This window comes from Indicator indicator, chromosome 8 (genome assembly GCF_027791375.1).
Source record: "Indicator indicator isolate 239-I01 chromosome 8, UM_Iind_1.1, whole genome shotgun sequence".
In the NCBI taxonomy this organism is placed as follows: domain Eukaryota; kingdom Metazoa; phylum Chordata; class Aves; order Piciformes; family Indicatoridae; genus Indicator; species Indicator indicator.
In genome coordinates, this window is record NC_072017.1 from 15,867,996 (window position 1) to 15,940,084 (window position 72,089).

Consider the following 72,089-nt stretch of genomic DNA (forward strand, 5'->3'; position numbering starts at 1 on the left):
AGTTCTTCTACAAATGTTTTTCTATTACATATGTAACATTGCATAACATTAGTCTTGTAGGAAAAGTTTTTGTCATTGTTCAGAATGCAAAAGATACTTTAAGTCTCTTTGATGCATTACAGCTCACATCACATCATATCACTTTGAGCCTTACGAAGTCACACGTTGACAGAATCAGACATAACAAGACACAATGCATCAAATCTCTTTAGTCTTACACTCAAGGTGCAAAGGCAAATGCTATCACAGAGGCTTATAAGACTCCTTTATAAAAATCACCAGAAAGCAATGCATCTTGCAGCAGTGCTACATTTTCACTGCTTCAGTGTTTGATAATATAATGGCAGAACAAACTTACTGACATAGTGGAATGAAGTGTTGCTAAACAAAAATGCAACACAGTAAATAAATCTAGTGGCACAAGTTTGCTACAAGGAGCTTTATCAGTGGAATACAGGATTCCACCAACGATTTACCTTCATACTGATTTTTCTGTTTCCAACCCTGTTAACTGGCATCCCATTTAGAGTATATGTTATTTTCACAGCACTTGCTAAGCTATGTGAATCCAAGATCAGACCATCTGTTCACTTTTGAAAACCTTGTAAAAGCGTATGGTTCTTGTTTGCCCAAAGTTTCATGCTCCTTCCTAAGGATCCTTCAGTCCTGGAATTTGTCCTTCCTATTACACTGTGCAAGTGTAACACTATGATGTTGTCTCAGGATTTGTTTGATCTACTACAGCACTTTCAAGTTTTTGAAAAGCCACCTTTATTAAATGTGTATTTTGATAGGGTACACTAGTCAACTATTGTGCATGATCTGCAATAGTACAATTAAAGGACAGGTTTTATGCATGATTCTTTCAGAATGGTTTACTGCTTGATTGTTTATCTGTAATTATGTATAGTAACAGTGATCTAGTTACAGAAAAATATGGTAAAATATTACTGTATTGTAATAAAGCTGTTATGAAATCACACATATAAGTATTGAACATGACATACATATATTTTCTTTTCTCTGGAGGCTTTCAGAATACACCTGGATAGATTCCTATGCAACCTAATCTAGGTGAGTCAGCTTTAGCTTTAGCTTCCAACCCCTGCCATTCTGTAATTCTGTGTGATTTTCTCTGCAACATGTTTTTAAAATTGCAGCACCTTAAAATATTGTTCAAACTGTTTACATACAAATGTTTATCTTACAGGAATGGAAATTTTACTTCAGGTGATGATTGATTTATTTGACCAAAATAAGGCAACCAACAAAACTGAAATATTAATTGTATTGGAGGGCTTCTCTTTTAAGTATAAAACAAAGAATCATATGAAAAGATTTGAGAGCAGTTAGGAAGATGTCACAGTAAGGACATATATTTGAAAGGAAGGAAATAACTTTCTAGTCTTAAGTCACTATTGCTTTATTTACCTGTATCTTCTCATCTGGGGAACATACAAAAGAACAAAACAAATCAACCAGATATAATTAACAATCAATTGGATGGCAGGTTGTATTGAAATATAACTTCCTCAGGTCTGAGAGCTCTGAGAAATGTAGTATTCACTTCATTTCAGTGTTGTTTGGGACAGTAGACAACATGAAATATGTAGGGGGGGAAAAAAAGTGTCTTGAATCTCCAGGAACCAAAAATAATAGATCTTTGCTAGTATTCAAGCAATGCAGTGAGAACCATACAGAATGTCTTTTTCTGTGTGTCTCAACACAGATAATTTCATCTTTTAGCAGTAAAAAGTCCATTCTCTGAGTTTTCAGTAAACATCTAATGTACTATTGCCAAATTGCAAGGATTTGTGTCTCACTCAAGTTTTAAAATCTGGCTTCTATTCTTAAACTATAACAATTCAAGAATAAATACTTCTGCCTTTGTAGGGTGTTGATTGAGTAGAGAAACTTTTAAGTAGCTTTCAGCTAAAAGCAAGTTCAAAAACTGTATATTGATTCAAAACCCCACAAGAGTAGTTGAAAATGAGAGTCTTAGAAAGATGTGGCACTTTTAGGAACTCAGCTTTATTCTTTGTCATCTTCAGGTCCCTTTCTGCATGAATAAAAAATCTCTCTTCAAAGCTATAATTTCTTGTGTATTTCCAGTGTCTTCTTATAAATAAATAAAAAACAAACAAACAAAAAAAAAAAAAAAAACAAAACCCAAACCCAAACACAAAAACAACTCACAGTAGTCTTGTAGTTCCTAGCACTTGGGGAAATACAGACCATGGAAGAGCAGAGGCAGCAGCTGGGCAATAATACCTCTTGGTAGCCATGTTGAAGGAATTTTGTTTATGCCACAATATGCATTCCGAATGAGGATTACCAAAATAATGACATCTTTGTTCAAAATTAAGGATTAGGGAAGTAGTTATACTGAGGAATGGGATTAAGAGGACTGAATAGAACAAAAGTAAACTTTTGCAGTATCCCTGCTGTAATGATCTTGTGGTTTAAGCACTTAGAATGAAGCTATCTCTCTGTAAATAAAAATGAAAAAATGAGACCTGAACTGCAAAATTTGGATCTGCATCCCAATGGCTCCTCAAAAGTACACTATGTCTATATGCTTTTGTCTGTGTCTACATGAACTAGCTTAATTTTGGTGTCATTTGTGATGCTGTGAAGAAACCTGTGGCATAATTTCAAAAGTATAATATATGGTACAGATAGCTGGTCAGTGAGGTGGATTGCAAACTGGCTCCACAACAGAGTTCAGAGGGTCGTCATCAGTGGCACAGAGTCAGCTTGGAGGTCTGTGGCAAGTGGTGTCCCCCACGGATCAGTATTGGGTCCAGTTTTGTTCAATATCTTTATCAACGACCTGGATGAGGGCATTGAGAATACCCTCAGCAATTTTGCTGCTGATACAAAACTGGAGGGGGTTTGGCTGACACCTGTCAGGCTGTGCAGCCATCCAGCATGACCTGGACAGGCTGGAGAGCTGGGTGCAGGCAAACCTTGTGAAGTTTATTTAATAAAGACAAGTGCAGGGTCCTACATCTGGGGAGAAATAACAACAGGCACCAGTACAGGTTAGGTTAGGGCCTGCCCTGCTGGAAAGCAGCTCCACAAAGATCTTGGAGTGCTGGTGGACAGCAAGTTCTCCATGGAACAACAATGTGCTCTTGTGGCCAAGAGAGCCAATGGGATCCTGGGATGTATCAAGAAAGCTGTGTCCAGCAGGTCTAGGGAAGTTCTACCTCTCTACTCTGCCCTGCTGAGACCACACCTGCAATACTGTGTCCAGTTTTAGGCTCCCCAGTTCAAGGGAGGCAGAGACCTGCTGGAGAGAATCCAACAGAGAGCCACGAGGATGATTAGGGGACTTGAGCATCTCCTCTATGAAGAGAGACTGAGATCCCTGGGGCTGTTTAGTCTTGAGAAGAGAAGACTGAGAGGGGATCTGATCAATGTCTATAAATATCTGAGGGGTAGGTGTCAAGTGGAGGAGGCCATAGTCTTTTTGGTGGTTCACAGTGATAAGACAAGGAAAAATGGGTTCAAACTAGAACACAGAAGATTTCACATCAACGTGAGGAGAAACTTCTTTTCAGTGAGGGTGATGGAGCACTGGAACAGGCTCCCCAGGGGAGTTGTGGAGTCTCCTTCTCTGAAGACTTTCAAAACCCACCTGGATGTGTTCCTGTGCAGACTACCCTAAGTGATCCTGCTCTGGCAGGGGGGTTGGACCTGATGATTTCTTGAGGTCCCTTCCAACCTTCTGGCAGGGGGGTTGGACCTGATGATTTCTTGAGGTCCCTTCCAACCTCTGATATACTATGATACTGTGATAATATACTATAGCATAGAAGTTAAAGGAAAGTATTTCGTAGGAAAATTGTCAGAAATGTTGCTAAAATCTAATGATTTTAGGGATTAAACTTCAAAACTTTGGAACATACTTGAATGCTAAGGACCAGTTTATGAACAACTTACTTTTCCAGTAACCTACCTGCAAGCAAACTCACTATGAGCAAGACAGAATTCTACTGGAGATTTGGAGTTTGTGAATACTTATGTCACTCCATAATGAATTTGTCCTTTCTTAAACAACAAATGCAAAGAGAGGTGAAATAAGGACTATTTAGTAAAGGAAATATTTTTTTGAAAGAAGCAGCTTCTCAGTTTTGAAATAATTAAGAAAATTGCTTTCACTTGTTTCTACTAAACCAAAACAAGATGAACAACAAAAAACCACAACTCTCTCAGAAGTTTTAAAGTTACAAAAGCCCCCAAAACCCCAGACTGTCTAAATGACCTATTACAATCTCAGAATCTCTTTAGGTATTTTTCACTGGCTTGACAGTTATTCAATAGCTGAAATCTACTATTTTAAGATTGAAGAGATTATAAGACCAGCAAAATTGCTTTTTAATGATATATTTCTTAAACATTGAATTATGCTTTACTTTTCATAAATCTCAAGATTTTAACTTAAAAAGTGAGGCATTCATTCTTGACCTAATTATTTGATAAGATTAGAAATAAATTATTAATTTGAATTTCAAAGAAATCTCTATTTCTTCACATATTAAAAAAATCATTTTCCTGTGCTTGTGGAAGGAAAGAAGTTGTAGGCTAACAATCTACAACACATCTTCAGTGACAGGGGAAATCTGTTCAGATATCCTTCTTCATGTTTGAGGCATTTCCTCATAAATTCTGTTAGCCTTTTTTCTTTTCCACTCACTGTAACTGCCACATGAAGTCAGCTTTGTCTGACCAGTAAAAGGCATGGAAAAGAGAAGGCTAATCAGCATTGTTCCTTTGATAAGTACATAAATAAGCAATGTTATTCATCAGATGTCAGTATTGCACAGTCTTTTCCTCTCTGACTATTCTGCCTGCTGAATAGTTCCACTGCAGTTTAGTCCTTGCTGCATGCTAGGAACAAGCTTTGGAACAAGCTATGTGCTGTACAGAGCTGTCCTGTTCTCTGCCTGTTCAGCAAAGGTGAAGAAGATTTACAAGAAAAGGTACAACCACAAGTTATGACAATCAACAAAACTTCAAACACAACGAGTGGTAATCCTCAACAACAGCATCACATAAATATTTATCGGCATCTCTGGGGAGAACACAGCTACCTGAGTGTGTTCAAGACCCAGGGCAAGTCGTTGGTCAGGAAAAGTGGATGCCTTGATGGGGCTGGTTGCAAAAACAGTAAGCTTTTATACTACTCCCCTGACTGAATCACTGGCTTAATTGATTGCAGCTCTTTTTAGATGATGAGGTGAGACGGGGTTCATTCCACTCTGTGCTACTCACTGCAGATTCGGTAAGGTAGTGCACTTTGTTACACTGTTTTAAGAGTCAGCGCTTCAACATCTCAGGAAGAGTGAGAGGTGCAGAGTGGAGTTCATAATGGAGCTAGGTTGTGCTCAGGGACCATACTACTGACAGAAATAAATGAATGTAAAGGTAGAAATAAGAGTAAAGATGGGCTAGAGAACATGAAATAAGTTTTAAATGAGATCACTATGTTCACTCCATTAATATAGGTGAACAAATGGAAAAACAGTTGTCTTTATTAACATCACAAATCAATAGTTGTGCTTCTGAAATTACACCTAGCTCTGTCCCTGGCAACGACTTTCAGAACTAGGCTGAACTTTGCAATTCCAGTTTAACAAACATCACGAAACACTCAGATATTTAATAAGAATTATAAAGTCAGTAACTGTGAGTGTTAGTTCTCTGCATATTTCTTTGAATTATTTTTATTTTTCAAATCACAAATAAATCTTGTCATCTCTATCAGAGAAAAAAAAAACACAGTGTTTTATAAATACAAATTTATCAGTTTTCAGTATACATAGCAATTTGACAAAAAATGTCCTATTTAGTGAATAAGTGTGAAAGAATATTGGAATAGAATTAGTGAGGTGAACAGCATATCGATATCAGTGGCTTCATTCACAAGAGACCATTAAATGGTATTCTGTTTATTCTTGAGATAAATTCCAAACAATACCTGAAAGCTGAAAACTTCTACTTTGTCTTTGGAGACTCGTAGAAGTTCAGCTCTCTGTTCCTGGGATATTAATATGTATTACAAAAAGAGTATCCATTATAAATACAAAGGTCAGTATGCTGTTTGCAGAGAGGATGTGTCCCTGTAATCACACAGAAAGGATGTATTGTGTCTAAATAAACACAGAAGTTGCACAAACAGAGGAATTTAACCCCTAGAGAACAGATGTTTGTATGCTTGTCATTCTACAATATTGACATTTGTATGGACCATGAACACAACAATACATGGCTTTTGTTCTTGGAATGGGCTTTCTCCTAGTCAGAGTGCAGTATTTGTTTTAAGTTTTAAGAAGCAGAGGTTAGAAAACAAAAACATGTATCAAGGAAGAGAAAGAATTAGTTCCCTCAAAACCTGGTTTATAGTAGCAGTAGACATTCATCTGTTTTTTTCAAAGGCTTCTCTTCATTTCTTGGCTGGAAATTACCAGGCTACTTTGTTCACCTACCATTTTTTTGACATCCTTCAACCTGACAGGAGTCTGATACAGCTAAAGATACCTGGAAATTTTGGACAAATGGCAACTGAGAACATATATATCAAATCTACAGTATGGATGCAGTTAAATCCACTATGCACATGGCACAAAAACAATCCGGAAATATCTTTCAAATCAGATGTATTCTGGATTAGTCATATTTCTGGGCATTTGCAGTTCAATGGCAGAGAAGAAGCAGGGAAAGGAAAAATCAGGAAAGCATTGACATTTCTCTCACACAGACTTGTTAACCTTTCCATTCACGCCTGCTGTTAATCCTATACATGATTTTGCTGGCTTTATGGTGATGACTAATTTTCAGTGTTTGTGGGATGATTGGCTAATTTCCCAGTTTTCTGGTTAACTCATTATATTCCCTGATGCTATCTCTCTCACTGATGAATTCCATCCATCTTATAAGTAACTGACATAATCCAATTGATTCCTCTTTCATTGATTCAAACTTTTTATTTTCTTTGATGTAGATAGATTCACCTCCTTCGTCCATTTAGTCATTTGTCACTCTGAAATTTTGGAGTGATTTTTATTTAGTTTTCTTGTGTGTATGTGAAATTTTAAGCCAGGGAACAACTTTGGTTCAGATAGACTTTACTGTCGAGATCATCCATGCTTACATGTACTGGAATGAAATAGATTGCTAAGAGACATGAACATGAATATTTGATCTTACTTTCCTCTGCAGACCCTTATAAGAGAATGAAAAATATCCCCTTCCCTGTAGATATTCAAGATGAGGATGGATGAAGCCCTGGGCAACCTGGTCTAGCTGAGGATTGCAGGGAGGTCAGACTAGATGATGTTTGGAGGTCCCTTCCAGCCCTGATCATTCTATGATTCTATGATTTCAGTTTCCAGATGAATGAATATCATATAACATTTCCATTTCTGTTTTGGTTATTGAGGTACTATTTTTTTTTTTTTTAGCTTATATGAAAAAAAGGCAAATGTAAATATCTCATCCTATAAACTGGATTCAAAGATTAAAAGAAGAGTTAAAGGGGAATATAGCAGGAGGGAAATATAAACTGCAATAAGAGAAATAAATGGGAAAATGAAGAAACATCCATGATTGTAAAATCACAAACTGGGAAGAAACCTCTTACAAATTTCCTTCAATATCAGGTGTGATGCCAGGTGTTGCAGTAACCCATAGGAACTAGTAGGAGAAAAGACACTTGGCAAGTTTCATGCAAATGTTAGAAGTGCTGAAATGAAAAGGATTTCAAATTAATCTGCACTGGGGCTTGAATATCCCAAGTGCCTTACTCTTGGGTCCACAGCTATAAGGGTGAACAACTTTAAGGATAGTGGGATAATTTAAAAGTTAATAGGTCAATCTACTTGTTAATATGTACTTCATTACTTCAGTGGGAATAACAGCACTCTGACTCTAAACAGTGTGGTGCATTAGCCCATGTTATTCAGCTGTTACCACAAGGAATGAAGTATCAATAGCAAAACTCTTTTGAAAGTGAAAACAGGCTTCTGCAAAACCTCCACAGGATACTTTTTCAGTTTTCTGGCAAAACTTAAGCATGATTTTTTTTTTCAAGTTTTAGTATGTAGACACTTGTGGTTCCACTGTCAGGGATATCATAGCAAAAACTTCGTATCTTTCTGCATTCACCTTGACATTCAGTTTTGCTGCAAGTGTCAAGAACGTCTGAAGTGTCGAAGCTGGGAGCACTAGAAACTCCTTAGTAGCTCCAGGAACTTCTTAGTAGTTCCATTATTATTGTAAATTAGTTCCAAAGACCATTTTCCACAATCATCTGTAGTATGTTAACATGACAGCATCACAACATAGTGTGTTCATGATGATATAGAACAGTAATTTTGACACACACAGAAGTAACTCTGGTTCTAGTTTTTCTACCATAGTAGAAAATCCCTTTCTAACCTAATGTGTAGAATATTTTTCTTAATACATGTTCCTAATAGGAGCAAATGCATTTCTACAGAAAATCTGACTAAATACTTCATGAAGCAATTTATTTCATCATTTGAAAATCTCTGAGAGATATGTGAGAAACAACCATTTCTGAGATTAGGTAGTATCTAAGATATTTTCATTGATGCCTGGGAGTAGAAGAAGGAGCCACAGGGCCATGCAATTTGTCTGTCTTCTGAACTACAACTCCATGCAGTCATAAATATGAAAAAATATTTTCTTCCATGTGTTTCTGAAACCCTTACATGTATTGATAGGATCTCATTTCAGTAATTTCACAGAAATAATTTTGAAAATAAATATCAGAATATGACCCTTAGGAGTGTAGCATCGTCATGTATTTCACTTCAGTAATTCACAAAACTGAACAAATACTACAATGGAAAAATAATTTTGTGAGTTTAAATATTAATGCTCAGTATGCCTTATTAAAATTCAAAGAATTAAATAAAAGTGAATGATGTTTCCCAAATATTGTTTGCAGAAGAGAGCTTAAAAGCCAACAATCTTTTTTTATGCAAGAGGAAAATAAAACATACTCAAATCAACAAGAAAAAATGGTTTGCTACACAGAAAGATGCATAATCTGGAATTTGTCATATTCTGTATGTTTTTGGAACAGCTGCTACAATGTAAGTTCATGGCCAGATGCTTCAGGAGGAAAATAACTCTTCTGACTATTTTCTAAGAAAGAAAAATGCTTCCACAGAAAATTTCATTTTCATAAATCAGTTATTCCTGCACAGTTCCTCTTCTGGCACCAGGTATGTCACAGTCATTATATTGGAAATTTGACTTTGGAATGTAGTATTCTCTTGGACGAAGAGTTTTCAGGCAAATAGTTTATTTCTCAAGAGTGAGAGCTTTAATTTACGTTCAATTCCCTTGTGTATTCATCTCTGTGAGAGTATCACTGACTGAGAAACTGAGCTGAGGACAGTGGAGTTGAACTGTGTCCACTGAGATTTTACATTCTTAGTATCTTTGTAAAGATGAAATATTAACATCATTTAAGTGATCAAATGCCCATGTAAGGTAACAGCTTTACAACTTTGTACCTTGAAGTTGACAGGCACAAATATATTCCTTACAGTTACTTGCATGCAGACTCTGGTTTAGATTGAAAAATAATAGAATATAAGGAAAGAAGACAAAAATATTGACATACAGATATAAAAGTGTTAGATTATGTGATGAACAGCTTGTTATAATAAACACAAAGATTAGTGAAAGAACCTTAGTAAAACTTAGTGAAAATGGCACCCACAGAATTGACTGTCCTAAAGCTATTGGAAGAGAACAATTTGACCAATGCTCATGTGGGAAACTCACCAAGAAGAGTCAGTAATAGAAACTCTACACCACTTCTAGGGAGTGGTTGTGTGCAGAAGTATAGGACTAACATGCAGAGGAAGAACATTTGGTTCCTAAGCAAACTTTCTATGAGAAGTTTATGGGAAGGACCAAAGGCAAGAAAAGCATCAGGGCAGATCTAGGAGGAGCAAGCATGGGAAAAAGCAGAATTGTATGTGTTCATGAGAGTGCCAGTGAAGACACTGATCTCTGTACTGGCTGGTGTGACTGATTGAATGTGTGTAGAATATGGTGTACACATGCATAGGAATCTGCCTTTTGGGGGTAAGTGCTGAGCCTCACTACCGACTGAAAGTGGGAACAGAAAGCTGCCGCAGCATCACATCTACAGGCTGGGACAGAAGAAATCCACATGTAGCATGAAGCCCACTGAATTAGGCAACCTCTAACAGTAAAATTTCCCATTTAATGTTTATAAACTCCATTCTTAAGTTCATTTTACCTGAACAGTGTCCTTCTTTGTGCATACCTTGCAGTATGCATATGTGCAATGAAAAGGATCAGTGGGAATACACAGAAGGAGAGAGAGGTGTGTGGAAGTTCCACCCTCTAAGGAAAAGCAATTTTCTTAGGTTTTGAAGAATAAGTATGCATGAGATCTTGTGCCAGCATATTTAATTCCCCAAAGGTATCTTTCATTTATCTGCCTCCTCTCTTTTTGCTGATGCCACTTCTTGGTAGCAAGATTTTATATTAAATGCTAATGTTCACCCACACAATACAACAACAACAACAAGCAAACAAACAAAAAAACCCATAAAGACAAAAAGTACCACCACTTAAATGACCATACTACTCTCAAACTAAAATATGATAGTTGTAAATATAGAATTAAATGCATCTTTTGCCGTTGCAAGTAGCAGCATGCAGTGTATTTTTCTGACTTTGTGCATATTGCTAACTGCCATTTCTACACAAAGGACTTTACTGATGCTCAAATTGGTTTCCTGCTTTTCCTTGTATTTTCTATCTTTGCACAGTCATACCTATGTTAATATTAGCAGATTGTCTTGCCAGAATATGCATTGTTCTTTCATTCCACGTAAGTAGTTCAAATTTAAATCTATACCTGCAATCAACATTCTACTGCAATCAACATTCTACTCCTTTGAACATTAATGAACTGAATCTGTAGTTTCTAAATGCGAACAATTTTCCATAGTAAATACATGATAAAACTTAGTCAGACTGCAGCTTCTGCATTGTAGTGGCCACATGGATTTGTGAGCTATGCTCATCTCATCAAAGCTATTATGTGAAAAAACCTGAGGAATAGCAAACTGAACACTGTCTTTACAGAGTCAACACCAGGAGCACCAGCTGGGTCCTCTGATTATCCTTAGTTATAGAAACATTTTTGTACTATAAACCCTCTGCTTTTGCACAGCCCTACATCTGCTTCTGAATTAGTGCCCAAAGATGGATGGTTAAACATAATGTATTTGGTTGGAAGAAAAATCAATCTCAACTCTCTTCATTCCTGATTCTATTCTTCAGGTAGATTTTTATATCTGTATATATAGACATACATACATAGACACACACCCCTCAAGATACCAATGGTTGTCACTTTGCATTTCACAGCCATACAGTTGACAGTTTAACAGATCCATTCTGGTTTTACCTTCTGTATCACAGTTTCCACCAATCTCCACAACTTCAGTTCCTTCAAGTGTAAACAAGATGTTAAAAAAAGAAACACATACCACACCCCCCCCCAAAAAAAAAAAAATAGTAAAGCTGTCAGGCATTACTTAGCTTTTTAAAACTGGTTCATTTTTTCCCATTTCAGTTCTACAATCTGGTTGGCTGCAGGTAACCTGGTATGATAATTATTTCAGTTTTTCAGCGATTTCCTTCACTTAGTCTATTGTAAAATAGGACTCAGAGAATAAGAAGATAAAAATGTTTCCTTCTAAGAGCAGCAGTGTCATAAGTAGAGATGCAGTTAGGGAGTCATTTCAAGGTTGAAATGGCTACATTTAGATCTACCCATGAGCCATGTTCCTAAGCCAGGCTTGGAGCGAGGCTTTGTTTAATTGCCTAAATAGAAATATTTTTTTGAGATTCATTAGGGCATCTTCCATTCTAGAAAGGTACAGAATTATGGTAGGATCATACCTCGAATACCCAGGGCTGTCTTGGATATAATGAAAGCCATGTTTAGATGACTGAATCGATCTGGTAGTCAATACGATCAAGATCCTCATCTTGTTATGACACAGGCACATGAGATGGGATTTTTTTGCACAAATACATCCTCATTATATGATTTTAGGCAAACAAGTGTCAGGTTTATCAGGTGGACAGATGAACAGCTCCTTAGATTCTACTAACCATATTTACTACATCTCCATTAATCGTGGATCTTTGTCTGGTTGACAAAGAGTTTGTCATTAAAGATATTTCCCTGAAGCAAATATTTCTTATTTGCAATTTTCCATTATTCAGGTAAAGCTAGTACTTTTCTAAAACAAGTCAATGGCTGCATAGTTAATAAAAAAGGACTGCATTATATAACATAACACCTGTAACACTGTCCCACCTTAAAAAGGTATTTTATTTACCATTTTCCCATAAAATCTACTTCCATTTGTAGGGCAAAAGCTGATTTTGCAATACTGGTCTATGATTTGTGCCATACGTTTCATAGTCCATAAGTGTTAATTATGAACAAAATAAACTATTGCAATTTTCAGTTTAACTTTTATATGGAATAAATATTTTAAGTGAAAACCTGTTCTGAATATGATCACACTGCTTAATTCAGTTTTTACCACATAGTAGATTTACAAGGAGATAGAAAAAACATATTGTGAAAGCTAACAAATAACTGCAGAGGATTAATTTAAAATGTGTCTTGCATGCACAAAGAAAATTCATATTGTAAACAAAAAATGAATAGCTACTGGGCAACATGTTTTGCCACATGATTATTTTAGAATTAAGCCACAATGTATAACTCATTTAAAAAAAACAGAGCTTGTACTGGAAATTCATGTTAAATTCAGTACTTTATGCTTTCAAATATAAACTGAGATGGAAATTTTAACACAACAATAGAAACTTACATCAAAAATTAATTATTTTATAAGCACTTGGTAGACAAAACACTTTTCACAGAGCTCTGTTCTTTTAAATATTTAAAATAACTAAGGAATGTAGCATCAGAAAAAGTGGTAAGCAAGGTGAATATATCTCTATGGACATTTCTCAGTGCAGCATACATGAATTCAAATTATTCCTCTACATAAAATCCTATTTATTTGTTTATTTACCTATTTTTAAGATATCACAAGAAAAACAATTTAAATGTTCTGCTAGATGCTCAAGTTATGATCTGCAGGAGCAGGACTGGACAGCAGTCCCTGTCCTCCCTTGCTTTTGTGGAACACTGATATTCAGTTCCTTCTACTACCTGCAAAGGGTTGATACATCCTAGGAGATGCTTTTGTCAGTCTTTATTTACCCTAGGCATTTATTTTTCCTACTAGGATAGTAACAAGAGCCAGTGGATGTTGCTGAGCAGTGTCATAGAAGAAGTTCCAGGATTTCACTGCTGTGCCATGAAACCATATGCAGTTAGATATAGATTAATATATGATCTGATGAATTTGTAATTTTTTATTATTATTGTAGTTCAATAGACCAGATGCAGATTGATTATTCAAGCCTTAGAGCTTCACCAGTACTTCATAGTCTGCCACTTACAACTTCAGAATGGGATAAAGACATATATTCTCAATCTTCTGTGATAGTCTTTCACTTAAACAAGCATTCAGCAGAGCAGGCAAAGAAGCCATGATGTCCTTCTTTCTGCATAAATCTCATGTTAATCAAAATGGAATAATTCCAACAGAGAGTTCATAGTCACCCATTTCAACATGAGATCTAAGACTAAGAAACATTTCTTTACTTTTCTATAGTTTCTACTTTTTTTTTTTTGTTTGTTTTCTGAAAATTCATTTCAGACCCAGGGTCAAGGAAACCTTTAAGCTGACTGTGGGTTATGAACTCTGAAATAACACAGTGAAATTGCTATCTTCCTTTCAAAATCATCCTTAAAGCCATAGTGTCCAGTCATCACATGGCCATCCCAGTCCACACATAGCTTTCCCAGCCTCCTCTGATGAAAACTCACAGCATGTCTGCCTCTACAGTACAACTGACAGGGCACCAGAGAGGATATATCAGGCTTTTCAATAGTTTACCAAACCTGTAAGAGTGAAAAATATTTGGGTTAATGAGTGGATTTGACAAACCATCTCATTCAACTTTCAGAGACATTTGAAGACATCTTAACACTTGGCATTATAAAGTAGTTCATAATTAATTGTCATTTAAACACGTTGGCAGTAGTGTGCAAGGTAACAGAGTCTCAGTGTTCAACGTGTTATACCCAGACTGTGATCACATGCTCTGTGCCCAGACAAGAGGCACATCAGGAGTTTTATTCTGTTTGCCATTCTGATGGAAAGAACAAAAGGCAAGAGGTCACTCTAGATTTGCAGTGGCAGTTCATCTGCCTAGTTTGTGCTGCCACTTCCTTCTCAGAGGAGTTGAAATGTTATGCAAGGAAAGATATTTAGCCCCTCTCTGTCCTTAAGGGGGGGAGAACCACCTGATGACTCCTCTGTCTATGAACACAATGAATAGACTCTTGGATCCAGGCAGCTGTGAGCCTGATAGCTCATCAAAATTGTTTCCCCATAATAATTACACCTAAACCATTTATACTTTAATCCAGCTCTGAATATTAGATTAATTTTGTTTTATTCTTTCCCCTTCATTTAGCTAAGTCTTTCTATTCCTGGAACAAGGCTGCTATGGCTTTTGAGGCATTTTCATTGTTTAAAATAGATTTTTTTTTTTTACAGGATGTATAGGAAGAACTTTTTAGTTATTAAAGTGGTTTATGCCTCTCCTGTATGCTGAGGGGTTTTTGGCAGCTGGAAACAGAAAGCTCTTTCTCTTATCATGTTTCACCACACCTTTGCATTTAGCATACTTAGTGTTTTGACACTAAAGTATCTTAATACAATTAGACTCTTGTGGATTTTCTCTCACTAATTCTGTCTGTTCAGGAACACCAGAGCATTTGTTTCAAGTGAGAAGAAAATCAAAAGAGCTAAATTGACTAAATTCAACAAAAGATGTTATACATTATACTTTCATATGGTAGAACTCAACCTCTGGACCTCTGCAGAGAGATTCACATCAGTGTAGTAGAGGCAGTGCTACTGCCACCTGCCTTCCCTTTGGGTTTCTGCCAAGGAGTAGCTTGTTATGGATTCAGGTCTCATACTCTGCTCAGGATGTTCATTCCAGACAGACCAGTTCTTTTAGTGGCAGTGTTGGCTTCAGGCCTGTGACAGGGAGAGGATTAGGATTGCTTACCAAAAGACTTGCTGCTGCTGAGGACTAATACCAGACTTACCATAAAAGGTACCATAATCCTGTACTACATGAATCTGGACCCCCAAAAACTAAGATTTAAATGCATATACACAGAGATAAAACCTATGAGTTTCAAAACCTGATGTTGTCACCTGTCCATCTAATTTTAATTTAACTCCACAGGAAAAAAGTAGTATATTAGGAAATAAGCATATTATCCATAATTTGTAATCAGTTGATTTTATGTCACAATGTCATGCCTTTAGATTATACTATGTCATATAAATCTCCACAAATATGATTATTCTATGATAACTTCATGCCCTGTTGAGCCTCATTGCCTAATTTGTTGTATATAAGGAAATACCTGTGCTAGTTTTGAGATTACAATCCCGTTTCCTCCGTAGCAAGAAATATTTGCTTGACACGCTGAGAGCTGTCAATATTGGTATGCCTGCTTGCACAAACTGTGTGTAAAATTATTCTGTTTAGACAGGTAGAGAAAATTAAAAGAAAAAAAGATAAAAAATAAAAGTTTGCAAGGTGAATGATTTTTGTAAAGCCTAGTTCAGCGTTCATTTACAGCAGTCCAGTTCAGGTGCAACTGTGCTGATATGAAAAGCTAAAAGTCAGCACAGAATCTGGACCATCAGAAACTTCCATTATGCTTCATGTAGATGCCACACATAAGATGTATCTGAAGTAATATCTCTCCCAACTTGGTTAGAAACTGAGTATCCCATATTAATTTTTTTGTGAATAGACTGTGAAGAGCATCTTGGATGTCTAGGACCACATGCAACCAGATGAGTAGGACTGATCTCACCTGAACTTGCTGTCCAGAGTGCATTTAGATGATTTGGGAATTTTGCCAGTTCTGCCAGTTTTCTTAAAGGTTCTCCAAACAGCAAGCTGATATCCTTTATCCTTCACAATCCTGCAACCTTTGATGCAGCTTTTTGGTCACATGCAGCTGCCATACTTCTTCGTGAATTAACATTTCAGTGTTAATAGGCTTCAGTAGGATGACAGAAAAACTCAGCAATATTTCACATCCAACTAAGTTTTGCCTATAAGAACTCCCAGGCTCAGGAAATCACAGGATTTTGATCTGAAAAAAGTATAAGAACTTTATTTAACTTTATTTTTTGCTAAGGGAAATATTTTATCACAAGAAGAAGCATTAGTGCATCATGCTGAAAGGGTTCCACTTTCTGCTCGAAGGCTCAAACCAATACTGACAGACATCAGCATTTGCACAGAGTTTTTCAGAGTGTACAGTCAGAATCTAACTCTGACAGTCACAAAATACTACCTCGATTAATTACAAATAACTGTCTAGATCTAGAGGTTATGCACTTCACATATCTGTGAGTAGTTGCTTCTTAGCTAATCAGAAGCTAAATGCTGAATCCTGAGGTACAGCTGAGAGCTTCCTAGATCAGACACTGCAGCAGCTACACAGAGTAATTTGGGCAGTGTAAAGAATAAAGTTAAGCTGGGAAGAGATATGTCCTAAGACTAAGCTTTCCACTAATGTCTTCCATGGTGGCTAGAGAAAGACATCCCTTTCTCACTGAAATGTGGGGAAAACAATTTCTTCAACAGCTACTTCAAAATTGTAATTGATTGTATGAATGTAGTAGCTCAGAATTGGAACAGATTCACCTGGTTCTAAAAGTTTTACATAAAGAGATCAGATTTAGGAACAGTGGTAGTCTGAACTCACTTCCATCCAGGGGCATATCTCCACAGCAGTCACACTTGAAAAATGATGAACAATGGTCCTAAGGGGTAATGTCTGTGCTAAAATGCAAAGTTTACACAAACATCAGGATTGACTTCTACTTCCCTGTCTCTTATCTAATCTCTCTAAAATCTCCTCAGCAATTTTGCAGCTTTTTTTCCCCTTTTTTTTTGCTCTGTTCTGCACCACTTCTTTTTCTGAATCTATAAGATTAGATTCCTTTTTGTTTCCTATCATCTTATTCCCCTTCAGCAGAGGATTTCCTTCGGATAAATAGATGCTGCTGTGTCTCAGAGCCTCATATATCCTCTCTCCCTGAATATCCAAGAATCCCCAGGTTAAGTAATCATTGTCATTAAGATCAGACATGCAAGCCACCACCCCATGTTTTGACAAAGCATGGCTCTGAGTGGGAGTTAACACCTCTAACCAGAGCAAAGAAGCCATCCACCTTGCTGCACCTAAAGAAAGATACTCTGGAAGTATCTGTCTTATCACCTACCAGCTATGAAGCAAGGTAGAGATCCTTGTCATATGCCTGACTGAATTCCTCTGCTGGATGGGATCTCCTCCTTTTTGGGGGACACAAGAGGAACTGGGAACTGAGGTGTTAGACGTGATACCATGTTCAAAGTCTGCAACAGACAGAGGAGTCATGGCATTCAGCACAAATGCTGTCCTCTCCTCCACACTATCTCATATTCCTGCAGTTGGACTGGGCACACTGCATTGTGCTATCTGATTTATGCATGACCCATATTCAGTATGGAAATTTCATATTCAGTAATAGCACTCCTAGCTTTAGGTGTAATGTATTTTACCATCCATGTAAGGAATGTCCTCAGAGATAAGGCAAAGCTTGAACGATTCTGTTGAATCCTAAAAGGAACATAATGCCAGTTGTTCTTTATGAGTGGGTTTTTTTGTTTGTTTGTTTTTTTCCAAAGTTGCGTATCACCAAAAAATATTTCTCAATTCTATTAGATTGAGTTCACGAAGCCACTAGCACTGTTTCCAGTAACACAAGAATCATAGCTGTTTTCAAATATAGGAAGATTAATTTTAAGACAGTTTGCTTTGTCCACATCACTTTATTTTAATCTTGTTCATTTGTCACTGACAACATCACCTGCTGAGCTCTAATGTTTTCAGACTCAAACTGGAGGATGGGCAACCAAGATTAATGGCCTACGAATCATGTTAGCAAATTATTTTCCCTGACCAGCATTGAGTTCTCATTTATGCTATTGTTTGATGGCACTGGGAAACTGTGGCTGAAAAACGATACACATTTTCCCTTTACAATATTTCATTTTCAGTCAACTGACCCCCAAAAGTTGTCAGATTCATCACTTAAAGACACCATCTGCTGAACTGTCATGGAGGGTGGTCAGAGCTGTGGCAGTGGAGCATTTTTTTCCTCCCAGATTTATGTGTAAAAGCAGTGGTAAAAGAAAAGCACTTATTTTTAAAAAATAGACCTACACTTCATTGTTTGGAGGATTCTCGGCATGGGAAACATTTGCTAAGGCAACAAAGTAATAGATACAGAGGAAAACTAAAACCTCTGTGTTGCATGGGGGAAGGTACTTGTATCAAATGTGAACTTCAGCTGTTTTTTTCTGATCAGCTATACTAGCTGATTTACCAACTCTGCCAGAAAATCACATCTCTGTTTCACTGAGATTTTTTTGGAACTGCTGAATTCAATAGAGTGCAGGCAGATGGTGAAGCTGAGGAAGATCATCAGTACAATTCTTAGTCTTTTTTCATGCCATACTTTCAAAAATTCCGGTTTGCCAACTGTTTTCATATTGCAAGAAATCTGGCTTTGAAGTAGATCAAAGCAAAGGGCAATATATTTATATGCACTTAACACTTTTATGGAGTAAATGGTCTTTCATCAAAGCATCCCAGACCTGCAAGATTTCTTACAAGGCTGTTTATGATTGCAGGTATTCAGGAGATGCATCCTCCAAATATTACTCCTTCTGACAAGTTTACCAGCAGCAGACGTCCATGCTCCCTATTCAACTAAAAAAAGATTTTGTGAAATCCCTTACAGATTTTCTTTTTAGATCACTAATTATTTTACATTGTATCCACAATATTTTTACTGTGCTGTTCATATACAGTAAGGTTATGTTTGAAACCTGAAAAGCTGTGCTAAAGGCACAAGGACAACAGCCACAACTAGCTTGATCTAACTATACATGAATGGTAAATACAGCTTAAAAATAATTTTGCAACAGTCATTTTGCATGGTATCCTAGTCATATGTACAGATACCCAGTGGGGCAGAGTGGCAGAGATTCACTCATGGGGCTTTCTTTTTCCCCCCAAAACTGGCATGCACATGGCAAGCAGAGCATCCCCACTGACCAAGCCAGCCTCTTGAAAGAGAGGTGGGTGAGGTATGTGTGGAGCTACAGCCTCAGCGGGCTAGTTAAACACTCCAGGAGACTGAGGTTGAATAGGAGGGGCGTGTGCTGAGTCATCTGGGTGTGCTGCAGGACTTTGCAGGGTTAGGTACAAGGGCAGGAACAACGATGGTTTCAACCCGGACAAAAGCTGTTAGCAAAAGAAATGTGGTGCCCCAGGCAGTGGTCGCATGTAATCAGGCAGCTGTGCAGGTCCCTGGTTACAGGGAGTGCCAAAGCCTTTCACTTACAATGGCAGAGTGTAGAGACAGCACCTGTGTTTACTACGAGCAGGTAACTGATTGGCTCAGCCTAGTGGCTGAGCTGAAAGAGGAAGCTGAAAAGCTGAGAAGTACAAAGGAGTGTGTGAGGGAGATAAACTGGTGAAGCCAGCACCTGCCATGTGGGACCCAGGATTAAAAGGTCCCTGTATCCTGCCCTGGTCAGGTAGAAAACAGAAGCCCAAATGAAATGGGTTAGTGGGGCCAAGTTAATGGCTGTGGCAGAAGGTGAGCACCTTCCTTGCCTGCCTCACCTACCCAGGTGCCTCTGAGAAATAGATATGAGGTTCTGATGGAAGGCAACCAGTCTAATGGGGATGTGGATGATGAACAACCTATACCTCAGAGGTCAGTACTGGGACCAGTACTACTCAATATATTCATCAATGACCTGGATGAGGGAAGAAAATGCACTGTCAGCAAGCTTGCTTATGACACAAAACTGTGAGGAGTGTCTGACACACCTGAAGGCTGTGCTGCCATTCAGAGAGGCCTGGACAGGCTGGAGAGCAGGACAGGGAGAATTTTAATGAAATAAACCATGGAGTCTTGCATCTGGAAAAGGACAAACCCATGTACCAGTACAGGTTATCCTCCCCCTCTACTCTGCCCTGGTGAGGCTGCATCTGAAATAGTGTGTTCACTTCTGGGCCCCTCAGTTGAAGAAGGCAGGGATCTGCTTGAAAGAGTCCAGTGCACCAGCCACAAAGATTACAAAAGGAGCCTTATGAGGAAAGGCTGAGGGAGGTAGGTCTCTTTAGCTTGGAGAAGAGGAGGCTGAGGGGTGACTGCATTAATGTTTATAAACAAGTGAAGGGAAAATGTCAGGAAGAAGGAGCCAGGCTCTTCTTGGTGATGTCCAAGGATAGGACAAGGAACAATAGGTGCAACTGGAGCATAGGAGTTGGAAGCATAAAAACATAAGGAACTGGAGCATAAAAACATAAGGAAAAACTTTTTCACTGTGAGGATGCCCAGAGAGGTGGTGTAGTTTTATTCTCTGGAGACATTCAGAAGATGCTTGGATGCATTCTTGTATGACCTACTCTAGGTGACCCTGCTCTGGAAGGGGGGTTGGACTAGATGGCCTTTTGAAGTCCCTTCCAACACTTAACATCCTGTGATTCTGTGGATCAGTATCTTTGTTCTATGAAAGCTCTACCTCTCCATAAAAAAAAATCCAAGATAAAGCACCTTTGTAGCATTTTCTATCAAACAGTATGTTGTTTGGAATAATTTGGGATTTATATGTATTAGAACTCACAATAGGGTTTACAAGTCCTTTCTATATGGAAAAAAAAATGCTTGTTCTACAAATCTGTTAGGTTAACAATTTTGTGTCTAGAAAATTATTATGACTCCTGAAATTTTGCCCAAAGACCATTAGGCAGATAATTCCTCTGTCTGAAATATTCTTTGTTCATCAATGAACAGGACCAAAAGACTCCTTTCCTCTGTCATGGTTATTCATCTGGAATTTTAAATAAAAAGCAGACAGATAGGCAGTGATTCCGTGTTTGCCTTTTATTTTTTCACCTCTGTTCATCACGAAGGAGCAAAAATCTTCATGATTCATAAGAGTAGGACAAGGGAAGCATCAAAGACATCAAACAAAGACTCATTAGGCTAGAGGTAGTAAATACTGTATTGTCTTTCTAATCAAGCATTTATAAATGATCCCTATCCATTGAGGGATTGAAGTATTTCATCTCTGTCTTGATCATCTCAGCAAGAAAAAATAGAAGTGGAGGAAGGATTTTACATCATCGAAACTTCCTTGAAAACTTTATAAATCACCATTTTTGCATTTGTGCAAAATATGTAAAAAAAATGTACACATATTGTTATTATAATCTGACCAGATTTCTATAATCATCCCTTCTTCCCTTAAAGCACTTACCTGTATGACACTGTTCTAAACATCTCTTTAAGTGGGAAAGCTGAGCCATGGTCATAAAGAGCAATACAAATTAATGAGTTCTCCAGGAATGGACAAAGGCAAGGCGGGGAACTTTGACTGACATTTTCTGCTCTGTCTTCTGCACTTTAAACAGGTATTACACACCATTAAATTGTGTCAGTAACTGCACATTAAATCAGAGTTTTATTACCTTCCTAGGGCAGAGGGGACACCAGGCCTTTCAAACATCTGGCCCCATGTAAGTTCTGTGCAGCTCTGCTAGACCAGCCACTCTGGGGAGCAGAGGGAGGACAGGGGCTTAGACATTAAGATGCTTTTGTTCATATCATACTCCCATTAATCGATAAACTTCTCTGACCACACTCTGCCTTTTTGTCACCATGAGGATGTCAAAGTTTCCTAAATCTCTACAAAGACATTCACATGTCAAACTTGCAGAACCCACTAAACTGCTGAGAGTTGTGACATGAGCTCTTTCCAGACATCATTAATTAATCTAGTTGACATCATTTTTCTCAGACCCGATTTTAATACAGTTTTGGTCTGGTTCAATTCTGTATTTGCTTTTATTTTCTCTTTCTTTCTTTTTTTTTTTTTTTTTCAATAGGTATATGAGCATGATAACTGTTACTGTTTCATCACAAACAGACTGAGTGAAATTGAGAACATTGCCCTCCTGCTGCTAATGTGCATAATCTTTTCAATAATTACCTACAGATTTATTTTCAACTTCAATAATGCTAATTGTGTGACTAGAATTTATAGCTAAAATTTCATATTTGTACTAAAATGGGAGGGGGAAAAAATGCACATTTTGCCTTACTATGAGAATTTTCTTTTTTTATTGGAACAACTTGTTTTTTCCAATAGTTTACTATTTTGCATTTTTAAAAAGCTGTCTTTAAAAACATATCTATATTTACTTTTTACATTTTGTTTTTTCTATAGTTTGTTGTAGGGATATTTTTTTCTTGCAGGATTGCATCAGCTACTTATTTAAGCATACATGCTTCCGTACTACAGTGAAGATACACTTGGCTCTCCTGTACATCAAGTGGGACTTACTCTTCATGTTTCTGTACTTGAATAATGCAATGGCAGCTCATAATCCTCTCACATGTGAGGAGTTTCAACAATGCCATGTGAGACACTTTTTGGGGCTTTTGAAACTGGACTTCACATACGTGCATCTCACCTGAAAAGCTCATTTATTCATAGGTTTCATAGTTTAATACCCACTTGATTCTTCTTAATTCATTCAGTTCATGCAACTGCATAATTCAAAATACAAAGACTTCTCTGAAACAGTGAGATATACACTAAATACTTTGCAGCCACCATGAATTTTTACAGTTATGGCAAAAAGTACATTTGTGACCTTAGTGCCACCATAAAAGGCCAGAGAAAGCTGTTGGGACTATTAAATCTCTGGGTTTGAGTAGTGGCAGAATTCCAGTTGCTGGATTTTTTAAGACAGTTCAACTTGTCTAAAGTGATAATGTATCCATTCAAGTGATTTGATATCTAGCAAAGATCTTCTTTGCCATTGTTAACAGCTACATAAAAGCTCCTCAAGAACTATTTTAGAGCAATGTTTTGTGACCTAGGTCTAAAACAAGGCCCTGAGTTCAGACAGTTTTGTGACTATCACATGTGACTAAGCTCACCACTCAGAGACATGCAGGAATGGAAACTCCTGTTGCAGTACTTCAGCCTTTCAATTGCTATGTACATGAAAAATGTACTGTTTCACAGCCTGCTTGTGAGGTGTTCAGAGCCAGCCATGAAAAATACTGCTGCAAAATGAATTTAATGACTATCTCCCGTTGTTCAGACCCTGCCTGAAGCCAAGCTCTACACAACCACTCACACAAGTGCCTCCACAACACCCCCACTTCCCCCCACTTGGAATAGGAAGGAGACTCAGGAGGGAAAAAGCAGCAAGGGGCTGAGTTAAAGAGAGGTATTAACAATTCAAAGAGATACTCTGAACCACCTGGCTCTGGCCCCACTGCAGAAGAGAAAGACAAAACCAAAACCAAACCAAACCAAACCAAACCAAACCAAAGCAAACCAACAAAAAAACCCACACAAAAAAGCCACCAAACAAAACAAAAAATAAACTAAAACAAAACCACAAACAAAAAAAGCCCCACCCAAACAGTCACAAGCTCAAAGCACCTTGTTTCTCCCAGGCATCTCCTCTGTTATACAGCTGGCATGACATCAACATGGTGTTGGCTGGTCCAACTGGCTGTCATGGCTGCACTCTCTCCCAGCTTCTTGCGACAGAAATAAAATACTTAACCCTATCCTAGCCCAGCCACAGACACTAGCTGATTTTATAAACACTCATAAATGTCAGGATTAAGCATGTAACAGCTTCCAAATGTATTCTTAATTACTGTTATACAGTGTGGAGTGTCCCCAAAGGCTGCTGGCTCTTAATGAGTTCTCTTATGGGTCACTGAATAAAGAAAAGAAACAAATATATACAAGCACAAACTCAAGACAGGGGAGACACTGTGAAATAATTAGCAACAGAGTAAAAGCAGGAAAGATATTCACCCCTCCTCCAACCATTTGGAAAAGAAATCCAGTTGATTCATGGGTTGCCTTAAAGGGACAAGAGACAAAAGAATTTAAATTTGTCCATGAGAGAGAGTTCAACATAAGCTTGATGTGAGATGAAGGGATATGCAGTCAAAAGAGATACAATCCTGGTTTACAGTGAGATTCCTATAATCAAGGAAAAACACAACTGAGGATATTTTGGTTCCCACAGCTGTTATCAGCACCAATCTGCACTTCTGTAAATCGTTGTAAAAGAATTACTTGCTTGCAAATAAAAGAAAATTAGTGTGTTGTTGTGATCCCTGAATAATAAAATTTGTATCACTGACACGTCCATTTCCCCACCGAGAGGAAAAAGCCTTTATGGAACACTGTCTGCTCCTTGGTGTCTCTTTCCAAAGATTTGTGGGTGTTTTAAAATCCAAGCCAGGGTGAAAGGCAGTGAAATAAACTTTGACTATGTGCATTGTACAGGATTTTGTAACCTTCTCCATAGCACTTCCATTCCTTTGATCCTGAGAGGACCACCATAATATGTCTGCCAAATGCAAAAGCACTAGGCTCTTTCAGAAAGTGAATACATTTTCAAGCTTCCTTCTTTTGCCTCCACCCTGTCCCATACCCCTCAAATATGCATAATTAGAAGTTCCTTATTTAAAAGTATCTTTTGATTAGCTTAATTAAAACTCAGTCTTGTTGGAATATACTTTAATCAAGGCAAACCCTGCAACTGAATCAATGAACTAAATGTCCCATTCTTTCCACACATATCAGAAAGTGCTTATGGCTTTATGGATTGTCTTAAATCTTCTGCTACAACACTGATGAACTTTGCAGCACAGAGATAACATTATGGGAACAAAACCAGCCAACTGGTGGAGTCAGCCATAAAACTATAACTGCCAGTCATATAATTTCATATTTCCACTGCATGTTGAAGAATTCTGTGAATAAAATTTTTCCTAGATGCTGTACATTCTTCTAGAATATAATAAAATAAATATATTTTAGCTTCTTATATCTCTGACTTTCCCTCCATCCTCAGTTTTTAATCATGATTGCAACTGATCATGTACCATGCTGAAGATCTGAAGTGTATTAATACGTGGATACCAGAATCAGTTTCAATATCCCATAGTTGTTACAGACACACCTAACACAAAAGGCTATGGTCTTTTATCTTTGAGATTTTTGGTGCATGATTTCAAAGCCCTGCTTAACTGTTCTAAACCTAATGATATGTTGAAATTGTATGTTCAGGTGATTATCCTCATAAACTCACCAAAAAATTTTTATGTCACTGAATTCTGCTTATGTAGTCCTTAACTGAAACATGACAAACACAAAAATTCCTCTTCCAGATTAGTTAACCAACACAAATTTTTCTCATATGTTTGGGCAGGATAGCAAAAGAGTATTGATAATCCTAGCTATTGGCTCTCTCTCATTTGTATTTGGCATTTGTACCACACTAGGAACAGAAAACAAATTAAATCTCCGCGTCCAAGCTGCATGGCACAGTTTGCTTACTAAAGCCCTCAAAATTAAGTAGCTTCACCTTTATTGGAAATAGTCATTGGACATGCTACCCTGCCAAATCTGATCGAGGCAGTTTATGAGAGTGTTCATTTGCACAGGCAAAATAGTAGGCAAGAGAATGGACCTACTGCTAAACAGTATGGATGATCATGTGCCAACATCTTACTACATATCTGGCCCTATTTATGCTCTAAGCAAGAAAGCTACTGGCACTTCTTTTTGTGTCACATTTATCTGTAAATGAAAATATTTATTTCTGTAGGGTTGTTAGCTTTTTGGTTGGTTGGTTGTTTTGGTTATTTTTTTTCTTTTTTGTTTGTTTGGTTTGTTGTTGTTGTTTAATTTTTTTGTTGTTGTTGTTTTGGGGTTTTTTTGTATGCCTGTTCTTGCAAAATACCTAGAAAAAATGGTGAGGCTGAGGGGATTAAAATTCAATTTAAACATCTCCATGCATTTTGTTACCTACTGTCAAGAGACTCGGAGTTTAGAAATCAAAAGAAAACAGTGGACAACAACACTACTGGAGTATTATTCCTTTTTTACATTAAGAAGTGAATAGGAAGTTACTAAATTTGTTATATGTAATCAAATTCAGTTATGCTCCAAAGTGTTACATTAATATTAGACAGTTTAACAATATTATAAAAATCTGTGCTTGGCAAAAGAATGACATGGATACATTATATGAATCTGAAAAGAAAACCGTTGGGAGATGATCTAATGGTAGCAATTATGCAATATGTAGCAAGATAAAAGTTCAACAGCATAAATATTGATGGCAATTAGCGAAGAATTAAATGCGCAGTTGAAAAGGTAAATACTGTATGAGAACTGAATGCTTCAGCAGAAGTTTTGTTTGGAAAATGAAATGGGAAATTATTTCATAAAGTTCTGCTGTACCATAAATGCACTGTTACTAAAATTTTGTAAGTGGAAGAGATCAAATTTGTTTCTCAGAAGCTTGAAAGTCTTGCATAAGCACACAAAGTGAGACGTGCCTTAGAATTAAACTGCAGCAAAGGAGACTTAGTTTTACTCCTGCAACAAAGTTACAGTAAATCAGCCCAGAACTTTCTATATCCCGAATAGATAACTACTGTGTCTTCTCTCCGTAATACGTGTATATATCTATCCAGACATTTTTGTGTCTCTTAGTACAAGGATTGGTATGAAACATGCTTCAACTAATAAAGTTGCTTCACACCAATATCTGCATGTTAATGCCCCAGTTTCCCATTGAGTTTAGGCAGGCATAAATTGGCACTGGTGCTGGACCAGCCATTCTACCCTCGCCCACCAGCCCTGGGTGCGACACCCAACCCTTATGCCACTGTCTGTTCTATTTTGACACAACTTGCTATAACTTCAGTCTCTTTCTCTGGGCTGATTCCCTCATGCAGATCAGATTTGTGTAAGCAAAAATGAAGGGCAATGTCAAGCTGAGGATGAGTAGATGTGAATGGGCATTGGTCTTATGTTTCCACAGTGATGCCAGCATATACTGGTTTGCACCAATTGAGGAACAATGCTATCATTAATTAGAGAATTGAGCTATCATTACTTAGAGAATTGATTGATCTTCCAAATTCAGAAGGTGACAGCTGTCCTAAGAAAGCAACAGCTGGTTTTAAAAGTAAGAGCAGCAACACTTACTTTGTTTGGACAGCAGTAAAACTCACTCCTGAAGCAGAAATACATTCTGGGAGAGAAATTAGCAGGAAGATTTACAGGGTATGCAAAGCCATTCTTGGTGAATCATTAGATGTTCCTCTACATCTTCTGATGGAGAAAAGGTTTCAGCAACATGGGAGAAATGTCTTTGTGACCTTGGGCTTATTTAATTACCTTTTAGAATCACAGGAAGCAGCTAGTTACTAATCCACAGATGACAAGGACAGTTGACAAGAAGTGACTCATACTAGAGAGGGCTCTTTGTAATTCAAATACCCTCATGCTCATCTGAAGACAGAGCACGGAATAATATAACTATTCAGATGATAATATAAATGATGAGATGCAAAATTTCTGACTTGCCATTCATGGTTTGAAGTTAACCTTTCTTCTAGTAGTTACAAAAGCTATTACTGTTTGCTTAGGCCCCTTCCTTGACTCAAACAGTCTTATTAAAATAGGTCAGACAATTCCATGGGCAAAAAACTAAGCCCATGTGTCTGAAAGACTGAAGCTTGAGAAGGCAAATTACTTGATTTGTGGTGCTTTCAGGCAGCTAGACTTCTTAATGGACAATATTATGGATGAACCCACAGAAGATAAAAATAACACCCACAGATTTCAAGGGCTACATTAGAAACATGAGCTACCAAATAAATTATCATCAACAGATTTACATAAATGGAAATATGAAAGTATCATTCTTCAGACTATCTGAAGGCCACTAGAGCAAGGGATGATTTACTTGAAACCTAAAATGGAGTGTTACTGAACTCGGGTAACCACTTCAAGTCTTACTAGATCAATAGCAAATAACAGTCCAGAATCTTAGCACACTCCTGAAAGTTTACCTAAAGATTTTGAATGAATAACAGTAAAATTCAAATACTGGTTCAAGTATTTGCTAATAAATGCAGTAAAATTGTTGTGTTAATTGATTAAGGGGAAATTAAAAATCAGATATTTAAAGCTTACTTGAAGACAACAGCAAGCTCTCTAAGGTAGCTAACAACAGAAGAGAAATTTCAGTTAATTAACTTGGCCCTAGATTATCACTGAGATTGGCTAAATGTTATTGATTTAAACAAATAATTTCTTTGAGAACAGTATTCAATAAACAAGGATACTGTGTTACCTCCTTTCATGAAAGCCTAAGAAATTAATAAAAGTTTCAGCTGAAATTATTATCCATTTCACTGGGCATAGCTATTCTCTTCTAGTAAATGCCCAAATATTTAATTTTCCAGAAGCAGTTCTGCTGGGAATAAGGTTGGAGAGTGCAATAGCCTCCTCATTAGTACGGCTGGATGTCAAACGGGTCTTCCAAGTAGGAACATGATGTAGGAAAATTCTTTCAACTTCTTCAGAGTCTTTAGCTCTGTTTCCTAATAGTCTTGACACTGTAATCAACAGAACATTAGAGTTAGTCAAGAGAATTGAGCCTGTCTGTTTTTCAGACAGTAAAAGCAGAGGAAGATGTATGTATGATGTATGCAGATAATAAACTATTATCAGACTTAGCTGTTTAAACAATGGTGTGTTTTAAAATGAAGCACAAAGGAAGAACAAAATAACCTGATTTACTGACAAATCAAAGTAATCATTCAAGCCAGGAAGAAACTGAAACCCAGTATTGGTGAAGTAGAGAGGAAAGTAAAATGATGTTAGATAAAACATAAATTAACATACTTCAAAGACAATCTGAAGTGCAAATGCTGGAAGATTACAGAGAAAGCAGGAAAATAGTCTCACTGATAAAAAGGCAAAAATCTAGTTAGAGAAAAAAAAGGCCAACAACTTTATATTCATATTTTTTTCCAGTTAATTCCAATTAATATGTCACAGAAGCAAGTTTATGGCTAGAAATTTGCCACAAATTCCAGGCTTCTAGTTTCCTTGCTTATCACTGTGATTACTTCCTACAGTTTAACTGGTGGATGCTGAATACATTCCACCCTGCCATACAAATTCAAGTTTTCTGACAGTTAGGTTACTTGGAGAAACATATGACTACTCAGGTGCCAGGAGCTCACAGACATTGTTCTTAATATCTCAGGGAGGGGCCAAGAAGCTGTAGATAAATTAACATTACTAGTTCCTACATAACTAAGCCATACACTGAGGGGTGTCTGCCTGCTTGGTGAGCTGCAGAAGGCTCTCTGCCCACTCATTAGGTTTCTCTCTATTTCTACGTCAATGAGTGATCCATCAGATAATAGACAAGGCAGGTTCTCTTCAAGGCAAGTTGCATCCTAAGTACAGAACGAGATGGAAGACCTATGAGAAATGTGCTGTTAAAATATAAAGCACAACCACATACAGTTAAAATGTATGGTAACAAAGAGCAGGAAGTGGAAATTGTATCGGCAAGTTCCTTCTGATATTTCTTAGTTTCTGTTATTGGACATCCTTAATATTGTGCTAGTGTAATTTTTATAAGCCCATCTTTACTGACAAAGTAGCTGTCATGAAATGCAGTTGAGACAAAGAACTGTAGGGTTCAGAAAAGAATAAGAAATGATGTACAAACAACAGGAATCATAATTACTTTGTCAAGGCTTAAAAAGCATGCTTGGGATGTCACTCTTCATGCTTCACCAAAACAAGTCCTTATCATAGCAATTGCCTGGGGTTAGGCAGAGAAGTCACTTTCATTACCAGGATCTCATATCCAGTTCTGAACTCTTTTATATGGTACTGTTCAGTATTAGCACAAGAATATCATGTTAGATAGACCATTAGTCTGATTCAACATGTCAGCCTCTATGTTCCCTGTCTCCGTGTCATGTTCCCAAGGCAGAAACTCTACTTTATTACCTAGTGATAAGGAAACTCTGAGCTCTAATAGCTGTGTCTTAACTGTCTGTGAAAGAGCATGCCAGCTCTTGATTAATAACACATGCAATTTCCCTTCCAGGCCTCTAAGCAAAGGATTTGGCAACTACGTATAGTTGTTATGATACAAGAAACACACAGTGTATTAGCAGACTACACAGGAATGAGATGTGAAAATTCAGGGAGAACTGTAGCATTATCACAGAATCTACTAAAAAAATAGTTTGTACAATAATATAGGAGAAAACAAAGTTAACAAAGAAACTCAGATGTCACAATACCAAAAACAAGAAAAAAAAACAAATTAAGAACTTAGTTGATTGAATCAACTGTACAAAGAAAGATCAATAAAGATTTGCCAGCCTCCAGAGAAGTAAGGTCAGTTATAAGAAACTAGATTTTTGAATCAAATATCTAAAATACTTTACTCTCTAGTTTTGGCTTCAGTAGAGAACAAATACTTTATCTTGCAACATGACAACAGTGTTACAAAAATAAAACCATTTTCATCTGCACTCCAAAATGCCACCGATAACTTTCAAATATTTATTTGACTCTGTAGTTAAGTTATTGTTCATACTACTCTTATTGCTTACTGGCTGTGTTCAGATCTTCAGAAACAGTGAAGAAAATGGCAATACTTTCTCTGAAATGCAGATATTTTAGCATTTTTAAACAGTTAGCAATACGATGGTTTGGGGTCCATACTGGGACTAGTGCTGTTTAATATCTTCATCAATGGCAGAGACAGTGGTATCAAGTGCACCCTCAGCAAGTTTGCAGATCACACAACTGAGTGATGCAGTTGAAGTGTCAGAGGGATGGGATGACATCTGGAGGGACTTGGACAAGTTTGAAAAGTCAGCAAAGAAGGGAAGATAAATCATGCTTTACAGCACCTAACTTTAAGGACTGCAGAGATATCCAAAGTTGTTTTAGATTTCGCTCTGGAGCTTCCACTTAAAAGTGAGTTGCCCAGATCAGATATGGTTGGTATTCTCCCTTTCTTTTGCCTGACACCTGGTCATCTCTATCTACCAAGATCTAATATTGATACATCTTCTGCATGTAGACAGTCCCTTATGACTATTCATTTGAGAGCTAGATTTAGTGTGAGTTTTCTTAAAATGCTGCTGGTAATCCCAACAACATTCTCATTATGTGACAATTCTGCTTCATGCAAAGTTTTGTGGACTTTTGCAGCTCAAACCCCAAGAAAATAAACTTATTTCACAAGCTACAAAAGTGGTGGTGGGGGAATCTCTAACATGGGATTTCTTATTGCCTGGTAAAGTTTTGGTTTTCTCACAAAGTAGGATTCAAGGGTCATGCACTGCACCTCATTTATTCATGTTTATGCTATGGGATTTTGAGATATTAACATGAGTGGCCAAACTGTACATCTCTCTGGGAGATGTCAGCAAATACATCCCATACAATATTTCTATGATATAGTGAAGTCACATATAAAACACATAAAACTTCTCTACAGACATTTTTGAAAACAAAGTATGCAGAATATATGAGAGGTTAATTTTTCATACTCAGGAGCACCTGTGGTCAGAAAATCAGGATCTTTATCACGCTTCCTGCTGGGCACCTAAAATCTTTAGGAAATCATAAAACATGATGTTATTTCTCATTGTGAGGTGAGTTTCAAAAAATGAAACTGTTGCTGTCATGGCTACCACCATATGACAGTCCTGTATAAAATACTGAAAAAAAGCGTTTTATCGTATTTTTGATTTCCAATTTGCCATAGGCCTCTTAACCTTCTGTAACACATTGTGCTTGAGTATTAAGGCCATTAGTCTAATAACGATAATTAGTCATAATTATCCTAATAGGGGATATTAGTTAATGAAATCTCATTTTAATGTTCTGAATAGATTTGATTAATGTAATATTTATGTCATCCTGAAAAACAGACATTTTGCAACTCACCTACTTCTTGATGACTTACCAAGAAGTATTATTTTAATGGAAGCTGCCAAAATATAATCATATGCATCCTCTCAATGTGCCATAAGTTTACCTTACACCAGTCACAGTAACATGAAGAAACTTTTACACCTCTTCCCTTTACTTTGCTAAAAATAATTTTTCAACATCCCTGGCTGCTACTTTTCTAATAGCTTACCTTTTTTCCTGCCCTACCTTTTATTACTCACCTACCAAGTAATTCGAATGCTATTTAGTCACGAATATCATTTTATTGCTTTCCACACATATGGTCTTCCTCTACTTTTCTGGAATACAGCCAATGAAGCCAAATAAGATGAAAATTTCCAATGTCAGAAAAGTTTTAAGAGTGACTTTTCCATGGGAACAAACTGCTATGGGTTGATACATTTTATACCTTTTACTTTGCTTGATCTTTTTTATGTCCTGAGCAAATCACTAGAAGGAAAGCTGGTGAGCCCTTAGTTCCCCTCTCTCCCCAGAGACACATTTCTGCCTTATTTCAGCACTTGAGCTCCGCTGGTTGTATCCTCTCAAGCAGGGAGCTGGTGTACTGGGAGCTGATCTTCAAATGCTTCTTTTTTGTTTTATTAGTTTGGTTGGTTTTTTAATTGTTTTATTAGTTATAACCTTTGTCAGATCATTAACAACATGGGAAAGGACTCATGTTGGCATGAAGAGTGTGGAACTGTCCTGGCTGCCCCATTTTATGCGCTGGACATAAGGTGGATAAGGGACAAAAGTGGTAATTACATTACTGAAATTCAGACTAAAATTTCACAACTGGCTTATTTTTCTAGTCTGAACTTCTGCAAAGTTGTCTGTCCTAAAATTTGAGAGATATTAACTGTCCAAAAAAGTAGGCGGCTTATCTTGATGTAAATGATGTTTATAAATCTTTCTCCTCCATATCTGTTATATGATTTGTTACCCTGTGTGGCTGAAATTTGCTGTGGGAGAAAAAAATCAGGAGTAGTATCTTCAAGTCAATTCAGCCCTGCAATAGTCTAAAATCAAAGGAGATGATATAAGTAGTTGAAAGGCAGCCCATGCTGCCAACATTAACACACTGAAAAGCCATAATTTTTTTAAATGCATTTCATAACTGTTCCCCTAAAGAAAGTTAAGCATGATAGTGTTGTACACCTCTTATGAAAAAATAAAAATCCCAATGAGTTTTCAGCTGAAAGGATTCTCTGCTATACTATTTGACTTTTTTTTCTTTTAATTACTGAAGAAGTAATCATGCACAGATTTCACGACGGCATACCTGAGCTTTCTTCACCTATCACAAACCTAACAAAAATGCACACTAAAGAACTATGTTAGCTACCATCCAGAGATTCAGGAAAAATTAAGTTTGTCTTGAATGCTTCTTTATATCAGGCCTACTGTTGAAATTTATCCCATGGGGAGGCAATCTCCAAGCTAATGCATGTACAAAGTACCCTAAGCCCATTTTTGAGGATTTTGGAGGGACTTCAGGAGCATTTAGCTTTGGGCTCCTCCCATAGGGAAGAAAACCTTGCCCAAAGAGAAGCTTTGCAGTAATTATTGTCATCTTGGAATTTTACAAACAATACACATGGTAATGAAAAATGCTTTAAAATATTGCCCTAATCATTATTAATTCCTTTTGGTATTTATGGTAATAATAGTGATTATGCTGAACTCATTATTGAACTAATGTGAGTGCTTCTGGAACTCCACATTAATTTGTAATGCCATATTGAATTGTTATTTATGAAGGATATTGCACACTACATTTTTTAAATGTTTGCAAACTCTTTAAAAATAAAGACACCCTAAAAAAAAAATTAAAACCCCAAAACAACAACAAAAACAAAACTGAAAAACATTTTTTTTTCAAATGTGGAGATTGTTTGTGTTTGGTTAAACCCAAAGCTTCTGATGAGATTTAACAGTGATGAAAACTGACAGGGTTGAAGTGAATCAGCTGAGGTTCATGTCACAGGAAACACATACTCAGAGAGAAGAAAAACCTACTTTTCAAAGGCATTTGCTTAAATAGTTTTTGCTTTCATTTTACCCTAGTGACAACTGGCAGATTAATGCCACTGGAAATTAAAAGTTATACGTTTGTTCAGTATATAAAGAGTGCCAGCTTCTACTAATGTTGATTGAAAGACTGGTATATAATGAGACTTGGGTGATTGAGTTTTTGCATATGCATTGTTCCAGCATACCATCATCATTGTAATATCTTTATTAACGGTTGGGATGTTGCAGATTTATTAGTCCACTATGTTCACAGTGTGCCAATTTCCCATAAATTAATACCTTAAATTGTAATCCTTCAGGCTTCTGAATTGAGCTACTTCTGTGGTTTATTTTTCCACTTGAGTTGCCTGTTGCACATAGGCCTGAGCATCCTCCATACAGGTGAATGGCCAAATTTAAAGCAGGTATGCTGTTTGCTCTGCATTTTTCAAAGCTTCTTTCAAAATCCTACCAGGCTTTTCACACCCCATCAGCACAGAACTATTGCTCTACATTATTTCCCCTGGCAGTAAGGCTGATGTAAGTGGCTTCAGTATCCTGCTACTCAGTCTGCCTTCAGAACTTCCTTGTGAATTTGTATCAAAAGACCTCCTTTATTTTTGCAGTATTATTTTCAATGCATCTGATGGGGAGTCAGAAAGAGCTTTGCTGCCCAGGGTAAATCGAATCCCTGGTCTTTAGTTTATGTACCAGTGAAATTCACTGAGGGCTTAAAGTAAACAGGATTTAAGTAGTGCATAGGCTGCTGTGTGCAGGTGTTTTGCCCTGCCAGGAAGAAAAAGTCATGAGAATTAATTCAGATTCAAGAAGAATGTCACTATTTTCAGAACATTTTCATTTTCACTTTTTGCAAACACTGGAGTTTGTGAAGTTTATTATGCTAAAATACACATGAAAATCAATGAGCAAAATCAAATGAGCTTTGTTAAGCTTAAACTCTCTTTTATTCTAGACAGAGCACAGCTGGAAATCCTTTGAGGTTTGATGGTTATTCCTCTGGAATAAAGAATGTGTATCCCCCCTATTCTTGTGACTGTTGCTATGTGCCTCTGATTCCTGGATGCTAGCTTCTCTCCTGAGCAACAGGCAAACTGGAAAATCTCAACATAGCCTAAATACTCTCTGTGTCACACTGTTGAAAAAGGTACCCTTTGTTTCCTAACCCTTTCTTAATAACCTCCTTACTTAACCAGATGCAGCTGAGGACACCTACCATGTTAATAGCATTTAGTGAGGAAGAGGAGTCATGAGATGTAAAAAAAAAAAATTAAGATGGAAGTTTTCCTATGAAAAGAAATATTCCTTCATATTTTTCACACACTTAGAGGTACTAGAATATTTCCTTGTAGAGGAAACCTGTGCATAGGCCAGCATATACTTCAAAAAAAGTCAAAAGGAAAAAGCGACAAAAAATCCTGAGCTCGACAGTTGCCCAGAAACCACATTACAAAAACACCCTAACAAAGCAGAAAATTAGCAGAAAAAGAAAAAAGGTAGACATTTGCCAAAGGACAGATTTTCCTAATTGTCCATGTTTCCTACATGTTTATGTCTCCAGCCCTACAGCAAGACTTCCAGGACAACAGAAAACCTTCCATAAGGCAGCAGAGAGAAACAGTTTGCAAGCTCTGGTCTTGTTTGTCATCAGATCTATCATAAAGGAAAAAGACTGTTTTTCCAGGAGGTTCTTCAAGTAGCTTTATGCTATACTCTGCAATAAACAGCAAAACACTAACAGTTCTCTATTCACTCTAACCAATGTAATACATGTGACTGTTTTGTTTTATAGAAACTGACCATATTTCTGGTGGGTTTTTGTGGTTGGTTGGTTGGTTGGTTGGCTGTAGTTGTTCTTGGAAGAAATCAGAGAATCCTGACCTTGATATCCTCATCATCCAAGGATATTTTCCAAAAACCTAAATGTATTTCCCTGCATAACTTCATTCAGCTAAAATGAGACGAGAATGTATTTTTTAATAGCTTTACAACTTGCATATATTGTATGAGATTACATATGTAGATACATTAAATTGTATCTTTCCATAAAAGTGTATGCAAAACTCATTGCAAACAAATAGCAAAGGAAAGAAGAAAATTAAAGCAAAAGCAGAAAATGGTGTATAAATGAAAGCAGCTCAAAGCCTTAATTCATAAAGGGAGCAGGCTTTTTAGAACTTTCAAATTTGTGATTTTTCTACAAATATATTACTTTTTATGACTCTCAGTAAGATAAATATGTTGTTGGATTACATTATAACCCAAAGAAACATTGAATGTAGGGTGAGAAAAGAAGCTAGCAGTTAACAAAAGAAGATACAAAAACTTAATTGCTAATATTTGGTACACTGTGGTATTTCTCTTTTTTATGATATAGCCTTCTAAAGTGAATGTGATTATTACTGATTGTTTCAAGAGATATTTTCTTTATTCCATAATGCTAGTGAGATTTTTTTTTTCTTCAATTGTTTCCCAATTCCCTATCACTGCTTTAGCTTGGTATTATCTCTGTATTTACTCTCTTTCCCATCAGAATTTTATTCTTAGTGTAGTTTGATAAGCTTTACATTTCAACATATTTTGCATTTGTATTGTAATATTTTTTTTGCTTGTAAACAGAATCAATTTTACAGTACCTTGCATTTTAATTTAGAATACTATGAGAGCCTATCAAACTTTTAAAATTTCCTTTGAAAGTATGTTGAAATTAGCATTTGTATTTACCACTTCACTGTGCTGGTGATAATCAGTGGAACGAAATGGTAAACCACAGAAATTCATCTTTTATGGCTGGGTAATTCCATCAAGAGGGAACAAAAATAGGCTGTTCTCTTCTTTAATGGGCTTTGAGATGCACCTGTCTTACAATGGAAATCAAATCTCACCAGTCATATTAAAAATAAATAAAATATATTGTCATGATTTAGTTATTTGCAATATGACTTTTAAAGACTAAAAAGTTACTTATTGTTTTCACTGCAGTAAATTTACTGGGTTTTACTTAACAGACTGCACAGGAATACAATTTAAATACAGGAAATAAAATGGGCAATGTGTAATCATTAGTTTAATTGAATCAGATAAATGCTATCACCATAAAATTAGAAGTAAAGTAGAAAAGATAATCCCATATAAAAAAAAATTAAGTAGTGCAAGTGTATCCAAATTATTTGCATATTCCTAAACCAGAGAACAAGGGGAGGAGAATATAAGGCTGTATTTTACCTTACGGTAACAGATGCATTACCACAATGCATGGAATAAAGCATCAAGTTTCTGTCACCAAGATTGTTTTTTTTACCTTGAAGTGAAGAATTTTCAGCCCAGAAGTGCAATCTTCCAAAGGTTTATATGTACTCAGCATTATGCCTTAGCATCTTTAAAACAACTGTAATGGCTAAATATTGATTACTGATCTACATCCCATATTTGGTATGAATGCCCTGATACAGAACAATCAGTGAAGCAAAAGGTCAGAAATACATCTTCTGCAGTGTTTTTTTTTCAATTGAGAAATTAGAGAATGAAAAGAAAAAAGAAAATGGCAGGCCTGGATGGTGGAAGTAAGACTGTTGCTTCTACAGAAAATACATATGGAGTTGAAACTTGTATGAAGAGGTATTTAATAGCCTTGCTCAACTTCTTGGTTTGTGTGACCACATAAGACTGAGTTAGAAATGGAGTGAACTTCAAGATGATAAGCCAAATGTACTTGTTATTGAAGACCTTTATGAGTAATTTTTCATATCCAGTTTTAAACTCTGTAGCTGACAGGTGATCTTAGAAATGAATGCCAGTGTAGAGTTACATAGGAACAACGTACATGATTTGGCATTGAAGTTCAAACCCATATAAGCTAAGGAGGCAGAAAACTGCTTTCTCAGAAAGGCCATACCCTTACTCTAGTTGCAGCAGCTGTACCAGCTGTTGAGGAACTGGCAGTGAATTTCCTTCCCTGCCAGATGCTGATTCAGGCCAAGGCAAGGATCTGCCAAAGATTTGGCCATGTCACCCATATCACAGAGAACAGGTTGGTGAAGCAGAGGGCTGTGCTGCAAAAAATTTTCTTCTGTTTTTCTGCCCTTTTCTCAGCTTTATTTCAACTCTCCATACAGTTGATAGCACATGCCAGCAGAGCTTGTTTAGTGAGCCTTTAAATTCAGGTTGGTTTGATCATTTGCAAACATGTTCCAGGCACTTGGCTGATGACAGTCATGAAGTGCTGACTGTAGAATGGTTTAATCTCTAACTGTAACCCTTCTAAAACTGTTGGTTTTGGAAAAGATTTGTAGTACAATAGATGACTAGAGTAGATAAGAGCTCTTTTATGCATAGGTCTCCTTTACCACACACATCTTAAATATTTGCTCTCAAATATTAGATGTGATGCCAAGTCCTCTGTGACACTTCATTGCTAATGTTCAAGAGAAATATTGCTTTAGAAGAAATCAAATGGAAGCAAACAGATACCTGTTATTTACTTGAAAGGTGAAAAAAATTCCCATTTATCTCCAAAACAAACGGATACTTTCCAGCTTGAGCAGGACATTTTCAGATTTTTTTTGTTTGTTTCTGAAAGGCAAGGAAACACTATATAAAAGCCAACAGGTACAAAAGACTGAGTAATTTCTAAATGGAATGGTTTTTATTACTTTGGAAAGACAAATTAACAACACAGAGTGCAGACTATACCTGCAGGAAGCCATTTTAGAGTAAAATGTAGAAAAATTTTCAAAGCCAGACTCAAAGAGTAGGAAATTTATGTTATAGAGAAGAAGCTAATATAAAGTTTCTAGATATAAGTGACCAGCCAAGAACTCAGCTACAGTGTAGGGCCCCTATCTACTGCTGAACTCATGACTCTAAAAGATATGTTCTCCTATAAATTTGGAAGACACTAAAATATAACGTAGAGAGGGAGGACAGTCTTTTATTTTTTTTATTACTCGATTAACTGCATATGCCATGTAAGATGCCAAGTGACTTGCATCTGACATATTAACTTATTTAATACCATTAAATTAATGCACAATCAGCTAAATGATTTTTAAAAAATTGCTAGTAATATTTGATACTGTGCCTGAGCTCCTTAAAAAAGATTAATCTCTTCATAGGGAAGTATCCATTTCCTTCGTCCCAGGAAATTAGACCCTTATCGAAGAATCTAATTGAGAAGTCAGTTATTTCTCAAACTAAAATGTTTATATATCAAATCTATTTTTGCTCTATAAACTTAGTGATACTCAAGTATCACTATTTTTTATGAATATTTTTGAGGCAAAAAAAGCTCTCTGAAATTACAGCTACTGCCTTAGTAGAGAAACAAACCAAAGACAAAGATTTATGTGAGAACCCATAGTTTCTACAAGTGCAACCATCTTCCTAATAAAAATGCTTTCCTTTTGGAAACATTTTCTAATTTATTTTTTGGAAAAAAAAAAAGTTAATTCTTTATTCTCCAATCTTTTCATTGTAGCTTGCTGCACTTCACTGTTAGTGTCAAAGGAACAGTGCATCATGCACTCTAATGGCTCAGAAATTAAACAGGATTAATGGATTTCTTTTTCTGAAACATCTTTGTGCTTTGTGACTAAATATGACTAGTAAATAAATGAATTAGAAATTTGTTAGAGGAATCACTGCAATGTGGCTTTGATCCATAATATTAAATGTTATTATTTCCAATAAAAAAAAAAAAGTGGAAACTATTGTATTTAATTAGAATTTTGCAGTGTGTTGCAACTGCTGATACTGGTTTAAATTGACTTTCCATTAATAACATTAAAAAACTGCTTAATTCTGATTACAGAATGGAGGACTTTCTAGTTTCATGAATTTTTAATAAAGCTTCAGTATATAATTCTATAAGCTTGCTCCTTAACATATGTAATAGACAAAAAATTCTTCATATTCTGTTTGGTTCCCTATTTCAGAGGAATGATAAAAATAATCTCCTGAACATTTGCATTTCCACCTTACTCATTTAAGAATAAGTTCTCTTGAGAACACAGGACCAAATTCTTAGTTAGACATCTACATTTGAAGTATTGATTCCTGAATTACTGATTTTTTTGTCTTCAGAAAAAACATGCTAAGTGCCTAAATCACACATACAAAATGCCCTGAAGTGCTCAGTATGTGGAAGGAACTTGGGTATCTCAACACTACCTGTCTTAAAGACAGGTATGTAGTTTGTTTTATTTCACCCAATTATTTGTGTTAACAATGAAAAGGTAGGTTGGAAGGGACCTGAGACATCATCTAGTCCAACACCTCTGCCATGGGCAGAGACATCTCTGAAACTGATAAAATATTGCAAAGAGAGATTCATCTGCTGAATAGCTGTTTTCTGAAAATCTGTTATAGCTCACTCTTTATGTTTTGAATTGCACTATGAATAACATGTTATCTGTTTCTAGATATTGGAAGTAACAGGGATGAGGTAATGGGATCTATGAAAAAAAGAAATAAGCAATTGTCATGGATTGAGTAATGTTTCATATCTCCTTCCTATTCAAGCATCCTTGGGGAAACCAGACACAATATGATATTTAGTTGGGGACTTTTCAGAAGAGTAGAGGGAAAAGCATATTTAATAGTTGTCTTTACCATTTCTCTGATGTCTGTGTCAGAAGCTAAAACACTGGGACTGCTGTTTCTGAGAATGCTGACAGTCTCAAGCCTTGGAAAGTATCAAGCTGTACCCCTATGATGTTCTGTGGGAAATGCGTAATTTTTACCTGATTCTGTTGTGTTATAATAACAAGAAAACTGTAATGACTACTTAATATTTACTTACCCTGGGCAAAGTCAGAATAAGAAGGGGTGATTTTATACTTGCTCAATGATTTCTGCGAACTTGCATTAGTATTACAGGATCACAGGATTTTAGGGGTTGGAAGGGACCTTTGGAGATCTTTGGGTCTAACCCCCAAAGCCTTTTTGGAAGTAAAGCCTTTTATTTATTCCAAAGCCTTTTTTTTATTCCAAAGCGTTTTTAGATGTAAACATAATGCACATCAAATAATAGTTAAAGTGACCACCAGTATAGATGGTGTTTCTTCCCTTCTCTTATCTTGCCCTACTGAATTTCTATCTTGTCTCTGTTTCAAGACAGTAACTGAATGGTTGTGAACTCTGTGTTGGTAATCCAGAGAATTCTGTTTGATGTTAGAGAGTTGGTTTTTTTTATGAAACCTTTTTTTTTTTTTTTGTTCCCCTGTTAGTGTCTAATACAAATGTCTTAAGTGTAATTGAATGATGCAAGATCTCATTCTCTGTTGCTGAGAGAATACAGTAGGAGAAAGTAATAGCTGAAGGCTGGTTTTTTTTTTCCCTTACACTGCACTAAAGAAGATTAGAATAGTGTAAAATCACTTAAGTCAGTTCTTAGAAAAAAAGGTATTAGAGGACGGTCAGGAAGGCACAGAGGAAGGTTTAGGAAGAAAATAAGAAAAATACAGAGAGACTGTCCTAACAATAAAGGTGATTACCATCTAAGATCAGAAAAAGTAAATTAAGAATTAATCAAAATATGTAAACCAGAAAATTCAGGAGAATATTCTTGCATATCTGAAAATAAGCCAGGAAACAGAATTAAATCTGGAACAAAATAGTGTTGCATTTGCAAAAATTCTCATGAAACCATCTTAAGAATGAAGATTTAAAATGTACTGTTTATTTTTATGCTTATATTATACGGTGTTCATCTCAAATACCCCTTAAAATCTAGCATTAGTCCTGGATCTAGAAATCTGCCTAAATGTGTATCGGAGTCAATCAATGGTCAGTATTAATTCTTGCTGCTAGGGTTTACATCTTCAGTGAAGAGGTAACAGACAGGCTGTCCACGCCCAGTCAGAGAACACTAAAAGGGAATCCCTTCTGAAGCCTGCTGCTCAAAGTGTTGCAAGGACGACTCTCATTCATAGGGCATCTATACAGACTAGTTTTACCTCCCATCAGGTAAAGGTGATCTATGACTGCAGCCCCTCAGATGATGTCAACCAACCAGTCTTTGTGTCAAACTGATACAAAAGGAATGGAGAACATACAGCAGAAGTGAACGGGGAAAAAAAAAAAAAAACTTTCTCTCTTATTTAAGACAAGCATTTTGAGTTTGTCTTTTTCTCTTACGTCTTTCCCATCTCTCAAAAAAGATTACATGAAAAAATATCTACTCCAGCCTTTTTGAATAGAACTCTATTTAGGTCTGTCAGCAGGAATCAGGTCCTTGGTATAGCCAAGTTCTAAAAGAGGCAGTATGTCCTCTTACCATCCAAAGTGGAGTTCAGCCAGATATGTGATCAGTGATTAATGTTGCTCAACTTGAACCTGAACCTGGTCAACTTGCTCCACTTTAAGGCAAAACTTGTAGGAAAAAGAGAATATATTTTATTACAGGGCTGATACATTTAGTGAAAAATCAGACGATTTCAAAGCATACTAGTCCTTCATGTTTGGAATAGAAATATTAAACTTCTAAATAGCAGCAAATAAACAGTTTGATAACAAAATCTCTGTATTAGGTTGATCATGTTAATCAAGGATAATTAGAAAAAAAGTAGTGTTGGACTGGTAGGAAGAAGTGATAAAACAGTTCTTGTGCAAGCTAGACAGATTTTCTCTAGACTTGGGAAAATTACACCCTCTTATAAAACTGAAATTTCCACTGAGGTCTATGTTTTTTTAATGTACAGTAAATAATGAATTTTAGTTTTGAAGCTTGTAGATCTCCCTTGAGACATCCTGGACTGGAGGAAGGCAAATGTCACTCCAGTCTTCAAAAGGGGTAAGAAGGAGGATCCAGGTAACTATAGACCAGTCAGCCTCACTTCCATCCCTGGAAAAGTAATGGAACAACTTATCTTTGGCACTGTCTTTAGGCATATCAAGGACAAGAGGGTCATTAGGTGCAGTCAACAGGGTTTTACCAAGAGGAAGTCATGTTTGACCAACATGATAGCCTTTTATGAGTTTGTAACCAGGTGGATAGATGATGGCACAGCAGTGGATGTGGTTTATCTTGATTTCAGCAAACCATTTGACACCACCTCCCACAACATCCTTGCAGCTAAACTGAGCAAGTGTGGTCTGGATGATCAGGTAGTGATGTGGATTGTGAACTGGTTGAAGGAAAGAAGTCAGAGAATTGTAGTCAATGGGATAGAGTCTAGTTGGAGGCCTGTATCTAGTGGAGTCCCTCAGCAGGCAGTACTGGGACCAGTGCTGTTCAATATATTCATCAACAACCTGGAACAAGCTGCCCAGTGGGGTTGTGGAGTCTTTCTCTCTGGAGATGTTCAAAACCTGCCTGGATGTGTTCATGTGTGACCTGCTCTGGGTGATCCTGCTCTGGCAAGGGGTTGGACTGGATGATTTTTTGAGGTCCCTTCCAGCCCCTAACATTCTGTGATTCTGTGACTGAGAGGTCAGAGATGAAGAGTTTGTGAAAAACTTCCATCTGTGATTTGATGTCTCTAATTTTTATTGATTATATAAATTAATTTTGGTATATCGTGTTCAGTGGAGTTCATCTGGTAAGTTTCTATAAAATCTTTTAATAAACTGGATAAAATAGACTGTATTTTACAAAGTGTCTATGTAGGATCATGGATTTTCATCCTCTAGCTTTATCAGGGCAGTTGATAGTTCTCAATAAGATTTTCTTCTGATGAGGCTATCAAGGATGTGAGCTATGGAGAAGCTGGGAAAGTACAGGCTGTAGCTTATCAAATGTATTTCCATGTAGGCTTCAGTACACAGTGGTAATAGAGTCTTTGTAATTTGTATTTAAGTGTAGGAATGCATGCTATATAAACATTCAAGCTGCTGTATCACTATAATATTTTCAAGGTATAGTGGCTATAAAGACAGGTATTAGATTGTGACAGTGCACACTAACAAAATATTAGTTCAAAGGGTAAGATAAATATTTTTTATTGTTGTTAAAGAAATCAGAAATTTCAAGAAGACTTTGGAATTTTAGAGCATGGTTGCATGAGCTTCTTGACTTCTGTCATACAATGTTGTACCTCTGGATTTTTAAGGTTTTTACTTGCATTCAGAAACTGCTGTGAATTGAAATAAGTCATGTTTATTCTATAATTAAGGCTCAAATTACTTCCTGGAGAGAAAAAAATGTTGCATGGTGTTTTTGGCTACTATGTGTGCCAAAAAGCAAAATTCCTACAGTGCTAGGAACTCTTTTTAACCAGAATTTATGCTTTCAAATTCAAGCTAATGGCTAGCTGTTCACTCAGCATATGGTTTTCACAAAGCACTGACAAAATTCACCTCCCACTAAAGGAAATAGGAGTATTTCTGCAAACTTCAGCAGAAGCAAACTATGGCTAGGCAGAGGAACACAGAGGTATCTAAAGTGCTATACTCAATGAATGAGACATGGCCACATGGCAGTGCAAACACATTCTTAGTTGCAGAATTACTATAGAATTACTGTATAAATTGGGATTGTGTTTAGGGCTTAAAAAAATACTGCTCTCAGGGGCTGACCTAGCACAGCTGAAGTCAAAGTGTTGATATAAGCAGGACTGAATGAAACACCATGAAAACTCTATTTACTCTTCTGTCCCTTTTGAAAATAATTTAATGAATCTTAGCCTTTGATTCTTCCAGAATTCTCTGTAGCTGCTTAGGCAATTGAGAAATCTCTGGTTCATGTTTTCCTTAGCCAGTTGCACTCCTTGACCTTTTTCCAAATTTCTCATTTTTCTCCTTTCCATTTTCCCTCTTCTTGTGCCATGGAGTACAACTCACCTTCTGCTGGTAACTACTGTTTCTGTCTCAGGTCAGTTTAAAAGAATTGCCATTTTTACTTAAAGTGAGCAGATGAAGATCTCTGTATTTTGCAGGATCGGTGTTCCCTTTATATTATGATCTTATATTAATAATACATATAAAGCTTATTTAAAATATCAGCTCCTCTACCGACAAAAAAAGCCGCAGCTCCAAACAGTTCCCCAGCTGAAACCGGGAATTAAACTACAGCAACAAACTGCATGAAAATAATTCTCACAGGTCAAAGAGGATATTCACAGGGCAGAGGCTAATCAGGCCTCAGTATCATAACAGAGACACTAATTGCCTGATTTTCAGTGTCACTGGGCACCTGCACCTCCTACTGAAGTGTACCTTACCGGCTGAGAGCACCAACATAATAAGAATATATGGGGTAGTCTTCCTTTAGGATGTGGAGTGCAAAGAAAAAATGTACAGCAGCAGATAACACTAGCAGAATATTTTATTCCCTGTGCACTCTGAGTTTACCATTTTGTTTTAATTCCTGTTTATGAATGTGTTTAAAATTCATTATATTTAATGACTGAGACTCCTTGTTTGGCTTAGTAAAACAATGCTGAAATTAAAGCTAAACCCAATGCAAAGTGAGTTATAAGTCATATATGAGAAAATGCCAACTAACCCAGATGAGATTTTGAGAATGTCCTCTGATAAGCTGCATAAGTATTTCCATGGAAACACAGACAGCTGGCCTTGTAACAAGTAATCTGTATGTTAAAATAGCAGTATATAAATTTTTTTTTAAATGGCAAATGAATGAAAGTTATTCTCAGTTTGTGCACAATAAAATAGAATTGGCCTTGGTTCCACAAACAAATCATTTGCTGCAAATAATATAACTTAGTTTCTCACTGTACTGAAAACTCTAATAATTTTCCCAGTTATTTCAATGAAGCAATAGTTCAGGAATTTTTCATTTTCATGTGATAGATATTGAAATAGAAATACGTAACATTTATTTTAATTAAAAACTAATTGATACAATATTTTTATTACTTATGTAGGAAAGTCTGTCAGTGATAGTTTGTTGGATAACTTTAAATATAAATGTGGTTAAAGGCAAATGAAAAGCAATATTCAGTCCAATTGCAGTATTTGAACAATTTAACTGTTGGAGTTATAGGACTAAAACTACGAAGTCATTAAAATACAATTCTGAACTCCACTGTATTAATCTCCAGAGACATGAATGATGCAAAAACTAAGCTGCTAAAGAATATATAAGAAAAAAAAAAAGTAATTTCCAAACACAAAGAACATCATCTGCTTTTTAAACACTCCCATCTGCCTCCTGGTTTGTGACAATGTATTCATGCTCTATATGGATGTGCTAAAATTTGCTACATATATAGAAAAATAATTAATTTTCTAATGCAAGTTCTAGGGAAGGATGAAACATATTAAACCAGTATTTAGTATTATTAAGCAAGCTTTGGAATTCAGGGAAGGGAAAAGGGAAGGGAAAAGGGAAGGGAAAAGGGAAGGGAAAAAGGAAGGGAAAAGGGAAGGGAAAAAGGTAGGGAAAAGGGAAGGGAAAAAGGAAGGGAAAAGGGAAGGGAAAATGGAAGGGAAAAGGAAAGGGAAAAGGAAAGGGAGAAGGGAAAAGGGAAAAGGGAAAATAACAGTAATTTTACACTGCAATTTAGTCTAATTATTGATCATACTCCACTAACTGCAGTACCATTTTGCAGTTTCATTCAAGATTGTATCCAAATGGATATGTTCATGGAATATGTGCTTTTGGTACTCCTCAATTTAAAAATCATTGAGAATGAAGAGATCCTACATTCTGTCAAATCTGCATAGCTCAAAGCACTGAAATCTTACATGCTACGTCTATTTCCTACACAGGTAGTTGGGAATGGCTCAGAAGTGAATGTAGCCTGGATTTGTCATTTCTGTGCCACAGAATTTACTGGAGATGCTTTATGGTCTTCTTGCAGCTTCTACCATCCAAGGGCATATGAGGGTGACAGAGAAACTACACACTAAATAAAAAAATTACTCCCACTTTGTTTTCTCATCATTGAAATTAAGATAATTTTGTGCATAAAGACTATGAATCTGACTAGAAAGAATGCCAATAAAACACAGATGTCTGCTAAAAGACAAACATATCAAACAGCCTTCTGTGAAAATGACCAGAATGCAACATTTTTCTAAGTACTTAGGAGTAACAACATACATTGCTTTCTATACATATGCAGAGGACAGAAGCACAAAAGAACTTGGGTTTTGCTTAGTGCAAAGTCCACTACAGCTACTTTTATTCAGAAATTTGTGTAGCCACTTTGTGGCTAAAAATTCTTTGGAGTGATGTCAAATAGCATTCATTTTCAACAAGATGTCAGAATGTATTAGGGTGTCAAAAGAAAATATCTTCTTTTAGTATCAGCATAATAAATAATTCACAAAAAAGAGCTAAAGGTTATGAGGTTAACATTCTTGCTTTGGCAGATTTTTTTTCAAATGTCTGAAAAATGTAATCTACTATCAAGTAAGTCATTTGAGAGACAAACAGTATTGCCTGTTTCACCCTAGTTACAGCCCTGGGGTGGATGTATGTAACATTCCTAGGCAAGCCCAGGAAGTTGTAGGGTTTTTTTAAACACGTAAGTGCTTATGTAAGCAATAAGTTGTCGGACAGGACCTTTATTTTCTTCTTTAGAATCACAGAGTTTAATGTATTTCCAATATATTTTCACTATGGAACAAATCCAGAGTTTTGGAACTTTGTTATCCAGTTTTAAGATGTTTTTCAAGCTGAAGTACAAAACAGAAACTGTCTTTCTTTTTAGGAGATGTCATGGCTTTGAATGGGTTTCTTTTTATGGTAAAACAGCATAAACTGTGATTTTTCTAGTTAGGTTCAGAACCTTCTGCTATTATTTTCCTTCAAGCTTAAATTTTAATTGAATTTTTATCACACAATTAATACACAGCAAAAACTACCTGCTGTCTAATCTCTTATGAAGAGAATAAATTAGAGAAGTTAGCTGAAACCATCCAGACCTGGCTTTATGAGTTAACTGTAGAAGAGCCCACTCTAAGAGTTCTAAGAGGGACCGTCTGGGAGTTTTGTGCTAATAGTGCTGTTATTGGTCTACAGATCCTGCTTTACAAGGGAAGGAGAAAATGAAGCCAAGAGCATCTTAACTTTGATCACTTTTCCTCTTCCCCATCCAAAATCTCCAGACTTTGGAGGCAGAGCAATCCACTGAATAAAAAGAGAAGCAACCTATAGGAAAAAGCCATTCCCTGACCTCTCCAGTGTCATTTTTCAACGTATCTCATGCAGAAGATAGAGAGGCCTTGTAGTCTATAAACAAACACAGAATTTGCCCTTCTTACAGTCTATGCCCATCTAAACCTAAAGGTGGATGCTTCAACTCCACCATAATTTTCATTTCTAGCAGAAAATAAAATTAGTGCACCTATTCTCTTAATTGGTGTAAAGCCTTCAGCAAAGATCTGAATAATAAAATTTCATGTGTTTTCACAGAAAACATGAACAATTACTGTAAATTAACAGCAGGCAACACTTACATGACCAAATTCTTATATGTACAAAAAAGGTATTTTGAAGAAGCTCACAACACACTGAAATATGTTCACTGTAAGTGAAGCAGAAAGGGCTACTTGACCTCCCATTATTGCCTTTAAATTATGGGTAGAATTGGCTCGGCCAGCTTGCCTTGCTGAACAAGTAACCTGAAAAATGTTCCAGGTTTAAGGTGTAATCTTTCTTGTAACTGAGACATTCAGTGTGATACTGACACAAAGTGCATTGCCCTTACCCATTCTGGCCAAGTGGATAATTTTTGGACTGTCTTGGCTTACTGGAAAGTAAATCAGGACCAAATGGCTTTGCAAGGAAATCTCTATAAAAAGACCAGGAACAGTCTAGTACAAATGAATCATGCTATTAAAATTGAACTGATTCTTGGTTATTACATCTGGCAATGACTGATCAGTACAGTTTTGGAGAAAACTAATTTCCATTTAATATCTTAATTTTAGCAAGAACTTCAAAGCAACATAATTTTTCCTCAAGAAAACAAAAATGTAATATCTTATGCCTTGCTTTAGTGTAAATCAGACTTATTATGTATTTTTCAGTGGTTGAATCAAAACTTTCCAGATGATGCTTACACTGAAACTGCTGCAGTTTTGAAAATTCAGGTCAGGATCTGTGTAACTTTGTGCACCCCTATTGCCAAGCAGGCTCCAAGTACATCACTTTTCTCTTCATAACTTTCTCTGGGAGTTCACCATACATACGTTTACACTTCAGTCCCCACAGGATCTGACCTCTCTATAATATAGCATTCAGTGGCCACCACATACTGTTTTTTCTGTTCCAGAAAAAAAGAAGAAACATCTTTCCATTATACATTTCTGTTTATTTAACACAAAAGTTGTCTGAACAGAACATCCTTTTCCCATTCTATCTGCCTTTAGCAAGGTAGAGTTCAAAATAAATCTTCTGCATTTGAGATTTCAAAAGAAAGAACAAAAAACAACCAAACAACCCAAAGCAAATGAAAACAAAACAAAACAAACAAACAAACAAAAAAACCCAACCAACCAAACAAAAAACCCTAATGTGGCTCTCTGCAGCTCAAGCTACAAGGGAAACAGAAAATTGGAATCTTTCTCTGTGTTTCTTGTGAACATATTTCCACAATACAGAAGAGAATTTTTGGGAACAGACAGCCTAAAACCAAGTAGGACCACAGCTTTTAACTGAATGACCTGTATTCTGATACCTGCCTCTGGGAACTTTCTGTCATTATTTTTAACAGCCATGAAATACTATGTTATGCAATATCATCACAGTATGTAACAGGTATTAATGGATTTCTTTTTCTAAAAAACATCTGTACAGAGATGTCATTGTTATCACAAAAAGTTAACAGTTTGGTTTTAAAATTTAAAAAAACAAACCACACAAAACAACTGAAAAGCCCTTGCATTAACTTGAAGTACTCAGTTTATGACATAAGTAAGCAGATTCTTCAACATGGTTCAGGTCACCTTGATCAACATGTTTGGCACTTAAAAGATTAAAAAAAATACAACAACCACAAAAAAACTACAAATGCTGAGAAAGAATATGTTATTATCATGTCATTCTAGACAGTATTGTAAGTGCAAAGTATTAAACATTTCAATACAGATTTAAAAAATCCAGTTTGAGGAAAAAGGCAAAGTATTTTGTATGTGACTTCACAGCAAAATTGTCAAGAACTTTGCCCTCAATATCAGGAAAGAATGTCAATAAACTTCCCAGCATGAGATCTATAGGTTTGTATATAAAATATCATGAGATGTAGATTTTTTTTTACATGCAGGCTGTGAGATCGCTCTATTTCCCTGAGACAAAGGTGTCACTGAAATTCGGGAGAATTCCTTTAGATTTCAGTAGTTATGAGTGTTATTAATGTGGTATACCGTTCCTCTTCATCCACACTGCAGAAAGCATTGTTTGTCTTGCAGTAATAGCTTCAGTCTCTAAAGCGAATGTCAAAGTCAATTACTACATTTTTTTTACCTGAAGTCCATGTAAATTATTACTTTTTCTGGCATAAAATTAATTACAAATAAATCAGATCTATAGACAAATATTTCTCAGTTTCCTGAAGAAATTTCCTTTAGTTTTTGTAAGATGATGTGTTCAATACCCTCAGCCTAGCCTCTTCTTTTCAGCTCGGCTTTGTCAGAAGGAATTATTGACATTCTTGGAGACCAGCAATATTCACAGAATATACAGTAGTGTTTACTTTTAAAAGATGAAACTGTTCAATCAAAGAAGGTAGACAGCTAGGACTTTCATCTAAGCCAAAGTCATCTCAGTGGAAACTTTCCTGCCGTGCAGTGCTCCATATTCTAAATTGTTACCATGCTGTGCCTGTCTTCTCATTTTTAGGTAACAGATGCAGCTCATTGCTTGGAATACAATTTACGGATTTTTATAATAGAGGTATGAATTATTAATCTGCCTTTCACTTGTAACTTTTTGTGTATTGTAGCTTAGTAAATAATGATCAGGAAGAAATCAACAAGCACGCTGTGGTATGTTTCCTAAACATCAAACAGGTATGAGAACAGAGGTAACAGAGAGAGTGCCCAGAAAGAGTGCAGGCTTAGTGACCACAGTACAAATATGTATTTGCTGCCACTCAGAAGCAAAGTATTCTGCTGAAAACAAATACGTTAAATCTGAAAAGTGTCAACATCTGTAGAAGAGTCAGCATAATTCAAGAGTGTATTACACAATTCTTATGTAGTTTTTAATGTAAAAAAAAAAAACAACTCACAATTATATCCATTTGAACAAGCTGGAGTGTGAAAGACTATACTCTATATAGTTATATACATATATATATATGACATTTTGTGATGGTTTGAAACTGTCTTTTTAATTTTTCTTCTCAAAGTTCAAGCAGAGAAAGTGAAAGAGTGTAAATAAGTCACTATTGGGTGTAAGAAATCAAAATACTGATTGTTCTAAACACTTCCATTGGATAGATAGAAATGTTTAAGAACTATTACCCAAAACAAAGTGGGCACATTTCTGTTGATTGTATACATTTGTAAATGTTGTGAATTTTGTATATTTTTACATATTCATTGCATTTCATCATAGATTGTAGATTCTGCTTGTAAATACAGCTTTCATTTGCTTCCAGACTGAGCTAGCCTGGTTATTGTCAGTGGAGGGGGGGAATTTCAGCTCACACTGACACATAAAATATGCAAATTGAGCATAAAATATGCAAATAATACAGATATTCAAATTAATTTTCCACTGATTTTAGTCAACATTAATTAAAAATTATAAAATTAAATCCTAAACAATATTTAAAAAAAAGAAACAAAAAAAGAAACAACAAACTTGGAATGTGTAACGAAGAATTAGAGCTGGATTTGTTTGGTGTCACAGGTCACTTACAAAAACAAACAAGTGAAGAAATGTAGATTTCTCAGAGATCTCCTCTAAGTATCTTAAGCATTACTACAAAATGAATGTACTTGGCTATAAATATTTTTTCAAACATAATTTTAGTTAATGTAGCTTAAGGCTAAAATTTACTTTCTGTTCCACACCACTTCAGACTCCAGAATTCACAATGGCATTATTTTGCAATTTGAAATTTTCCTTTAATCTATGCCTTTGTCTATAATGAGTAACATCAAAATAACAAACAAAAAAATTAATTTTCCTCACTGCAAAAGGAAGCAAAATATTTTTCCTGGTAGTTTAATCACTGAGCAGATAATCAATATTTTTTATATTGTATAGAATTCTATAATATCTTTTAATAGTCTCTTAGCACAGAGTAATGTTGTCATTTTGTGGTATTTTAATAGACTGTGACATTAACATCAGCTGATACGTAATGTATTTTTTTGTGCAGTAAAGTGAGCACACCTCAGGTGTAAAGCATCGCATTGTAACTTTAGTAGGCAATATTTTTATAGAGGTGATGGTCAAAACTTTAAGGCATTGACCTCTGGGTTCAACTTTATGCTGGTTTCCAATTGAGACTAGATGGTGAACAATGAATTCATTTTCACTTCTGCTGTATATCTTATATGGGTATCAAAATCATTATGAAATTAACAAAATGAAAATTGGTGTATTCAACTGAGTCTTACTGAAGGCAGTTTTTCAACAGGTATGGAAAACATTTACAAATGTAAGATTTCTGTACCAACAGGACAAGAATAATTCTTCTGAACGGATATCATAAAAGAACTGTATTCAACTATTTGTAAACTAAGGTCTATAAAATACTGCATGCAAAACATCAAACTGAAGTGACTCTAGTTCTTACAATCTCTTCTGACTTTTTGCTAGTTCTACATTGTTAGTAATGTAAGATAAATATTTTTGAACAATCCTTAAAATATTTGATACTTAGAGAACTTTGGCTTATATGTATCCTGATAGCAAACAAATCAAATTCTGTCTTCAGGCAAGGAACTTTCAAAGCTGCTTTGCATTTTATTCATTTCACACCAAATGCATCTGATAATCTTTTCTATTATTTGGGGTTAGGAGTGCTTGAATACTTCTATAAGTTTAAGATTCAGATATGTGTACATAAGTTTGGGTATAAACTTTGCATACAATCCCCTCAGGGTGTTTGTGTGAATTTCAGTGTGTAAGGTAGGTTCAGAGCAAGGTATGGATTTTTCTGCACAACAATTTCCTAGTTCCCTTTGCAAATCCTTACCAGCAAATTTGATAACCTCATTAAACACTAACAGCAGCAAACTGTGGATGTAGAAAGAGCTAACCGAAGGAGCTAACTGAATTTAATGATCATAGCACACAACACACTGAAAGCCTTGAAATCTCTCTTTTCCACGCTTAGCATTTTCTCAAATTGGCATTATCTTAAGATTTGCTCTCAGCAGAGAACAGTCTCATCTTCTTCAACAGTTACAGATATATGAAGCACAGCAGCACTCTCCTCTCACCAATTTACTTTGATGGATTATACCACATTTTGTCATAAATTGCATAAAATCTAGGCAGAGGTCTTCATTTCATCTCTATGTACTGGAAGATTGTCTTTCCATAAGAGCAATCTGCGATCGTCACTTGACTCTTAAGCTGACCACTCTCTGAAGTTTTTGTGGTCATAAAGTGCAAAAAAATTGATTTAATGGATAATATTATTTCACAGAACATCTCTGATTATCCACAAACAGGATACCACAAGCAATGGATACCACAAGCAATTTGAGATGGAGTAAAAGAAAGATGCCAGATTGTCCTTTACGCCATGGAACCAGTTCCTCACCAAGCTGTTGAGAATCATGTCAGCAATGCCCTTAGTGCTAAAGTTTCAATTTAGAGAAGCTTTCATTTAAAAATCACAGCAAGCAGCAGCAGCAATGCAGCATTCTTTCTGATAAAGCATCACCTCACAAAGCTCATGAAAATGTGCTGAAAATACAGCAGCATCTTTTATTTGTTTGTTTGTTTTCTTGGGTCATTGTAGTTTGGTGAAGGTTAGTATTTGTCATGAAACACAGGAATTCTTAATCATGTGGAAAAGCTCTAAGACCTTTCTAATAAAAATCTAATAGTTACTTTCAGCTCAGAAAAACTGTTCTATGACTTATCTACCAGCATTAAAAAAAAAAGTTCCTCAATATTCTCCTTTATTGGAATCATTGCCTTTAACCTCATTAAGATTCTGTGCAAGATTTTGGGTCTTTGCACAGGGGTATGGCAACAGCAGTTCCCCAGGTAGATATTTCATCAAAAGTATGCAAGAAATATAAACAAAAATTGCATGAAAAGATGCACTGAAAATGGTATAAAATGATGCAGAGACGCTTCTAATTATTAAGACTTCAACAAACTGCTGATGGAAAGAACAGCAGCTTCTGTTCATGATTCATAGCTGCTCTGTTCCTTCTCTTTCCTCTGAGAAAAACTTACCTCTCAGAATGAATATACCAGGCAACCAAGTACCTACCAAATATTGCTTTTTTTAGACCAGCTTTTTTCCCTTCTTAATTGTCCGCAATATTTTACCTATCAATGCCCTGAATTTCCTCTGAGATAAAAAGAAATAATCTAGGCAGTATCCTCCCCCCACAGTAAAAATAGTAACCTCACTATGCCATTAGAGGATCGAGAGCCCTATTTATTCATTTCACACTTGGTTTCTGGAGGAGTCTGGTTTGTTTCTGTCCCTGGAGGAAGCGCCTGTTATGAGGTTTGAAACGTCAGGGATAATTAAGACAAACTGTGCTTTTTTACCCCAACAAAGGAAATATATCTTTTAAAATAACTCCCTACTGAAATCTCTGAACAAAAAACAGCCCAGCACTGTTGAGGTAGCTTACAATGCTAAATCAATTGTCAGCATTAGCAAGGCTCTGAACTGGAGCATCTTACAGCTTCATTGCAATCCAGCAGCTATCGTGCTACCAGCAGGTACAAGTACATACGGAATGCTGAATAGTCAGATATGAGGGCACCAGTACAGGGAACAAATAAAAAGAAATACAGCAACAATGTTTGTCACAGAAACTGAAAATATAATTACTGTAAGGCCAAAGTTTAGAGCTCAGAAGAATTCTGTATCATTTCTTATTCAGCCATTTTAGTGTCAGTAGGCTTTAAGCAGAGTTGGAGCTCATGCCCACTTAAGAACTGTGCAAATTACTGTCCTCTGTACATCTGGTGTCCCACTGCAGCTTTAAAACATCTCTAAGAAACACCAAGCAAAATTCTCTGCCAAAGTAAACCGGTATCAAGCCTGGCTTCATATCTTTCTATCAAGTTTTAAGGCAGGATGACAACCATTTTCATCATATAAATGCTTATTAATCCATCTTGAGGATACTGAACAAGACGAATCATCTAAGCATATTTTCCTGAAGGTTTACATCACACTTGATTATTACCTTGGCTTCAATTTGGCAATGTTCAGTTCTTCAACAATAATAAATAGATCTCGGATTCCAAGTTTTGTAGTCTTCTTGAAATTACTTTTGGACTAATGTTACTTACTCTGAATAAGACTTAATGATACATTGATGATGATGAAGATGTGTTTAGTAAAACCACCTTTTCTGTGATCGAATATAATTTTTAAATAACATGAAAACCTTAGTTTAAAATGTTAGAATAAAAAGTCTGACTTGCACTTTTTCTTGTGAGAAATGTGTCAGGATAACACACAATAAAATCATGAGCAGGATGTTAAAACTGTGATTATCACATGAACAGTAAAATTAGTTCATAGTTTTTCAGGGGATCTGTCTTATCAGACCACTTCATGCAAAATGCATAAACACTGGATGGAAACCTCTTTTGAATTATTGTAATGAAAGGATGTTAATGCATTTTGTAGTGGTGCTGGCATAAAGGACTGTAAGAAAGGTATTCACAATGACCTTAGTCTCTATTGAATGCTTCCTTCCTGCATTTGCAGTGCAGTGTAATCCGCAGTGCCAATGTGGGTAACGAAGCGCCCTCTGAAATGGAGAGACTCAGCCATCTTAGAATAGGAAGTAGCAATGACACTGTGCTCAGGGATTCATCTAAGAAAGTGGATAGGAAAATGCTGAAAAGAGGTCTAGCTCCTCTTCAGCTGTCCCTTTTCCTTTTTTAAACCACAAGTGTTTCTTCCAGGAAATCTGTGCTGCATTTGTCCCTTCCTCAATCTTTTGACTGTATAATCACTCTCCTAAGATGAGGGGACCAGGGTTCAGTATACTTTTCTAATGTCATTTAGGAAACGGGACAGTGACATGAAAGCAGAATTTCAGAATTCCATTTTGTACTTCAAGCATCTCATATATCCCCTGCAACTACACACTGAGATACATAATTGTTGGAGCTGACATTGGAATGGTGATGCTCTTCTTGAGAGATAAAAGACTTTATCTCATCCCATCCTCTCACCCCACAGAAATCTCTTAATATTCCATAGAAAGAAGAAACAAGGACAAGTGTAGAATTTTGCACCCTATGTACCGGTATGGGTTGGGGACTGACCTGTTGGAGAGCAGTGAAGGGGAAAAGTGGATGGAAGGTTGACCATGAGCCAGCAACGTGCTCTTGTGGCCAAGAAGGTCAATGGTTCTTCTCGGTGATGCCCAATGACAGAGCAAAGGGCAATGGGTAGAAGTTGAGGCACAGGAAGTTCCATGGAAACATGAGGAAAAAGTTTGGATGCATTCCTGTGTGACCTGGTATAGGTGATCCTGCTCTGACAGGGGGGTTGGACTAGAAGATCTTTTGAGGTCCCTTCCAGCTCCTAACATTCTGTGATTCTGTTATTCTGTGCATGAAGATTTTGAGATGTCACGCACCCTGCACACCTTCGAATAATCTTCATGTACAAGGTGGGTGATGTGGCTTGTATTTCTTTCAAGTGGGAATGAACAGTGGTGAAGAGAATTGATTCTGATTCTTCACACCCTGTCAGACTGCTTTACAATACCACTGCTATTATTCTTTCTTTCATCAGTTATTTTGTAAGAAAAAGAAGGGATCTGTTTATCTGACAGTTCTCTCAAGGTAGACGTGCTCTGAGGATACCAGGTGGAACACACTCCTTCTCTGGCAGAGAAACACCCTGTCAAACGTTATGGCTAGGCCAGTCACTAAATAAGTGACAGACTCTCTATTACACCCTCTCCCTTCCCAAAGGGAAGAGAAAGGGAATAAAGGAAAGACACTTACAGATTGGTAAAGAAAACTAAAATTACTTTAATGAAAATAATGAAAATAAGACAAAACATATACAAATAAATACAAACCCAATATTGAACTCAACCTCCCTCAGTGGCAATTATGTCACTGAAAGTACTGATGCTGTGGGAGAAGACCAGACTGGACTCAGTAGCAGACATGAATGAGGTTCAGGAGCTGGATTCTGGAAATGGATTCAGGAACACATGGATTAAGATTGAAGGCAGAAGAGAGTCTTCCTCAGATGCTGGCTATTGAAGAAGAGAACTTGACCCTGGCAATCCCTAAGCTTTATACTGAATATGATGTATATGGAATGAAATAACTTGTTGGTCCTGAAGGTTATGTTAGACCTGAAGGTCTAACAGACCTATCTTTGGGAATTAAATCCCTGTATTTGGATGGTAGCTGAATTAAGAGTTTGAGGTTTTTTGCAATTGAGAATCTAATATCACAGGAAGCATTTCAGTCTGTCAGTGAATTGGGCCACCAATAGCTTTATGTGTGATGTTTCCAACCCTGTAACACTACAGCTGTGAAACAGTTTGATGAAGATAAAGACTGTAAAGCATTACTAGTACCATGGTAGCAAGGATTACCTTCATTAAAGGAATGGTAACAGGATCTGCAACTATCTTAAATGCCTTTAAGACTTTTCAGGCTTCCTAGTATTTACCTACTTTCCTTTTCAGAAGTATTTCCAAGCCATGTCATGTTTAAGAAATTAAAACCATAACAACTCTAGAAATTCATATTATTGCCATTAGCAGATACAGTGACACACCCACATATACTGCCATAGCCTTTCAGATATCAGATACTGTGGGTGTGGAAAAAGAGGAAAAAAACACATTAAATTTATAGGTGTTTTTCCTTCATGTCTGTCCATACTTTTTTCGTGTGTGTGTTTGCATCTGTGAACAAAAAAAGAATAATCTGGAATCTGATTCTGCATAAAGAATAGAAATACTGATCTGAGATGTAAAGTCTGGCTTTAGAGCTCATCTCAGTGTTAGCAATAAATAACCTTTTCAGCAATATGAGGAAGAAGTGCATTAGCACAGCCCTGGGAATAGTAAGCTGCAGAACTATGACAAGATTTTTCCCCCTGCCTGCTGAATACAGCACACGCTTGCCAGCTGTGAGCAGATTTTTTTTTTAAGAAGAAAGTAAGTTGTCTATGCAGAAATACCTTTACAGAAGAAAATCTTTTGTGATATTATTTATGCAGAAAAATGTCTTATTCCAAGACACAAGAGCTAGTGGACAAAACAGCATCTTTGAATCACATATTTACAAGCAGTGGCTAAAACCATCAGCCAGCCTATACCTGATATTGATAGAGAGAATAGAAATAATGACTTGATGTGACATCCTCAGGTCATCCTCAGGTCGTTTGATGATTCTGAGAGAGAGATGATTACTTTAGCCAAGGAAATCAATTAATCTGTCTGCTGGAAGAAGAAATTGAAACAACGAAGCTGACAAGGTTTAGACTTGTATTACAGTGAGGATGCTATTAAGAATTAGGGGAGCTAGTCATATTTAAAGAAAAAAAGAAAAAAGAATCCAATATTCAGACAATATAACTGCCCACAGATTTAAAGACAGAATTGTTTATTTCTGAGAGAAAATTAAACACAACGGTGAAAGGACGGACTAATTGACACATGATTGTATCCGGAATGGACACGATCCAAGTACTGGGCATACAACATTGGTCTTCAAAGAGCACAGCAGGAGGAACATAGTGATTCAGGCAGAGACATGTCCCTGTGGGGAAGCAAGCAATTCTTTGAACTTGTTAGACTTAGCCTGCAAGCTCCAGAAGGATTCAAACGAAGCTAAGGAATGCACCAGTGCTTCGTGGATAATTCCAGGGTATAACAGTTCTTTTTGTCAATGCACATTCTTTAATGTCTTGGCAGCTCACAATGGCTCTTTCTAGCAAGTACTGCTTCATATAGCTCATCCTTGAAAAATTCTTATGAAAGTTTACCTGCCAAGATACAAAATGTATTATCATAACTTTTAAATACAGCTTGTCTGAAGCCTGCAGCGGAACAATTTATCCCATCAGAGAACATTGCCCCAGATTTACTCCATGACAAAAATCTCATTAGAATTATGTTATGGTTGAAATTATCCATCCCTTACTGAAAATAAGTAAGCTATGAAGATGTTTCTATTATCCTGAAATCAAATATTGTGAACACAGGACAAATGGATTTAAAACTAAACTCAAATGCATCCTATTGTATGAGATGCAGCTATGACAGCTTAACAACGTTAATTTTGTACAATCACTGTAGAAATTTTAATATTCTCTATGTTTTGGGACTCTGCTGTACTACAAAAAATCAGAGATTTTGTTTATAACAAAACATTCTTTTGTAGAACAAAACTTATCAATTTAAATTATAAAAATCTACCTCTTTGCACCATTGCTTACAAAATGTTGCTACATGGCCTTCAAGCTTTTCAAAGTTTTGTTAAGTGCCATTGCATTTCACAGGATTTTCATACAGTGTTCCAGCTATGTTAGAATAGTTGTCTCCTAAAAATGTGAAAGTACATTTAAGGGAAAAGATTTGGTACTTAATGGCCTGCAATTTCTTTTATTTAATGGGAAAAAGGAACACACAGTTAGTTCAAAGCCTGATTGTAGTTTAATTGTGTTGATGCCTTTCTTCTTGTAATCAAGTGAACAAAGAAAGAAAAAGTATGTATTTTGTGAAGGTAAAGAGAATTCATTAAAAGAGTAGAGAACTAAATATTCTGCAGAAGTCACCTGTATTAAAGAAAAAAAACCATGTCTTGATTTTCTATCTGAGGACACAATTAAGGCCTCCAGGAAAATTTTTCATACCCTTAGTATAGTTCTTAGCATTGCAAGCCAATCCTGACATCAATCTATAATCTGCTTGGTATATTCACACATTTTTTATTAGGAAAAATGAGGCAAGTAATTTGTGAACAAACAGGAAAAAAAAATCTGTTTACAGAAACAATGTCTTTAGAAGAAACATAATCTGCCTATATAGAAAACTACAGACAAGTATCTTATTCCTTAAAACAAAGGTTAAAATACAGTTCTGCTGAAGATTAAAGATGATTTGTGTGCTGAAAAGGTGAGACATGAGCTCCTGACCATGTCTATTAGATGTTGACCTATATGTAGAGTTGTATAAGAGGGAAAAACTTAACTATCCCATTAAAGTGAACCTTCCCTTGGTTTGCATATTTAAATACACACCATCTCCTTACATAATGATTGGAGTTGTTGTAAGCAGATAGCTATGAAATTGACATTAAATCAGACACCAGTACAGCATTCTGAATTTATTTTGGATTCAAATGGTCTCTAGGATGTACAAATCATTAAAGTACCAATCTATGCCTGAGGAGTATAAGGCTTGCTTCAATATTTTATAGGAGGGATTTTGATCTATGATTTATCAGTCAACATACAGCACTGAGGGCAGATTTTTTGTTTTTTTATTTGGAATCAATTATCCTCTTGGTACATAGTGTTGTTTTGGGTTTTGTTTCTTTTTTTTTTTTCAATTTCCAGTTCTGCCATAAAAAAAAAAAAGTTTGGTGCATGCATGTCAAGTTGAGTGACCAGCCATAAAAGTAATATAAAATGCAGAGTTTCTTCTGAACTGACTGAAATATTTGTATGGCATGAACAGTTGGACATAACACTTTTTTTTTTATTTACAGGTACAGCTTCACCCAGTCACATATCTGACTTTTTTCTGTGTCCTCCTCCTGTGCCATTTAAAAGTCCTTTTAGGAGTGGAAATACCATACTTTTGTCTTAGGTTTAAGTTGTCTAGAAGAGGAAGAAAATAAAATAAGCAAAGGACAAATAAGATGTTCATCCCACAGGAGAGTGTATAAGAACTAAGAGCATTCACTGATTGTACTCCAATCTTTTAGGTGACTCTCCTCAGCAAAGACAGGGAGAGGTTATGATACTCTAAAGACTATGGTCTCTAAAATCCAGTACCCAGTCGTAGCCATGAAAAACAAGTTTAAGTCATTAAAAAAATTGCTGTACCTTTAGATACATGATGTAGCACTGTACAGTGATATTGTATGCTAAAGTACTTTGGATTATACAGACATTACAAGGTCATAGAATCCAGTTATATGTCTCCAAAAATAGCCTCAGAAACACTGAAATTTCAAGTGGACTTAAATCCAATTCCTTACCCATACTTCATATTTTCTGTAGTTCTGTTGAGAAGTCTCTATCAGAAGCTGAGACCACAAACCAATTCCCCCGGCTGATGGTTGTCAGAGTCCGCCTGCAACCAACAATTTTGTCACAGATGGTGCAAATTTATTAAGACATGTAACTGTCCATGACATAAGGGCACAAACTGGAAAGATATTCTTTCCTCCTGAACTGTTTCCCCATTCTGAATCATTCGTCCCAGGAGCAAATCATCACTTCTTTATGCGAGATACTTTTTAGATGAGGTTTCTCCCTAGGCAAAATGCCATTGTAAAAAATCTACTATTAGGAAAGGATTTGAGTTTATATGTTTTCTTCCTTTCAATGAAAACAATATGCTACATGTGTGTACCATTCACAGAATGAATCATATGTGCTAGGACAAATCTCGTCCTTTCTCAAGATCTGAGTTTTGCAGTGCAAGATCCACAACTTTAACCGCTGCTAAAAAAAAAAAAACCAAAACAAAACAAAACCAAAAACACTCCACAAAATAAAACAAGCAAAAAAACCCCAACCAACAAACAAATAAAACAGAAAAAAAATCCATAACTGCTTAACAGCTTTGAGAAACTCATTTTAAACCATGTATGCATAAAGTTGCTGACAATCCCCTTGTGGTCACAGAAATGTTAGTATACTAAGATATTAACTTTAGAAAGCCTGACAGAAAAGAAATTTCCAGTCTCATTTTTCATGTATGTATGTTTTTCCACTAAGATGCAATAGCAAGAAGAGCATTTATTTTAAAACCACACTACCAAAATATTGATGATGAGTTTTCGAGTGCTAAAATTCTTATGCAGAAGTTTTTTATAAGTGTACATTCTCAGGGTAGCTAGAGTTCTAGTAAATACAAAGTTTTCATATGGATTTCACACATATTTTGTGTGTCTTATTATGTGAACATCTGCTACAATCTGGATTTCACCATAGGATAGCCTGGCTTTACACACCAGTTACGAGGATCAATTTCTCTCTTATGGGAACTCAAAATTTAACACACTGCAAAAGATTACGAAGAAAGGTAGGAGGCATAAAAAAAAGGGCTAGATACAACAGTAAGAGTCCAACATATCACTTTGAACATATCCTGATATCACTTGGTGTAATGTTCATGCTGACTTGTGCAAGATCTGAAATGCACTCTTATGATGTTGCTGCTGAGTATGTCCTGATTTGTGTTTTTATGGCATTCACCATAGCTTTTAGCATGCATCTGTGTACATTTATGATGCTGCCATTGTGCTTTCAAACATACTTTTAAGACATTAGTGTACTCATACATATTTTTAGAAAACTAAAGCAGGTTTTGTGGGTGCTGCAGTATATTTCTGTTACTGGTACTAGCTTTACACTTTTAAGGTGGACCAGCAAAGAGTTTATCCTGGACTGCATTTCCAGGGAAACCCACTCTGCAGAAGGTACTGCTGCAGCCATTGAGCTTCTCCACATCATGTTCAGTGGTGATGAGTTCAGTGACATCAAGTTAAGGTTATCTTCAGTGATTCTGTAAATTACATTATCACCTAGAAAGGTTGGACCAGATGATCCTGGGGGTTCCTTCCAACCTGGCATTCTGTAAATATACCTACCATAAGGTTGTTTTCCTGGTTAACATGATGTTAGCTTTCATTTAATTTCCAATCCATTTTTAATTGCAAAAAGTATTTGAATTTAAGTAAGAGGAAACTTAATGATAGCTTTGCAAAACACCATTCTATGAAACACATTCCTAAAGCTTTCCTGAACCCCAGATGTGTATTTACATGTATGCAATTTATCTTGTGGATGCATCAGAGAATATTGTTATATACTTCTACTGAATTTTCATAAGAACTAGATGAGCAACATTCAAAACTGAGTATGTAGGACTAAGTCTGGAAATACTTGGAAAGGATAATTCACCTCTCCCTAGATGAAGGTACAAGTAAACTCTCATATCCTACAAATACATTCTCATATGACTTTAGTTTTGCCAGCACCATGTCTTGGCATAGCTATTAATTTACTTACGTGTATGTAGAAAAAAAATAAAAAAGAAAAAGAAAGAAAGAGAAAAAGAAAAAGGGAATTATAAAGAAAATTAGCCTCACTCTCCTACCCAAAACACACATTTGCAATGAATCCCTCCCTGTGGCTGCAAGTATTCCTAGCACTGCTCTTTAGAGCCCGAGGGGGATTCTAGCACAGCACCTGCTCCTGCCTTTGATTAGGTATCACCAGCAGTCCCCATGCCTTTAGGCTGCATCTCTCTGATTGCCACAGTACACCTGGCAACTTCTTTGTAAGAGAGGATGCTTGTGTTTTTGAGTTCAGTTAGTCTCCTCACCCACAGCTTGATACATCCTTAACAGCTTCATCCTTTTGATAGTTTTCTGTGTTTTCACGTCCTAGATTTTTCCCATTGAATACTGCCATAACTTTGTAATGCTATTTATCTTCTTCAATATCAGTATTTCAGTCAGCTCTGTTGAGCATGAAGAACGATAAGGCAAAATATAGGAATGTGCTTCACTTCATTCAAAAAGGATTAAACTATTTCTGAATTTGGGACCTAGTGCCATGAGTCTCTTGACTGTTCCTTAGGACTTTGTACACACTCTTTTGATCTTGATTAAAGAAAATGAAAGCCTGTACCTCCAGAAAATATTTTAATGAAATGCAAGGGATAAACCTTCAATTGTGTACATTCTACAGTCATCTGGTTTTGATTATGATACTCAGGATATTAATTTAGATGGTAGAAAGCAACTTGTATTACTGCACACTTTTCTGAGGCACATGGCTTTTCTTTCCACTAATGATCTTGTTGACAGGAGCTGCTTTTTCATGGATAATGAAAATAATTTTGAGCAAATAATCTACAAGAATTTCTGTGCAGAAATTAACTGTGATTATATTAATTTTTTATTTTATTTTTTATTCAGAAATGGATTTTATTGTTGATGAAAAGACTGCAGTGCTTTGTCAGTTCGATCCAGTTGGTACATTGCTATATGATGATGGAATACATAACTGGATTTATATTTCCAGATACAAATAAATGAGCTAGAATCAGTTTTACCAACTCTATATCCTCTACACTGCCACAATGAAATGAATACCTGAAGCGTAGTTTGAAAGGTTAAGTAATAAAAACTAATAGATGGTCTAGCAAACTAGAATATTAGCAAAGGTTTTGATTACAATTCTGAAGAAGGTCTTTCTGAAAATTCCTCTTCATCTTTCTCAAGCACTCTCAATTTATGCAACAATCAGTTGGTCTAAAAAAAAAAAAATTGATTTAACCTTTCTCTACAAACCTTGCCCCGTTTTAGGACATTCTGATCACCACAGAACAATACAATCATTCAGGTTGGAAAAGACACTTAATATCATCAAGTCTGGCTGTAAACCTGTCTATAACTACAACATTGCTACCACCAAAACAAGGTAAATGTGAACCTTGTTTCATTTTCTTGGTTTTCTTGTTCATGGAACAATACTCACCAGACAAAATATCTGTATTCTGGTGAATTACACCCACTGACTATGATTTTACTTCCATTTTTGATATTCTAATGAGAAGTTGTTCTGACAGCAGGCTTATTCACTATGGTGTATGTAGAAAATTGAAAAGACAAAAAGTGAATTGATTTCAACATGACAATGATGTTTACTCAACATTTCTTTCAACTGTTGCTGAATTTTATTTTGCTGAAAGCACTTGGAAAACACCCACATTTCTGGTTTCAAAAGTGCCTTAGGCATTGCTTGGAAATGAAGCCGAGGCTTCCAGAGAGGCTAAAGCAATGTTAAAATGATAAGCTACAAAAAACATTGATTACACTACACCTGTACAACTTGTTTCTGGTTACAAACTTCATTTTATTTGCAAGTAGAATTAAAATATGGACAATATGAATCCCCCAAATATTCTTAAGCCCCATCCTGAAAACATTTATTAGTAGGTTATATGCTTGCTGCAATGAATAATCCATTACCCTCTGTGTAGTGAGCATAATGCTTGCAATCAGTGCTTATAAAACAAAGACCTACAATATATTGCAGAGTTCAACATCTCTAATAGATTTCCAATGATTATTGTTTTGGTTTATATACATAAGTGTCATTTTATGTAACACAAAGCACAAAAGCTGCTGTGCTTTCCTAAGGGAATCATTTTGATCTGCAGGGAGAATCATGGTTTATAACACTCAAATACTTTCATAATAAACTCTCAAATAATATTAAATGTGCTTGCCCAAATACTTCAGCCACAAATAATAAGCTATCTCTGTCAAATAAACAAGTGGTGTCTATAGTGACTACTTGGGAACATCTACATTTACTGACTGCAAAAATTATGTCTCAGATATTATTTTATGGTTTCAGGAATGATAAAACTACTTACTAGCAAACAGCCACACTGAAAAACTGAGTTATTCTAAAAGCAGTTATGCTATGACTGATATTTTATGAAGCATAATTAGTGGATATAGGTAGTACTTGAGAAAGTACTACACAATCAAACCCAGACAAACAGGAGGAAAAAGTTATAATGAAATTTTATCTGACTGTTTGGGGTGTATTAAAAATAGAAATTATCCTTTTCTAAGATATAGGTTGCCAACAGATTTAAAGTGAAAATAAGGAAAGAAATATTGTATGCTTAGTAGTTTATATGATATTCTGTTGCCAAGGATCTCCAGATCCAAGACTAATTTTTGTTTCCTTCTCATTAAATCTGTAGACTTCAGAAAGATTAAAGAGATCTCTGCCTTTAAATATTTTTCCAACAATCTATTTCTAAAAATCAAATATTAATTTCTGTGGTGTTAATATAGGATAAGCTGCAGGAAGATGGGGGGGGGGGGGGGGGTGGGGGGGAAAGAAGACATACAATAATCACACTCACAAAACCAGGCTGGATGGTGTTCGTGTGTGTGTCCTTTTTTGCACATGTTCAGAGTCCATAAAAACTTCGACGGTGAGATTTTACAGTTTAGGTAATTGTTCTCGGCTGATTCACCCATGCTTTTTTCTTCATATGATTCTGTAATTCTGTCATGATTCAACTCAATTTTGTATGAAAATACAGATGGACCTAAAAATCTCAATATAACACCAATAAAAAACTCTGGAGTTTCAGTGTGTATCACAGTTCAAAACCAAACCGAGAGGGAGGAAACTAAATAGAGTCGGAGATCTAAACATATAAACTGCACACACGTGCATAATTTTAAGCATTTCACAACTTCCATCTGGCACTCTCTGGGAGGGAGTACAGACAGCCCAAGATGGTCTGAGGTGCCTGAATGTCCCTCCAGCTCTTTCATCTCTACTTCTTCCCCAGCATGTCTTGTACATCTCCATAAGTGCTGCCCTGACCACTCACAGACAGTCCATTGAGTTAGATTACCACTGCAAGGTGCCTCCTCTACTTCATGTCTACCTTCTGCACAGAACCATGAACCTTGGCCTCAAGTTTCCTGGAAAAAGATTTACTTCTAATTCCTTACAAAAGGTGACTCTAGCTCAGAGGAAACCCAGAAAAAAAACTAAGAACTGTATTCTGCCTCTGAGTTTAACAGGAAAATTTCCACTAGGAAAGGAACACAATGGAGATGTCATTGATACATAAAAGGTCACAAAGATAACAAATTATCCACAACTTTTTTGTGTGTAAAACATTCAAAACCAGGTTCAATATTATGCCATTAGTGTTGTGACACTTTCTGTCCTGTTATCAGTCCTTGCACGTATGGTTACTCTGTCTTGTGACTGGCAGTTAACTTTTGCCAACAATCCTTTCCTGTTAAGTCACACCTTTGCAAGGTGCTCTGAGAAAGCTGAAGGATGACCTCATCACAGTCTACAGCTTCCTCAAGGAGAGCGGTGGAGAGTGAGGTGCTGATCTCATTTTACTTGTGACCAGAGACAGGACATGAGGAAATGGTACACAGCTGTGTAAAAGGAAGTACAGATGGGACAATAGTAAGAGGTGGTCAGTCCCAAAGAAGTGGTCACAAAATCAACCTTGTTAGAGTTCAAAGAGCATGTGAGCATTGTTCTTAGTTGTATTCACTTCCTGTGAGGTGCAGTGAGCTGAACTTGATGATCCTTGCGGGTTCCTTCAAACTTGAGATATTCTCTGTTGCTGTGATTCTATGATCTGCGCTGTGTACTTGAATTTTTGTACTGTCTTCCAGGGTTTAATCTTTCTCTTAATCTCTCATGTATCTAGCAGTTTTTCAGCAATTTCTTTCTCAGTCTCACTCAGGTGTCACTTATACAGATGGTACCAGGATTTAAATTCCCTTTGCTGCTCTGAATATAGATGTTTCATCCAATTGCTATAATCTCACGAATTTATCTTTTTCCTTCAGCATACTTTATATGGATTTGGTAACACTAAAACATGCTTCTAGATGCCTTGCTAACCAAGAGTTAGAGAAATAAGTAACAGGATCATAAAAGAAGATGGACTGATTATTTGTCTAGCAGGAATATTTTGTTAAAGAGTTTAAGCATCAGAGATTTTTTTCTTTAATTAAAAAATGCATAATTTCAGAAGTAATATAAATTTTCTCTGCATACAATTTTTTGACATAATGATCTCTTCAATTTTTCTGAGTTCTCTGTGTTCCTTGAAGTCAATGCAGATTTAGAAATGTTAAATGACAGTTAAATACACCCAAGTTTTCTTTTTTCTCCTTTAAAGTACTAGAGTATTATTCCTCTAGCACTCAATATATGCCCCTAAAAATGGTTGCACTACTAAAATTTATTGACAAGAAATATCCTAAAAGTTGAATGGAGTGAGTCTATATTTACAAAAATGTGTGAAAGGTACATATAATAATCTCAATTTTTAATATTTTCATTTATGTTGATACTAAATATTTAATGTACACACAAAACTTTGAAACTGGTGTAAAATATATTTTTCAATTCTATGATTACTTTTTAAACATGTATTATAAATCAGTAAATACTGTAATGTTCTTTATCCTCTATATGTGTTTTATACTGTACAAATGTTCTTTATGCTCCGCAAATACTCTAATGTCCTTTATATAGATTTCTTCACATACATTCTCTTATTTAACATTTCCAAATGCATGGGTTCAGCTTTACCAGTTTGACAAGGATGGTAGATTTACTGCGAGACACACCTGAATTCCTTCAGAGTGTCTTTTTTGTTATTATAATTTCTATTGCAATAGTATTATGTAGCACGAATCACATGGATGCCTTTGAGAAGAATGACAGTGTATCACTTAGAATCATAGAATCATAGAATCAGTCAGGGTTGGAAGGGACCACAAGGATCATCTAGTTCCAACCCCCCTGCCATGGACAGGGACACCTCACACTAGATCAGGCTGGCCAGAGCCTCATCCTTCCCTAAACATTTCAGAACTCTTTCAGAAAACTAACATTCTGAGGGTTTCTGCAGATAGTGGAAATTCAACAAATCAGAAAACATTTAACTTGTCTCCATTGCACCAAATAGGGAATCAATAGCTTATATGGCAACAGCATATGAGCAGTCTATTCACTTCAAAAGAGATCATTTCCTTATGTGTTCAGCAAAGTAATTAAGAATGCACACGTCCTTCTTTTTTCCTGCCTGCTTTCATCTCTCCTCAACAGACAAAAAATTCTAATTTAAAACAACTAGCTCACAGCTAAATGAAAACCCTGCAAGCCATGGGGCACTCGGGGTGATACTAGCTGCTTTCCATAAAATTTTAAGTACATGATTTCAGAAGAAGGATTTTTATATGGAGCATTTCCTTGATCAATAAGCATGATTAAAATCAGTGAGACTTACAACATATTCTCATGCGTCAGAAGCGCTTAACACAGCCTTTAACGTTAACAGTTCACTTAACCCTGCAGAGTGCACAGAGCTGTCCCTCATCCTTCCAGTTCAAGCTGTCATGTCATTTCTCTGAGGTGGTAAATACCTGTGGGATAAATATTCTTATTTTTTGTATACAAGAACCCTCTTGTATGTATCTTAAATAATATGTCATAGGTTTAACAGAGCAAATTTTGTAGTTGCCACAAACTACTTCTGGATATTCTTGAACTTTGTTCTCTATTCTGTATAAAGACAGAGACTGAATATTAGACATGAAAACCTGGTATTCTCCTCATTAATTTCTTCAGACAAATTGATTACATTAAATCACATATATTAGAAATGCAGAAGTATACTACACCAGAAAGCAAAAGTTTTACAGCATCCTTGGCACATTAAGAACCATTTGCTAGAAAATCTCCTAGCTTAAGCTGAAATGAATTATTGAAGAATCAATACTTAGTTTAATACAAAAAGGAAGAAAGTTTATTACCAGTATTTTAAAGATGGGGACTAGAAAAAATTATTTAATGTCTTTATTGTCTTAGTAAGTTTTTCCCTCTTTCCTGTTTCTTCCTTCTACTTTCACCTGTGTCTCATAACTCATTACAGACTTTTGCCATGACTCCCACAAGAATCAACAACCATAAAAGAGGGGAATCTCTTCTGAAGGTATTTTATATCTTAATTTTACACATATGACCTGGACAAATGCAAGATACTTTTTCTGTTTTTGGTTTTGCTTTCTGTTTTGAAAGGCCTAGTCCTACCTATGTCAAAAGTTTGTCTGTAAAGGTGTTGCTATATCATATAAAATATCACATAACAATAATACAGACCTACTATAGCATGCAATATTCTAACATGTAAAGACCCTTATGTCATTCCCTGCTGAACCATCTGCCTTCCTCTGTTTTTAAACATTTCTTCCTCTATTTTCTCTCTCACTCTCATCTGCTGTGCCTTCTGCCTTCTCCATTTCCATTTGAGGATGTATTTTATTTACTAACATCCATTTCTTTTTCAATTCATATTTTTCTTACCTTACAAAGAAAAAAAAAAAAAAAAAGAAAACAGAACTCCTTTATCTTCCACTTCATGTCTGTGTGATCTGCCTGGGATATGGTCTATCTACTGCATTTTATTATTCATTTATGCTGTTGATGTATTCCAGAAAAAAAAAGACCTGAACAAAGCTGATGCCCTAAGGCATCTTTGGGGAAGTTTGCTTCCTTGTTTGTTTGTTCATTTAGCTGTATTTTTATTTGGCACAGATTAACATCCAAAAGTGCACATTTCTTTGACTGCAGCTGAGGGGTTTGATATAATTACCTGACTTAATATGGGAGTTCAAGTCTGATGGCCTTGGTGGTTTCTTTCTGAAGAAATTCCTTCTTTCTGTCTTCTCCAAAACAGAGTTTTCTGAAATTTTATGTTATAGTCTGATGCCCTAAGCTTTTTTTTGCACCAAGGGCACCTTGTCAGCTGAAACTTAAGGAACTAAAGTGACGCTCTCAAATATTATTTGAGTTGCATGGCCTTGGGGCTTCCTAAGGCAAAGATGGCTGCAAAAAAAAGATAAATTTACGTACCAAAGCCATTTTTTTCTGTTGGACAAACTAATGTGCTCATACAACAGACTTCTACATGGACCTTGAAAGAGAAGTTAGAGAAATTCTTTAAAATCAGATGCCCTTGGAAACACATTTCTCCTGGCATAAAATCATTCCCCAATGACATTAGGTGTATCTTACACTATGAGTTCCATAACAGTAGCAAAAAAAAACTTTTCTATACTTGATTAAGATATAACTATAATTTCTGTGTACTAGCTACCTAAATTATATGTTTTGAAATAATATTTATTAATTACCTCTAGGAAAATAAAAGAAAATTAGTATCACCAAAAATATATTGTGTATTCTTCCAAAGAGTAACTCTGCAGTTAGAAGGCATCATCTAAAGATCAAGATTTGATGAGTTCTAACTGTGGACCTTAACCTGTTAAAAAAATGTTAATGTCAAGGAGAAAAATCTCACAGAAATTGGTGGTAAGGAGGAAGACTACTGATAAATAGATATTTCTTCAACATCCTCCTGTGCTGGGTCCAAGAAAATCCTTGCTCTTTGTCAAGTCCTACCTTGTGACTTTTCACTATTTTACTAAACAATCCAAGAGCAATTCTCTGAAATCCTTTACACCTTTTGTTTCTTTTCTTCCTACAAAAAAATAAAAAAGAAAGAAAAAAAAGTAAGAGACATAAATCTCAATTTGTAAAAAAAATTTACAAATGTATATATATTATTCATAAGTTATGTAAATAATGTATATCACAAAACTTTAAAACTAATGTGTCTTTATCAAACATAGTTTAATTTATTTAAATATTAGTTCATTTGCATAAAAATTAATATCTGAAGTGTTTTTTGTAAGCAAGCACATTAAAAGGCTGTCCTTTATTCTAAAGGCATAACTTTTAAGTGATAAAACATTCAAAGCAATATAGAAGACCTTAAGGGATGTGTCTATTATATGTTTTAGAAAGTGATAACAGAGCCTTTCATGTCTCATTATGACCTGTTTGCCTTTGTACTGATGTAAACTGACTAATTTTGTGGGTAACTTCAAGTGATAAGTATTAATAGTAATTAAGTTCAAACTAATTTTTTATAAATGAGGAAAAATATAATCTTGCATC